The following is a 72,089-nucleotide window of genomic DNA, read 5'->3' as shown; positions in this document are numbered from 1 at the left end:
TTATAGACTCCTGGGAAGCTGCTAAAACAGTACATAGAATCCCATAATACATTTTACCCAGGTTGCATCTGGTGACATCTTACATCACTATAGTACAAAATCAAAAGCAGGAAATTGACATTGGTACAATACTGGTCACTGGACAACAGATCTTATTCAGTTTTCACCAGTTTTTACGTAAGTTCCTTTGTGTGTGTGTGTGTATGTGTGTGTAGTTCTATTCAATTTGATTCCATTTATAGATTTGTGCAACCACCACCATAAACCAAGAGAGAACTATTCAGTCACTACAAAGAAACTACCTCATGCTATCCCTTTATAGAAACACCCAGCTCCCTTCCCTTGTCTCTGTCCATGGAAATTAAAAATCTAATTTCCATCTTTATGATTTTTTTCTTTTTGAGAAATTTATATAAATGAAATTACACAGTATGTATTTTGAGGGTGTACTTTTTCACTAAGCATGATGTCTTTGAGCTCACCCCAGTTGTATGGATCAATAGTTTGTTTGGTTGTTGCTGAGAAGCATTATTACATTGTATGAACACACCAGACTTTATTGAACCATTCACTTGGTAAAGGACATTTATGTCATTTCCACTTTTTGGCTATTATGAATAAAGCTGCTGTGAACATTTGTGTACAAGTTCTTGCATGAACGTAACTTTTCATTTTTCTGGGATAGATGCCCAGGAGTGTGAGTGCTGGGTTGTGTGTAAGTGCATGTTTACTTTGATAAGAAACTGCCAAATTATTTTCCATAGTGGCTGTACCATTTTTATATTCCCTCCAGCAGTGTGGGAGCGATACAGTTTATCCACACCCTCACCAGCATTTGGTGTAAGCACTGGTTTTTTATTTCAGCTGTTCTAATAGGTGGGTGGTGATACGGTATCGTGGTTTCAACTTGCACTTTCTCAGTGGAACATCTTTTCATGAGTTTATTTGATGTCTACATCTCTTTTTGGTGAAAAGTCTGTTCATGTTTCTATCAGTTTGCTAGGACTGCCATAACCCACCACTGCCTGCATGGCTTAAACAAGAGAAATAATTTTCTCACAGTTCTGGAATCCAGGAGTCCAAGATTAAGGTGTTGGTTTGGTTAACCAAAACAGAGGTGTTGGGTGTTGGTCAGAGTAACAAGGTTTGGTTTCTTTCGAGGCACCTTTCCTTGGCTTGTGGTTGGCCATCCCTGTGCTGTGTCTCACATGGTCCATCCTCTGTGCATCCTCAGGGTCTCTGCTGTATCCTGTGGGGCCTCTCCTGTGCCCTAGTTTTCTTTTCTTTTATTTTTTTCCTCCCCTCCCCTCCCCTCCCCTCCCCTCCCCTCTCCTCTCCTCTTTTTCAAGACAGAGTCTCACTCTGTCGCCAGGCTGGAGTGCAGTGGCCGGATTTCTCGGCTCACTGCAACCTCTGCCTCCCAGGTTCAAGCGATTCTCTTGCCTCAGCCTCCCGAGTAGCTGGGATTACAGGCGTGTGTCATCGTGCCTAGATAATTTTAGAATTTTTAGTAGAGATGGGTTTTCACTATGTTGGCCAGGATGGTCTCTATCTCTTGACCTGGTGGTCTGCCCACCTCGGCCTCCCAAAGTGCTGGATACAGGCGTGAGCCACCTTGCCCAGTCTAATTTTCTTTTCTTATAAGGACTTCAGTCAGATTGGATTAGGCCACTTTAACAGTCTTATTTTAATTTAATCACCTCCGTAAAGTTCCCGTCTCCAAATACAGTCACATTCTGAGATACTGGGGGTTAGGGCTTCAACATATGAATTGGGGTGGGGGGGACAAAATTCAGCCCATAACAGTGTCTTCCATCAATTTCTGAATTCAATTGTTTGCTTTGCTGTTGATTGTTAAGAACTCTTTATAGGCCAGGCATGGTGGCTCACCCCTGTAATCCCAGCATTTTGGAAGGCCGAAGTGGCTGGATTACCTGAGGTCAGGAGTTCAAGACCAGCCTGGCCAACATGGTGAAGCCCCGTGTCTACTAAAAATACAAAAAAAAAAAAATTAGCTGGGCGTGGTGATAGGCACCTGTAATCCCAGCTACTTCACGAGGCTGAGGCAGAAGAATTGCTTGAACCTGGGAGGCGGAGGTTGCAGTGAGCCGAGATCGTGCCACTGCACTCCAACCTGGGCAGCAATAGCAAAACTCTGTCTCAAAAAAAAAAAAAAAAAAAAAAAAAAAAAGAGGGTTTTTGTATATATGTATATATTTGGGACACAAGTCGTTTCTTGCATGCATAGTTTGAAAATATTTTCTCCTAGTCTGTAGCTTTCCTTTTCAACCTCTTAACATGTTTTTTCTCAGAGCAAAAGTTTTAAATGTTAATGGGATCCAGTGTACCAGATTTCTCTTTTATGAATTGCATTGGCGAGGTCATGTCCAAGAACTCTTTGCCTTGGGTTTAGTTTTATTACGTCCTACGTTATTTCAAAAATTTCTATAAGAAAACATGTATTGTTTATGTCATTCATTACATGGACAATTATACCACTCGGGATCTCCTGTATGAAATCCTGACTGAAGGATGACTTTAGAACAGTGCTTCTCAAACTAATGTGCATGGAAATCATCAGGGATCTTGTTTAAACGTAGATTCTAATTGTTTTCACTTCCAACAGATGCTATTGTTGATGGTCCAAAGAAATTGTAGAATTCAGTGTTCCTCTGATATCTGATCATGGGAACGAGGTAACAAATCAAATCATGTCTTCTTTTTCATGGGAGAAAAGACTTAAATTCAGAGTGTAAATATGGCACGTGGGCTGACTTATATTTGGGATTGCTGTTTTTATTTCCTTTGTCTGATTTTCTGTTTTTATTTTGGTGAATGTATTCTTGTAAATTTTCTCAAAAATGCTTTAGAACAAGGTATATTACAAATACAAATAAATGATTAAGCACGAAAAAGAGATCCTTTCCCTGCATTCTCAGGAATAGCTCCTGTTCATTGCTTTCTTTCTCTCAACCTGTTGATGTCAATATTTCCTAGAATACATTTTAAATATATCATTTTATATAACGTTAGACATTTTGAGTTGTTATGATTCTTTTTCCCAAATTATCTGTGACTTTCACATTGACAATTACTTCTTCCTGCTTAAAAATTACATTCTAATGTGCTAGGCTGTGCTTAGGACAGAATCTTATACACAATGTTGTTTAATCAACATTTATCAATTGGATTACTTCTTGCAAATTTAATATTCTACTGTCAGCAACACAGTACAAAATGTAGTCATTATTCAGCTTTTTTACTAAATGTGACGTACATCAGTTGCATAGAGAGCTGTTTCCATCATGGCAATATGTTGCCTCTGTGCCAGTTTTGCAAATTTTGTTTGCATCTCCTCAGGCTGGCCATGCCATTCACAGTATATTTCAACAATGATTTTACTTATTCCTTTATTCTTTGACCCTATGACTTTCTATTATAATAATCAATTTATGTGAATCTTCCCCACTTAATTTTGAATTGTTTAGAGATAAGAGTGATTGCTTTTTCATATGTTAATCCCCAGTATTTGGCATAGTGAGTAGAATTTAGTAGTTGCTTAATATTTCTTAAATAAATGAGTATGTCTTTAAAAACCCTAGAATGCAATTCATCTTGTCCTTCTATTTGATCTGATTCTTATAAAAAGCATTATATGTTCAAATAAAATAAACTTCATCAAGTGTTAAAAATGGCTTCAGATAACACAAAATATGCTTGTGATATATATTTCTGAGCCTTCTGGAATATACTGCATTTTCCTACACTGTTTATGTTGGCATATATAGATAGCTGAGACCACAGATACTGTCTCCAGTGAATTCCCATATTATATTCATGTACAAATGTGAATGCAATCTTCGCATTACTGTCACCCTAAGAAATTGACTTTGCATTGTGTCTGAGTGGTTTTATCTTTTTTTTATGTACAGAAAGCCCAGATCTTGAGTGATTTGTGTGTGTCTTACAAATGCTGTGTGCATAGGCCTTTTGAAATCACTGCAAACCTTGGTAGGCTCCTATTCTGGTATACCAAGGCCACTTTGCATCTTTTTTTTTTTGAGATTCAGTCTCGCTCTGTCGCCCAGGCTGGAGTGCAGTGGCATGATCTCGGCTCACGGCAAGCTCCGCCTCCCGGCTTCATGCCATTCTCCTGTCTCAGCCTCCTGAGTAGCTGGGGCTACAGGCACCAGCCACCACACCCAGCTAATTTTTTGTATTTTTAATAGATTCGAGGTTTCACCATGTTAGCCAGGATGGTCTCGATCTCTCATGATCTGCCTGCCTCAGCCTCCCAAAGTGCTGGGATTACAGGCGTGAGCCACCGTGCCCAGCCAGATTGCATCTTGTGTTAAAATTCAAGTCACTTAGCTGCGATTCACTTCTTTACCTTGAAAATACCACCTGTGCACACAGACGCTTCCATTTTTCTAGCCTGAAGTTTATCATGGCAAGAAACACCTTTCAGGGTTTTTTTTTAGTTGTGGCATTGATTCATTCACATCTGATTCTGCGGCTGCAACTGAGAGATTGGTGAATCTTTGCAGGTAATGTTCTTCCATAACTCTTTGCCACCTAAGAAATACGGTCTCCTTCTTAACTTACTCAGTGGGTTCATACACAGTTCTCTCTCTCAGTAAGAGTCTGTGATTCACCACAACTCTTCCCCTGGGTACTGGGATGAATTTCCTTCCCCCTGTAGGTGATGCAGAGCTCATGCAATGATGTCTGTCCTTCACAGCTGCTGGAACTGCAGAGCAGGGGCAAAGTCCTCTATTTACTGTATAGCTTCAAGGGTAGGGAGTTCCTTTATTGGGGTCTCCAGGCAGTAAAGGACCAAGTCTCATAGATGATCCGGAATATCTGATTCTGCTCTAGTATGGAGTTGAAGTCGAAGCTTCTTTGTAACCAGCCACTTTCCAATGATGTCAGTGCATTGGGAACAAGGCTGAACTATACACAATAAATTAGAAGAAACAATAACCTTGGGAACTTACACGTGGAAAAACCATTTCAGCAGGCATAGTGATATAAACCAGTAAGCTATCATTCCAAGGGGGACAGAGACTTGTCAAAGTATGCAGAGCTAGTTTCCAGGGGCAGTGCTAGTAGGATAAAGAGAAACAGTAGACGGCAGTAGTCAGAAAGTATGAGCATTGGCTGGGAGCGGTGGCTCATGCCTGTAATCCCAGCACTTTGGGAGGCCGAGGCGGGCAGATCACGAGGTCAGGAGTTTGAGACCAGCCTGACCAATATGGCAAAACCCCGTTTCTACTAAAAATACAAAAATTAGCTGGGTGTGGTGGCACGTGCCCGTAGTCACAGCTACCCGGGAGGCTGAGACAGAAGAATCACTTGGACCCAGGAGGCGCAGGTTGCAGTGAGCTGAGATCGCCACTGCACTCCAGCCTGGGCAAGAGTGAATTCCATCTAAAAAAAAAAAAAAAAGAAGAAGAAAGCGCTAGTATTTTCTCTGCCTCTCATTTGGAAACATAGGAACTCTTTTAGACTGAGGTTCTTGGACAATTCAAGCCTGAAGATGGAAGCTTCACAAGGGATTCTCATAAAGGAATGTGAGTTCTTAACTTTAAAATGAAATTCTGCATGTGAATCAAGCTGATGAGTTAACCATATAGGTAACAATTCACACATAATATTTTATATTACTACAATTGTAAGCAATGTTCCATCAACAACATTAATTATTTTAACGATCGATATTATAAAACCCTTCTGGGTAGTTTCTATGTGAGGAGCTCAGCAATAGTCCAAAGGTCATGGTACCATGAGGGTGAAAATCAAAATCAACTCGGAAGGTAATTCCAAGTGGGTTTCAATTACCCACACACTCATCTCTAAGTAGTGGCTCTATTTTTTTTTAAAAAAAACCTACTTATAGAAATAAAATTATATTAAGGTAGGGATTGTCAAATAGAGAGTGATGGAGTCGTGTGATGAGGGGCAAACTAGAATTGACCTAGGGGATTTCTTCTCAAAAACAAGTAACATTTTTTGTTACTTGAAACTTTTCAGTTTAAACTCGATACACGTTTAGATGCCGATAATCTCATCTGCATGGGGAGGATTTGGTTATTACTCATAAAACCAAAGAAAAGGCTGAGGGATCCAGGACCTGAGCTATTATTACCCTTGGACTCTAAGCAGCCAGAGAAGAGGGAGATAGGGGTCAAATGTAAAGAGTCTGCAGTCGGAATGCCTGGTGCAGCTACTGATGCTGTGGCTCGTTAATTCTATGACCTTGGACAGTTACTGAAGCTTTCTGTGCCTCAGTTTCTTCATCGTAGGTATCTCAGGAGTTATTAAGAGAATGAAGTTTATGCTTGATATGGAATGAAAACACTATTAATAGTAATTCTGCTTCCTGGCTTCTACTTTTGTTTGTGCGTTGAACACATTCCCTTTTGCAGAGAGGCTGTGATGGTTAATACTGAGTGTCAGCTTGATTGGATTGAAGGATGCAGAGTATTGTTCCTGGGTGTGCCTGTGAGGGTGTTGCCAAAGGAGATTAACACTTGAGTCAGTGGACTGGGAGAGGCAGACCTGCCCTCACTCTGGGTGGGCAACATCGAATCACTGCTAGCACTGCTAGAATAACGCAGATAGAAGATGGAAGAGCAGACCTGTTGACTCTTCTGGCCTTCATCTTTCTCCCGAGCTGGGTGCCTCCTGCCCTCAAACATCAGACTCCAAGTTCTTCAGCTTTTGGACTCCAGGACTTACACCAGTGGTTTGCCGGGCACTCTCGGGCCTTTGACTGCAGACTGAAGGCTGCACTGTTGGCTTCCCTACTTTTGAGGTTTTGAGACTAGGACTGATTCACCACTGGCTTCTTTGCTCCTCAACTTGCAAATGGTCTATCATGGGACTTTACCTTGTGATTGTGTGAGTCAATTCTCCTTAATAAATTCCCTTTTATATATCAATTTGTCCTATTCGTTCTGTTCCTCTAGAGAAGCCTTACTAATACACAGGCTTTCTTCATGTGGCAGATCTCCAGCTTAGAATTCCCAAAAGAGAGCATTTCTTTCACTTGCATTTTATATGTAGATCCAGAAGGACTCAGGTTGGCTTTGTTTGAGTTGTGTGTTCACCTCTGCAACCCAACATGGTTGTTAAGAAGACGGGATATTGGACTTAGTCATATGATGAAAATGAGGATAAACGCTATTATGCAGAGAAGTGACATGATGTATGGGAAAGTTTGCTAGACACACAGAACAATAGCTGCCACAAGTCCCCAACGTGTCTTTGAGGATAGGCATTCCTCCTATCCAAGGGTGAAAGTCACTGGATAGTAACTGCTGTTGCTACTAAGAACTGTATATATACTTAATGTAATGCATTGGATTCTTATTTGTTTCCTACATCAGTAGGAAGGAAATACTATTATTATTCACATCAACCTATGCAGGATGAAAACAAAATGAGTTCAACTGTTTAACGATTTTTTTTAGTTGTCCATCTCCCCTGTAGAGTGTAAGATCTGTAAGGGCAGGGACTTTGTTTTGTGAATCTGTGTCTCCGGTGGCTAGAACAGAGGCTCGCATGTAGTTCAAGCTCAGAAGTCCTTTGTGGAGTGAACAAGTGAATGAACAAAGTTGCCTAGGCTCCCAGAGTTAGTATAAATGGTGTGGTGGTCAATCAAACCCACAGTTCTCTGTCCCTGGGTCAGAGACTTGAGTAGGCTTCTAACGAATATTCAAGTCAAAGTCAGTGCATTGTATTTCTTAGGGAGTTGAGACAAAAAAAAAAAAAAAAAAAGTGGCTTCATTTTTTTTCTGCAGAAAGCGACTGTTAAGACACAAACATCTTACCTAGAAGGGTAACACACTAAGCACATCATTACCAGCCATTATCGTGTCAGCCCATAATGTATTTGTCTCTTAACAAAGATAATTCACATGACAGGATGGCACACAGCATGGGAATGTTGAAATGGGGAAGCTGTGTCAGCTTCGGGAGAGTTCGTATAAAAGACTGGAAAGTTCTTCAACACAGAGAGGAGCCCTACTGAGAGATGGTGGAAGGGAGAAACTTTCTCTTCTAACTGCTGGAAGAGAAAGGACACTGAAGGGGGCTGCAGGGTGGAGGAGAGTGAAAAGGAGCAGTGAGGAAGAAGACAGAACAGAGGAACAAGTGGCTTCTGGCTCTGAACTCCAGTGTTCCAGAATTCCCAATTCAAACAGAGACCAGTCCTGCCCCTGGGGCTCTTGGAGCTCCAGTAGTCGTTCTCCAGATGATCTGGACCCTGTACTTCTTTTTAGGCCTGAAATAGTGGTGAAAGAACTCAATGGTCTTCTTTGGCAGCACGTTTGGAGGTTGGCTTAGCTGGAAGGAGGCATCTGTTTTATGCCAAGAAGCACATTCTCTTGGCTTAGAGGGAGCCATTACTACAATGGTGCGGCAAGGGAAAGGGTGGGCAGGGAGGCCTGAACTCTCAGCAAACTTTCTGCTGTGCATGAAGGCATTGGAAGTGGGAAACAGTGGTAAATTCATAAGCTATGAAATAAGAAGATTAACTGTATATAGGTAACCATTTCACTCTTTCTTCATACCAGTCACTCAAATCAGATGAACGCTGGGGTCACAACCAAAATTGTGATTCAGTTGAGCAGGTATTAAACCTCATGTGTGGATAAAAATACATACATACATATAAATATACACACATTTATTCTCATTATATAAATATTACAAATAAATACAGTTATTCTCATTATTAATTGTAATACCTGTGCTTCTTTCTTTGTACGTTTCACAGGTATACTTGGTCTGAACATGCTTTTCTCTTTCACCAAATGCGAAAAGAAGAGAAAAAGTGGAGAAGAGCAATATGGTTGATGAAAGGGAGAACAGGATCTGTTGAGCATTACAGTATATTTTGAAACTCGACTTTGAGTTCAGTAAAATAATTTTAAGATAAAAGATACAGGTTGAATATTCCTTATCTGACATGCTTGGGAACACAAGCATTTCAGATATTGAATTTTGGAATATTTGCATTATACTTACTGGCTAAACATTCTAAACCTGAAAATCCAAAATCCGAAATGTTCCAATGAGCATCTCTTTTGAGTGTCATATCATTGCTCAAAAAGTTTTGCATTTTGGATTTCTAAATTAAGGATACTCAATCTGTGCTGGAATTTCCTCAGAGAAGATCTGTGGCAACATTATTTTGCCAGTTATTTACTTCACCCTAAAAAAAAAGGGGGTGTTAAATATCTTTGAGGACTTCAGGGACCATGGCTCAACCTGAAAGGAAACTATAAAGCTGGATAAATGTGTGACTCATTGCCACCTGCTGAACTATAACATTCTGTTTCCTTAGAACTCAGTTTCCATGACAATTACATGTTTATTTCTAGGGTTAAAGAGCTGAAGATAAATGGGATTAAACATGGGGACAACCACAGGGTACTTCTAGGCACCGAGGCACTGCGTTCTAGAGCAATGTGAAGTTCTGAAGAGGGGAATCAGAGTAGGAAAGAGCCAAGCAGCTTGAAACAGGCATAAAGCTCTTGTGTTCTGAGCAGAAACAGAATCACAGGTAAGAAGAAAATGAGAACACATGAGAACACAGGTGCCTTCCAAACCCCTTCTATATTTCCAGTAAAAGCCCCCAGGATACCGAGGGAAGATCCCAACCTACAACCACCCTCCATTCTGCATCATCAGTTTCTTTCTCCTGGAGTATGACCTGGTTGTCAGAATCTATACACACCCTAATGTTTTCCTTCCCCCAACTTCAGCTTTACTGAGGTATAATTGACAAATAAAAATTGTATATATTTACTGTGTGTACAGCGTGATGTTTTTGTATATGTGGACACTGTGAAATGATGACCACAATCCAGCTAATTAACGTATCCATTAGGTCATATGGTCATCTTCATGTCAGTTTCACAGTGCCTTGAAATTTTTTACCTGTATTGGATAATTTGGTAATTTCTTTATTATTCAATTGCATTGTTTGAATTATGAAAGGAAAGGAAAAATTGGCAAAAAATCTATGAGAAGTAAAAGCTTCTCTAATGAATGAGTGAATGAATGGCTCAAGGAATAAGCACTGTAAACAAGAGAAAATCTAATACATGCCAGAAACTTTGAGGAATTGCTATTATAAGAGAAGGTTGATGAGTCTGTATTGAAACAAAGCCAATCTGATATATAAACTGCAGCATTTATGGAGGAAAAGGGAAGAACTCATAGCAGATTTGCTGCAAGCTTCATGACTTAGAGGGGGCATGCTGAAGGGGAAGGGTAGCCAGGGGACAGCCAAGGACCACATCCGGGATGTATCTCCAGTTCCTTGGCACTGAAGTTGACCCTGAATGGGAAGCTCATAATGCTACCATCTCTCTTTACTCTTGATCTTGACTGACATACCAGAAAAAAAAAAGAAAAGAAAAAACAAAACAGGATCACTATAATGACTGGATCCCAGTGAGAATGAAGATGATGCCTTGCCAATAATGGGATCTCTGTTCCAGGTAACTGCTCACTGCTGCAGCAAAAAACAAACAAACAAAAACACAGCAAAACAATTATTTGGAAGAGGTGACATTTCCTGAGACGTTGCCTCCAGCTTTGGTCACCCTCCTTTTCCCCAGACTTCTGGATCTCTGACTCTGTAAAGTCAAAATGACCATCAACCAAAACCTACACTGTTATAAACCTCAACATTTCTTTTCTTCTTCTATCTGGACTGGAACTATTTAACCAGGATTTACATCAGTCTCTGAAATGACCCATTTTAATGTCCAAAAGGGATAAATAAGGGCCGAGCATGGTGGCTCACACCTGTAATCCTAGCACTTTGGGAGGCCGAGGTGGGCTGAACACTTGAGGTGAGGAGTTTGAAACTAGCCTGGCCAACATGGTGAAACTCCATCTCTACTAAAAATACAAAAAAATAAAATAAAAAAATTAGCCAGCCGTCGTGGCTGGTGACTGTAATCCCAGCTACTTGGGAGGCTGAGGTAGGAGAATTGCTTGAACCCAGGAGGTAGTTGCTGTGGGCCGAGATCACGCCACTGCACTCCAGCCTGGTCAACAGAGTGAGACTCTGTCTCAAAAACAAAAACAACAAAGAAAACTAAAAGGAGTGTTTCCTCCCAGCCCCCGTTCCTTCTCAGGTTAACAAGACAGAAAATCACCAGATCTATGAAAAGGATTCCACAGCTCAGAATACAAGTGCTGATATGGATAAGTGGAACAAATGTCTTCCTAGGAAATACTGTTACTTCTGGAAGCAGGACACAATTCTACAAGATGTCTTAGGCGTGTTCCAACTGGGACTTAAGATTACAGTGAGACTTCTGGTTTCAAAGAGTATCTAAGGAATATCCTCCTAGGTAGTATTTCCCAGGTCCTCACTAAAATTGTGACAAGACTCAAACATGAAAAACACTTCACAGTCCGGTTGAAAAAATTTATAGAGAACTTAATGCCAAGACATGGAAAGAACTGGGTTTCTTATACGACAGACAGAATTAGGTGAAGAAAAACTTGTGCAGGCCCTATTTTTATGATGCAGCTTATCTTTGCTTTATGAAGAACCTACCTCAAGAAGAGATCTATGAACCTACCTCAAGAAGAGATCAGACTCTCTGAAGTCCCACAAAATGTGGCTCGAGACTCAGAGATGGAGGAACTCAACCCACTAGATAGGCAGATCTAGGTTATCTTGCGTCCGGAACTTATACAATGTTTGGACCATCTTTAGGTAAAAGAATATAAACTTAGCCACAAATGAAATTTTTGTTTAGAGTGAGAAAATAAATCACAACAGATTAAAAATTTTGAAAATTGACGAATACAGCAAACATCATAAACACCCCAAAATTGTGCTTAATATTTTAAAAATAATTAACTGCCTATCATGATACTTTCCCTACATTTCTTGACAGTACACTCTTTGATCATCTTTTCAAATAATGACAATTAGAAGTTTCTTTTAGCTTCCTAAGAACATTAGTAATATTACAGAAATTATTAAGATTGTTATACATTTGGGAAATCCATATAATGTTTATTTCATATTGTGAGATTTAGAAGAGCTTTCCATAGACTTACTTTTGATTCCAGACATCCTCAGGTGCTGGGTGACCCAGGACATAGTCATGTCATGATATGAGGTGACCTCTGGCCCGGAATTCTGCTGACTCAATGAAGCTGGTACAGTGGCCATAGGAGTTTACCTAGAAATGACACCAGGACTGTGGTCAGTAACTTAATTCATAAAAGAAACCGCAAAACTCATAATATATGCCATTAAATGTAAACTGAATGAAATTATTCTACACAGATCTCCAAATCCCTGAGGCTGTGCCATGGACTGGATTCATTTTCCATTTCCCTCACTCAAGAGGGCAAAAAAAAACATGGTTTCCATACAATAAGACTAACAAACCAGAAGGAGAAAGTGGGCTAGGGTGAAAATACAGAAATAAAAGATGAACAATGATATGTTTAAGCTAAAAAAGTGCTAACATTAAAAGAAAAGAAGAAATAAAGAAGAGCAAACCAAGAAGACAGGAATGAAAATCTGGACCTCAACGAGCACCTCATATTTTTAGCTGAGGCCCTGTTTAGGTAAAATAGAAAAGAATAGATGGTTCTAGAGATCAGTATCTAAAGTGATTTGATTATAATCATCATGTTGCCTGCAGCTATGAAGGAAGCAGGCACGTTAGAGAAGTATGTCTCATTATATAGCTCCAAAGATCACCAAGAATAAAACATCTTCACGTCCCATTGCAATGGTTTTCTCAGTACCTCAAGCCTTCCACTATTTCTGGTCCTCCTTCTGATTTTAAATATCAAGATATCCTGGAGCAGGTGTGTTTCCCATAACTTCTTTCTCAGCATGCTGACTGTTCCCAACCTCACTCCTGGTTGACTGCTCCCAACCTCACTCCTGGATGCCTCTCCATATTGTAGCAACTCTCTCTGCTCTGTTTCTCCCCTAAATAGGAATACACACACTCTCCTTTTTCCTCAATGCACAGCTCCCACATAACTATTGTGTGAATTTATTTTCCTGAATATTTGTGATATTTGAAGGTAATTAAAGCACAGAGCAGCAGACAAAATAACATTGAATATTAGATATTGTCGTTCTTTTTTTCAGTCATTTTTGTGACTGGCTTATTTTACTTCTCATAGATTTTTTGCCAATTTTTTTCAAGTTTAATTAAAATATGAGTGACAAATGCTGTAATTTTAAGATATTCAATGTGATGATTTCATATACATATATTTTGTAAAAATGATTTGCCACAATCCAGTTACTTAAGATACCTATACATCTATTACTGCACCTAGTTGCTCTTTTTTTGTTATTAAGTGGTGAGACCACTTAGGCAAATTTCAAGTGTGCAGTTAAGCATTGTTAACTATAAGCACTGTGCTGTATATTAAATGTCCTGAAATTACTCATCATTTTATTTTATTTTTATTTTTTTGAGACAGCGTCTCACTCTGTCGCCCAGGCTACAGTGCACAGGCGCGATCTTGGCTCATTGCAACCTCCACCTCCCAGGTTCAAGCGATTCTCTTGCCTCAGCCTCCCAAATAGCTGGGATTACAGGCGCCTGACACCAGGCCCGGCTAACTTTTTGTGTTTTTAGTAGAGACGGGGTTTCACCATGTTGGCCAGGCTGGTCTCGAATTCCTGACCTCAGGTGATCCGCCCGCCTTGGTCTCCCAAAGTGCTGGGATTACAGGTATGAGCCACTGCGCTCAGCCAAAACTATTCATCTTATAAATGAAAGTTTATACCATTTGACCAACATCTCTTTTCCGTTAACCCTCTGCCTGTGGTAACAACCATTCTGCTTTCTGTTTCTATGAGTTCTCAAAAAATTAAAAATAGAACTACCATATGGCCCAGCAATCCCTCTTCTGGGTACATATCCAAAGGAAATGAAATCAGCAGCACACAGAGACATCTGCACGCCCATGAGCACTGCAGCTTTATTCACAATAGCCAAAATATGGAAACAACATCCAATGAATTAATGGGTAAAGAAGTTGTGATGTATATGTGTATATATATGATGGAATATGATTCTGCTATTAAAAAGGAAATTCTGCCATTTGCAACGACATGGATAAATCTTGAGGGCATTATGTTAAGTGGAATAAGTCAGAAGGAGAAAGATAAATATTACATGATCTCTTTTATTTCTTTTTCCATTTATTTATTTATTTATTTATTTATTTATTTATTTTTGAGACAGGGTCTTGCTCTGGCGCCCAGGCTGGAGTGCAATGATTTAGGCTCACTGCAACCTCCGCCTCCCGGGTTCAAGCGATTCTCCTGCCTCTGCTTCCTGAGCAGCTGGGACTACAGGCTGCTGCCGTCATGCCCGGCTGATTTTTGTATTTTTAGTAGAGACAGGTTTTCACCATGTTGGCCAGGCTGGTCTTGAACTCCTGACCTCAAATAATCTACACACCTCGGGCTCCCAAAGTGCAGCCTCCCACCGTGCCCAGCCTCATGATCTCCTTTATATATAGAGTCTAAAAATGTTGTTCCTGATGGTCATTGAGTGTCCTCTGCCCTTGAACGTTTCCTATGGAGCGATTCATCTTCCTGTCTAAGAGCACATACACGTGAGCTGCCTATTCTAGAGCAAGGAGGTGACCTGGCAGACAATGCAGCATCTGCCTGCAGTCTAGGTAACCCAGGAAAGCCTTCGGCAGTGACTTTGCATGTCTATGACTTCACTGCCTCACGTGTTAAAAGAGGAAGAGAAAAGTAGGAACCCAGCAAAATACCAAAATGGGCTTTGTAGCAGCCTAAATGGGTTAATATACATTAATATAAAGTGCTAACACTAGTGCCTGGCACCAAAGCATTAGCTACCTCTACACACGATCTCTCTTCTCTGCCTTCCCCAGTGTGCTTTGTTATCGTATTAGTAATGGTATTGAAAAATCAAAAGCAGATGAAATATTAATAGAGGATTCATTAAATGCTAAATAAGGTATATTAATAAGCTAGAATACAGTGCAATCGTGAGAAATAATGATCAAGATTTATTTACATAAAAATTTATCTAGAGTGTCAAATGTTAAAAACAGATCACTGAATGGTATATATGATTACGTTTTACATATTCATATGCATACGTGTATAAGTGTGTGTGTGTCTATGTGTTTGTGTGTGTATGAAAACAAGGGAATAGTCTGTTCAAATAGATGCCAACATACGTAATAGCAGTTCTTTCCTAAGACTATGATGTGTAATTTCCAATAGTATTTTTATGAAAGTGTGAGTGTAAATAATATATATTTAGATGTATGTAAATATACACAGAGATCAAAGAATACATCATCAAATAATGTAAGTGAATAAAAGGCAAATAATTAGGAAAAAATTACTTACACCATATAGTATAGGCAATGAATTACTGTCCTTACTATATAAATACTTGCTACAAACCAATATGAAAATGGAACATTTCAAAACAACAGGACATAAGCAGGCAATTCACAAAGCAAGAAACACATAGATAATCATTATATAGTAAAGAGTTCAACTTCATGTATCATCAAATAAATAATAACTAAACCAATTAGGCCGTCTTTTTCACCTTTCAACATGGCAATTTTCAAAACTAATAATGCCCAGTGCTTGTCAATAGTGAGGAGAAACAGATACAATTATTTGCTGCCTATGAGGTGCAAACTAATACAGTCTTTCTGGAGGACAATGCGATAATATTTATTTTTTGAAACTAATTGTATCCATTCTTTTTTGACTCAGTAATTTTAATTCTAGAAATTTTTACTTAAAAATATCAGCAATGTACAAATGTATTTGTCATAGAAAAAAGATTTAGGTAATTGGCAAGGCAAATTGTGAGTCCTTTCTAATACAGAATATATGTTTTCTATAATATTTAAAAGGCAAAATGGGGAAATGCTCATGATCTAATGCTAAGTGATAAAAGTAGATGAGGCAACAAAGTGATTCTATATTCTTCAGAATAATGTGTGCAAAGTGAAAAAGAACTGAAGATACATTCATTAAATCTCTTTGTGCATGCCCAAAATAGTAATTTCTGTTATATTCTATATACATTTTGCTATTTCCTAACATGTACATCTTTTCTCTCTTAAATGGTGCGGTACTTCTCTATGGCTACTGTAACAAATTATCACCAGTGTAGTAGTTTAACTACACAAACTTGTAATCTTGCATTTTGCTAGGTTGGAAGTCCTACATGGACCTCCCTGGACTAAGCCCAAGGTGTCAGCAGGGATGCATTCCTTTCTGGAGGCTCGAGGGGAGAATGCGCTTCCTTGTGTTTCCCAGCCTCTAGAAGCCAGCCACTTTCCTTGGCTTCTGATCCTTTTCAAAGCCCACAACAGTAGGTTGGGTCCTCTTCACATCAGAACACTCTGACCTCCTCTTCTACCTCCCTCTTTCACTTTTAAGGATACTTCAATTATACTGGCCCCACCCTGATAATCCAGGATAATCTTTCTATTTTAAAGTCAGTTGACAAATAACCTTAATGTCATTAGCAACCTTTAATCTTGATTCCCCTTTGGCCATGTAGTGTAGCATATTCGCAGCTGTCACGCATTAGGACACGGACATCTGTGTGGGGAGACATTGTACTGCCTACTACAAATGGTAAAAAATAAGAAACTATTTTAAATAACTTTTTCTCTCATCTCTAATTTTAGATTCAGAGGATGCATGTGCAGGTTTGTCACACTGGTAAATGGGGTGTCACTGAGGTTTGGTGTATAAATGAACCTGTCACCCAGGTAATTAGCCTGATATGTAGTTTTTCAACCCTCGTCCCCATCCAACCCTCCCCCTTCTAGTAGCCCCCAGAATCCAGCATCTACTGTTCCCATCTTTACGTCCATGTGCACACAATGTTTAACATATTTGAATATTTGGTTTTCTGTTCCTATATTAATGTGGTTAGGATAATGGCCTCCAGCTGCCAAGGACATGATTTTGTTCTTTTTTGTAGCTGTGTAGTATTCCATAGTGTATATGTACCACATTTTCTTTATCAAGTCCACCATTGATAGGCAACTAGGTTGATTCCATGTCTTTGCTATTATTAACAGTGCTGCAATAAACATATGCATGCATGTGTCTTTATGGTAGACATTGTTCTGATGTATACTACAAGGCTATAGTAACCAAAACAATATCTACCATATTGTTTTATTGTAGTGTACATCAAGAAGTTAAAAAAGTCTCAAACTAAAATGTAACATTGCATCAAGAGGAACTAGATAAACAAGAATAAACCCAAGAGCTTGCAGAAGAAAAGAAACAACCAAAATCAGAGTAGAACTGAATGAAATTGAGACTCAAAAATCCATACAAGGAATCAACAAAATCAAAAGGTGGTTCTTGAAAGAATCAACCAGATAGATCGACCACTATCTAGATTAACTAAAAAATAAAATAAACAGAGACAGAAAGATCCAAATAGGCACAATCAGAAATGAAAAAGGTACACTACAACCAATCCCACAGAAATATAATCTCTTCCTCAGAGATTATTGTCAACACCCCTGTGCACACAAACAAGAAAATCTAGAGAAAAATTGATAAATTCCTGGAAACGCCCAAACTCCCATGACTGAGTCAGGAAGAAATCAAAACCCTGAACAGACCAGTATCAACGTCTGAAATTGAGTCAGTAATAAAAAGCCTTCCAACCAAAGAAAGCCCTGGACCAGATGGATTCACAGTCGAATTCTACCAAATATACAAAGAAGAGCTGCTACAAATCCTACTGAAACTATTCCCCCAAAGTAAAGAGAAAGGAGTCCTCCATAACTCATTCTACAAAGCCAGCATCACTCTGATACCATAATCTGACAGAGACACAACAAGAAAAGAAACTACAGGCCAATATCCCTGAGGAACAAAGATGCAAATATCCTCAGCAAAATACTAGCAAACTGGCCAAGTGCGGTGGCTCACACCTGTAATCCCAGCACTTTGGGAGAACGAGGTGGGCAGATCACGAGATCAGGAGATCAAGACCATCGTGGCTAACACAGTGGAGCTCCGTCTCTACTAAAAAATACAAAAAAATTAGCTGGGCGCCTGTAGTCCCAACTACTCGGGAAGCTGAAGCAGGAGAATGGCGTGAACCCAGGAGGTGGAGCTTGCAGGGAGCCGAGATCGTGCCACTGCACTCCAGCCTGGTCTACAGAACAAGACTCCATCTCAAAAAAAAAAAAAAAAAACTAGCAAATTGAATCCAGCAGCACATCAAAAACTTGATTCACTGTGATCAAGTAGGCTTTATTCCTGGGATGCAGGGCTGGTACAACAAATGCAAATAAAAATGACTCTCACATAAACAGAACTTCCATGGAGATGTACTTTAAGTACTCATGAAGACAGTTTAACAAATCAAAAGTGACATCTTGTACTGATAAAAAAAAACAATAAATAAGAATCTAATGGAAATTACCATTAGGATGCAGCTATTCTCCTGTTTGCCCAAAACAGCTTCATTGCATCTTTTGTGAATATTGCTCTGGGTGGACACTCAAGGAAATGATTGACAACGTGCTAAGAAGAGCCTGCTACTTCATTCCTAAAAAGTTCTGTTCCTTTAAATCTTGCCATAGATTGTATCTCTGTTCATTTCTTAGTCAAAGTTAACCGATTCATAATTTTGTTTTATTAAACACTAACTTTAACATAAAAATTATAATTGACTTTATATTATGCCCTAAAGTATCCATTACACACTCATTAGTTAACCAACAGCATAAGCACTAAATGTGGCAGGTAGCCAGCAGCATAGACTAAAACCTCAGTGGCCTAACCAGTTAAAGAAAAGTCCCAATCTTCAGTGGAAGGCTTAGAAATCAAATGCTACCAAAGAGTTGGTAAATATCACAAAGTTCTTATGCAAGAAGTATTATCACTTGTTTTAAAGGAGTACCTGACAGAGGTACCTTCAGTTTTTCAAAGTCCTTCCAGGTCTCCCAACAGTCCAAGTGGTCCTTATTGTAGTGTACATGTCCCAAGGCAAAGGACAGGATTGATATATAAATCACTACTCTTACTTGGTATTTCTCAGCCCCATTTACTGCCTGGCGGTTATGGGTCAACAGATCAGCAGGCCTCTTGGACAAGGGACACCAGGAGATGACCTCGGAGAAGATATCCACCTCCCACATTCACACCTCACCTTCCTGACTTGGAAAACACCTCCAGTTAATGAGCAAATCTGGCATCTGTCAGCTTTTTGTAAGCAAGCATTTCACAAGGTTTACAGAAAAGTAAAGTAAACAGAGTTCTGAGTAACAAAAGAGTGGCGTTTATGCATTCTTTGATTCACTTTAAAGGATGGTATAAACTGACTTTTTAACCAAGCATTAGGCAAGATCTGGGTCCAAGCCATTCTATAATAAACAGTGACATGGCTATATTAAAATATTTACTTAGTGTGCTAAAGTGACTTATAGGAAGAGTGGCTACTACATAGAAGTCCTAAGTATTAAGGCGTCAGGTGCCACGGGCAGCATAAATATTCCATGTGCACTTGTTTATAGGAAAACCCCATCTGGATTCGGCTAAAACAGCAGGCACCCTGGTGACCCCAGTTTTGCTATTGGAAAATATAACACAAGTGTTCACTCATCTAGAATAACTACAGTGCTAAGTGCCAAATGACAGATGGGAGGGGATTGGCTTTTCTCAATAAAATCCAGGCACTCCATTGTGAAGGGTTTCATTGTAAGGCCTCCTCCACATTTATAGACTCTCAGAGTAGACACGCAGCTAGATATGGCAAGGTGCTGGGTCAGACTGACCAAAGCCTGCATAGTCAGGCAGTTAAGGTTAGGGTTAGGGTTAGGGCCTTGCTTATACACATTGTGCAACCTAGACAGGATTTGGAAGACTCGGCCTGGAACAGTCCATCAATGTCATCAATCCCCACCCTTAACTCCACTTTCCTTCTAACTTAGTCATGTTGAATGATGATTAAGCAGGTAAGTTGAGGACCAAGCCTGGTGAGAGACATAGAGCCCAGTATTTTGAGACAGAAACTCCGGACTTAAGACTGCTCCTCCACTTACTTGAGTATAATCTTAGGGTCAGAATAGGGAGGTGAGAGTAGACAAGGCTTGTTGACAGGCATTGTACTGAATGCTTTTCTTATGTTATCTCATTAATTCTTTGTGATGATAATATTACAGAGAGAGTACTGTCCTCATTTTACAAAATCACATAGTTGAAAACGATTCTAGGAAATAAAATTTCCTAGGCCAGGCCTCAGTCATCCCATTAGATGAACACATCCCCATCTTCTTCTAAGGTTGACCCAAGTGTAGTAGAAAAAATAAAAATAGGCCGGGCGCGGTGGCTCAAGCCTGTAATCCCAGCACTTTGGGAGGCCGAGACGGGCGGATCACGAGGTCAGGAGATCGAGACCATCCTGGCTAACATGGTGAAACCCCGTCTCTACTAAAAAAAAAAAATACAAAAAACTAGCCGGGCGTGGTGAGGGCCGCCTGTAGTCCCAGCTACTTGGGAGGCTGAGGCAGGAGAACAGTGGGAACCCGGGAGGCGGAGCTTGCAGTGAGCTGAGATCCGGCCACTGCACTCCAGCCTGGGTGACAGAGCGAGACTCTGTCTCAAAAAAAAATAAAAAAATAAAAATAAAAATAAAAGTATAGCTGTTCCCTGAAACTGGCAGTTTCACTGGGGAGAAAACGCCCCTGCGTGATAGCATGCTTTCCCAATGTTACAAGTGCAGAGCTCAAAAAGATAAATTCTCAAATTAAAACTGCTAACCGCAAACTAAAAACTCTATCTGATTGGAGAAAGTGGCTCCCTTACACACATAGTTCCAACTGTAAACCTTCCCCTACTAAAACTGATTAATCGATTTTTTTTAACTTATCTACTCACTTAACAAAGATGTATCGAGTACCTACCATGCATCCAGCCCTTTCTAGACAATGGGGATACAGTAATATGCACAATCCCTGCATCCACGGAGCTGACCTTCTAGTGGGGGGACAGATACATGCATGTTTAAATAAATACTTAACAGAATTTCAGGTAGTGATAAAGAAAAAATAATCAGGTTATAGGAATAAAGAATAACTAAAAATACCATTTGAGGTAGGGTGGTCAGGTATACCAAAGTTATTAACTTACAAGTTTTGGGAATTAAAAAAAAAAAAAAAAGACTTCAGGCTAGGTATGGTGACTCATAATCCTAGGCTATTGGGAGGCCAAGGCAGGAGGATTGCTTGAGGCTAGAAGTTCAAGAGCAGCCTGGGCAACACAGCAAGACCCCATCTCCACCAAAAAAATTTTAAATTTACCCAGGTGTGGTGGTACATGGCTGTAGTCCCAGCTACTAGAGAGGCTGAAGCAGGAGGATCACTTGAGCCCAGGAGTTCAAGCCTGCAGTGAACAATGATCATGTCCTACACTCCAGCCTGGGTGACAGAATAAGACCCTGTCTCAAAAAAAAAAAAAAAGAAAAGAAAAGAAAAATAAAATTCAACCTAATTTACTGTTCAGCATCATATTTCAGAGTTTAAACAAATCAATTGCACCATAACATGAAAGAAACAACGCTGAGCCAAGGGTTATGTAAGACTCTTGTCTAAGATTTGACATGAACTTACTATGTAGCGTTGAGAAAGTTATACCATTTCATTGACGAGGAAACCAATGTCCAGAAAGGTAATATGACGTCCTCAAGGCAGCAAAATTAACATGAACCACTAAGGTTCCTTTCCATTCTATATTTCTATAATTGGGCTGTTCAATATGGAAACCATTACCTACATGTGGGTATCTATATTTAAATTAATTAAACTTTAAAAATTAAAATTCAGTTCCATAGTTGCATTAGCCTTATTTCAAGAGCTCAGTAGCCACACTAGGCTGGTGGCCTTACCGCACAACGCAGACTAGAAAACCTTTCCATCATTGCAGAAAGTTGTACTGCAAAGCCCTGTTCTAGAGTTGTATGAATTCTGTTAGCTTTTGGGGAGAAAAAGCAACTGTTTGTTTATACATTTTCTCATTCTACCATATAATGTGGCATCTTAGAGGCAAATTATTTTTGGTGGTTTTAACCCAAGAATTTTACGCCAAGTCAAGTTGCTGCTCGTGTGAAATAAAAAAACGAAAACAAGGTACTTAGGAAATTTTACCATCCCAGAACCTTATTGGAAAAAACAAACAAAAACAAACAAACAAACAAACAAAAAAGCACACAATAGCTTAACATGTTCTGACCGATCGAATGAGAAAGAATATTAAGGATTCCAGTGTGGTTGCTGTGGTCTCAGTGTGTCCTCGCACATTCATACAGAATTGAAACTTGATCACTAATGTTAGAATAGTAAGAGGTGCGGCCTTAAAGAAGTGATTAAGTCTCGACAGCTCTGCCCTCATGCATGAGATTAGCATCTTATAAAAGGTCTTGAAGTGGGGAGTCCTCGTGAGGGCACGGCGTTCATCCTCTCTGCAGGAGACAGAATGAGGCGCCATCCTGGAAGCAGAGAGGTGTCCTCACAAGACACCAAACCTGCTGGCACCTTGACCTTGAAGTTCCCAGCCTCCAAAACTGTGACTAATAAATTTATGTTCTTTATAAATTATCCAGTCTCAGGTACACAGCAGCAAAACCAAACTAAGACATTGGTAAAATCAGAGTACAAAAGATTGGATGTTGTCCACCAAAAGCAATGATTCACCCAAACAAATGTGATTTCAAAATCTATCTAAATAAATGTAATTGCAAATTAAATACAACCTCCTTTAAAATGATAAAAATGTACAAAATGCAAAGGTTATTTAATATGTAGTCTGGAGTTTAAGGTAAAAAATATCAATAGGGTTGTGGGAAAATACTCAAGGTTGACCCTCACAGTGATGGGAACCTGCTAACACAGTCCTGGTGAGAATGCAAATAAGTACAACTTTTCCATAGGTATTAAGAACTTTGAAACGGTAATACTCTTCTTACCCTGTTATTCCACTCACAAGAAACAATCTTAGGAACATAAGAAATAGTACACCAAAGTCAGATTGGTCTATTAAGATCTTCATTGCAACATGATATATAGAAGCCAAATATATATATTCCATAAGAGGGGAATAATTAATTTCTAGTATAGCTACAAAATATTATTTCATGCAGCCATTAAAAATCATGATTGTAGGGCCAGGCGCAGTGGCTCACTCCTATAATCCTAGCACTTTGGGAGGCCGAGGCGGAGGATCATGAGGTCAGGAGTTCGAGACCAGTCTGGCCAAGATGGTGAAACCCTGTCTCTACTAAAAATACAAAAATTAGCCAGGCATGATGGCAGGTGCCTGTAATCCCAGCTACTCTGGAGGCTGAGGCAGAGAACTGCTTGAACCCGGGAAGCGGAGGTTGCAGTGAGCTGAGATGGCACCACTACACTCCAGTCTGGGCGACAGAGGGAGACTCTGTCTCAAAAAAAAACAAAAAAAACAAAAAAAAAAAATCATGATTGTGAAAAAAGCTTTAATGGGAAAGTTTTATAATAAGATGTTAACGGCAAAAATAAAATGATGGTAATAGCTAACATTTATTCAGTGTTCAGTAAATTCCAGCCACCTTTCTAAAAAGGCTTTACATTTAGTTTATCATTTACCCTTCAATATATCTAAAACCAATTAGTACTCAAGACACTATTGAGCTAACAGATCCTTATGGCTTGTTCTGTGTCCCACAAGTCACTAAGTGACAGAGCCAGGTTCTGAATGCAGGCCCAAGTGACACAAAGCCTGTGCTCCTGACTTCCCCCTCCACAAGAAACTCTCTAAGTAGCATGTTGTCAGTCATGTTTAAAAAAAAAAAAAAAGTACACACATTTAGAAAAAAAAAAAAAAAATTCCCAGCTGGAAATATACCAAAACCTTAATAGTACTTGCCTCTGAATGGTGGGATTACAGATCACTTTTATTTTCTTCTTCGAATTAGTCTCTATTTTTAAGTCATTCTGGCAATGAACATTCTTCAACAATTAAGAAAAAAAAAAATGGATGAAATAGAAAGACCATCTTCCTACACAGATTTGCACCACACCAAGGGGAACAAAATAATAATTCAAAAGGCAAAGCTAAAAATGGAATTCCAAAGTGTTGCCTGGAAATTAGTGGGAGTTCAAAGGAGTTAAATAAAAGATGGAAAATTGGAGATGTGCCATTGCTAAATCTTTAAGCTCTTCCAAGAGGTTTGTGTTTGTGATTGTTGGTTTCTATCTCAGCCCTCAGCTGAACTGATGAGCCTTTACACAATTACTGAGAAGTTACAAGACCACTCAGAGGCTCTAGCCTTATGAGTCTGCCTCAGTGTTGTTATTTTATGTTAACAAATTTGTTTATTGGCCTAAGACATGAATTTACTATCAGCAGGGCCTTTTATTTCCTCTTACTTTTATTATTATGATTTTTTAAATCAGGCAACACTTTGTTGTACAAACCTGACTCCAAAGAATGCTTGCTGGCATATTGTCCAAGAAGTCTAGCAGAAGTTTGTATGATTATCCTGATGAGTGAATACAGTTTAGTCTAGTCTTTTTTTGTTGTTGTTGAATAACACCATTACACATAGTCCCCAGACAAATAGGAGAGCCAGTTTTACCTTTGCTTGGGTGTTCATCAACCAATGTGGTCCAAAGAGGTCATGGAAGATAACTTTGCACCCTGCAGCAAAGCCACCATAAAGCCATGCACATATTTGTCATCCTCATTCTCACACTTCGGTTTGCCAGTAGCTTCTCTGCTACATGCTAGAGGACTGTTTCAAGGCCCAACGTTTGGTTCCAGGGAAGTAAACTCTAGCCTCTAGATTCAGAATTTTCAAAGTGCTCAGAAAAGTGGTATATTAACTGTTGAAAACTTCAAGTAATAATTCATTTCTTTGGGCCTCTTTAAGATCTAATTTCTATTTCAATTTCTTCACTTTTTAGACTCAAGTAACAACTTACGGAGCAGGAGAAGCGGATAATGCAAAAAGCTCAAGGATGAGAGTCACCTAGACCTGGGTTTGAATCCTCCTCTGTCATTTACTAGATAAAGCTTTTAGGAAGTGTGTAACTGCTTTGCATCTTGTTTTCCTAGGAATCAGAGTTCTGATATTAAGACGCAAGAGACAATACATGTAAAAACCTAGGATGAAAGTTAGTACATAATATGCGCTTAATAAATATGCTCTCTCTTCTCATCCTCATCACTCTCAGAAATGCACCTGTCCCACAATGAGCTCCTTGGGACCTGGGGTCAGAAATTAATTACTCAAAGGTTTAAATAATTAATATGCTACTTTCAGGCCACGATTCTTTGCTTTTACTTAATCAGAATGGAAATAACCTTCCTTGAGATGAAAAACATTTTATATCTAAAGGAAGAAAGTAGAATTTCTACTATAATTTCCTCTGGTTCCAGTTTACTTCCATGTTATGTTACACTCTAAAAATTAGACGGTAAACCACCCAAGAAATTCAGCATTATCTATTCACTTAGGTAACCTACTGGATGGCACTAGCATCTACAGCCAGTGCCCCAGAGGACCCCAGTCTCATTCTTTTTTCTTCGCCTCTTGTGGCAAGAGTGGGAGCCACTACAGAGGGTTTCGGTCTTCATCTAGCCAACATGCGCCCAAGCTCATTTCACTTGTCAACTCAGTTTCACGCCCTTACTTCACAGCACTCCACATCATCTGAAATTATCATATCTTCCTGACTCTTTGGAGCGGACAGGATAGGCTGGATTTTGCTAAGATAACAAAACCCCTCAAATTCTCAGTGTCCTAAAGTAAGAAGAGTTTATTTCTTGCTCATGCTATGTATCCATTGTAGAAGGGCCAAGGGCTGCCTGCGTTCCAAGATATTCTAAATCTGGGACCCAGGCTGATATATAGTATCTACTCCATGGAACATTGCCAATATCTGTGACAGAAAATAAAGAATTCATGCTGCCTCTTGACACTTACGCCTAGAGTTAATAGATCATATCTCAGTGACTAAAATATGACCATGCTAATAGAATTTGATGGAACAGAGACGTGGACCACCACCACATTTCTTAAAAAGGAAAGAAAGCACCCTCATACCACACATATCACACAAAGAACTATGAGATATGTAAATCAGGTAATACTATCCCCATTTTAAAAATGAATATATATCCATGAAAGGAAGAACTGATAAGCTGAACTTTATTAAAAATAACAATCTCTGCTCTGCAAAAGATACTGTCAAAAGAATGAAAAGACAAGCCACAGACTGGGAGAAAATATTTGCAAAAGACACATCCAATAAAGGGCTCATATAAAATACACAAAGATCTCTTAAAACTCAACAATAAGAAAACAAACAACCTGAATGGCCGGGCGCAGTGGCTCACGCCTGTAATCCCAGCACTTTGGGAGGCAGAGGCGGGTGGATCATGAGGTCAGGAGTTCAAGACCAGTCTGGCCAAGATGGTGAAACCCCGTCTCTACTAAAAATACAGAAATTAGCTGGGCATGGTGTGGGCGTTTGTAATCCCAGCCACTAAGGAGGCTGAGGCAGACAGTTGCTTGAACCTGGGAGGCAGAGGTTGCAGTGAGCCAAGATCGTGCCACTGCACTCCAGCCTGGGCGACAGAGTGAGACTCTATCTCACAAAAAAAACAAAAAACAAAAAACAAAAAAAAAAACCTGAATGAAAAATGAGAAGATCTAAACAGACACCTGACCAAAGAAGATATACAGATGGCAAATAAGCATATGAAAAGATACTCCATAACATCTTATAAGGGGATTGCAAATTAAAACAACAATGAGACACAAACATGCACATATAAGAATGGCCAAAATCCAAAACACTGACAGCATCAAATGCTGGTGAGAATGTGGAATAACAGAAACTCTCATCTGCTCCTGGTGAGAATGTAAAATGGCACAGCCACTTTGGAAGACAATTGGTAGTTTCTTACAAAACTAAGCAAAACATATTCATATCATACAACCCAACAATCATGCTCCTTGTTGTCAACCTAGGTGAAAACATTGTCTCCACAAAAATCTGTACTTGGATGTTTATAGAAATTTATTCATAATTGCCAAAACTTGAGAGCAACCAATATGTCCTTTGGTAAGTGACTAGATAAATAAACTATGGAACATCTGATGCATGGCAGGTAAGTCCCAAATTGGGGCTTAGCCTTGCAGGGTTCTTGGCTTTACTCAGGTAAAAATTCAAGAGCAAGCCGGTGGTAAAAGGAAATAGCTTTATTAAGGTGGCAGTGTTACAGCTCTTGTGACTCTCCTGCAGAGAAGGACCACTCCCTACACAGTGTATCAAGAGCAGCAGCTCAGGGGCAGCTCTGCAGTCAGATTTACATCCACTTTTAATTACATGCAAATTAAGGGGCCTGTTATGCAGAAATTTTCAGAAAAAAAAAAAAAGACATAACTTCCAGATAATCAAGTCATTGCCACGGAAAGGGAGGTAACTTCTGGATGTTGCCATAGCAATGATAAACTGACATGGCACTGGTGGGCATGTCTGATGGAGAAGTACTTTTGCTTCTTCCATTTCAGCTAGTCCTCAATCTGGTCCAGAGTTTGAGCCTCACCTCTAAAGTCAAGTCCCACCTTTTATCTCACATCCAGACAATGGAATATCATTCGGTGCTTAAAAAAAAAAAAAAAAAAAAAAAAAAAAGAGCTATCAAGCCATGGAAATAAATGGTGGAAACTTAAATGCATATTACTAAGTGAAAGAAGTCAGCCTGGGCCTGGTGCGGTGACTCACGCCTGTAATCCCGGCACTTTGGGAGGCTGAGGTGGGTGGATTGCCTGAGGTCAGGAGTTCAAGACCAGCCTGGCCAACATGGCAAAATCCCATTTCTACTAAAAAAAAAAAAAAAAAAATTAGCTGAGTGTGGTGGCAGGCACCTGTAATCCCAGCTACTCAGGAGGCTGAGGCAGGGAGAATTGCTTGAACCCAGGAGGCGGAGGTTGCAGTGAGCCAAGATCACACCATTGCACTCTGGCCTGGGTGACAAAGCGAGATTCTGTCACAAAACAAAACAAAACAAAAAATCTGAAAAGACTAAATATTTTATGATCCCAACCACATGACCTTCTGGCAAAGGCAAAACTGGAGCACATAAAAAGATCAGTGCTTGCCAAGGGTTGGGTGGGGGTGACAAACAGGTGGCGCACAGAGACTTTTTAGGACAGAGAAACTAATCTTTATGATACTGTAATTGTAGATAAATATTATACACTTGTCCAAACCCATAGAATGTATAACACCAGGAGTGAACCCCAATGTAAACTATGAACTCTGGGTGATTATGATGTGTCAATAAATTGTCAATAAATCGTAACAAATGCACCACTCTGGTGGATACTGGTAATGGAGGAAGCCATGTATGTGTGGGGGCAGGGAGTATGTGGGAAATCTCTGTATCTTCCACTCTGTTTTGCTGTGACCTAAATCTCTTCCAACAAATAAAATCTGTTAAAAAAATGAATGTATGTCTTAGAGGTTAAATGGCTTAGTTAAGGCCATACAAAAGAATGCCTTGCATACAGTGGATAATAAATGTTGAATAAATGAGTGAAAGCATGTGTGTATTAATGAAAAAGCAAAATGATGAAAGCCAGGTTGCAAATACAGGTAACCTGATCCTTGACACAGGGTTCTTTGTGTTTCCATCATATCCCCTTTCAGCTCTCCTCCCACCCCTGCCCCCAGCCAGACCTCTAAAAACTATCTTCCACCCCATGCCCCCAGGAAAGTGTCTGGGTTTTTCTTCTCTGTGTTTTAAAATAGTTTGTATTTCTAAGTTCTGGAACAACAGAGAGCAGGCAATCATCATTGTACCAAAATACCAACACACACGCGCGCACACACACACACGTATGTGCACAAACCCCACCTGTCTTAGATCATTTTGTGTTGCTATAACAGAATACCTGAGACTTGGCAATTTATAAAGAAAAGAAGCTTATTTAGCACATGGTTCTGCAGGCTGGGAAGTTCAGAATTGGGCAGCTGCTTCTGACAGCTTCCAGTGAGGGCCTTGTGCCACATCAGAAGATGGAAGAGAAAACAGAAGGGGAACCAAGTGTGTGGAAAGAGATGGCACAAAGGAAGCTGACCCACTTTATAACAACCCGCTGTCTTAAGAACTAACCCAATTTCATGAGAAAGACATTAATTCATCTTAAAGACCCTACCTCCCAACACTGCCACACTGGGGACCAAACCTCAAAATTTTTGGCAGAGCCAAATTATATTCAAACCATAGAACCACCAACGTGTAATTAGGTCAGCTACAGCATAAGGTAGTTGAAAGAAATAATAATCCATGTAATTTGGACTAAAAGAACTTCTAAGGAAAAAATCGTGGTTAAGAATGTCCAAGCCCAAGATTGTTCTTATTTTGAATTTTGTTCCACTTTGGCAGTGATGCTAGGTTTCCAGAGATGCTACTGTCCTAAAGAGGTACCTGTGGCCCTGGGGTTCAACTGAGAACCCAGAAAACTGGAGAAATTAAAAGTGGAGAGAGAGAATGAATAAAGAGAAGGAGAGACAACAGAGAGCATTTGAGTGAAAATGCCTCAAGTACCAAGCAGAACAGAGAGAGTGAAAAATTCCTCATCTATGAGAATCAAAAACTGCACATGAGCCAAATACATCTGTTGAATGTTCCAAGTGACAAAATACAGCTCAGAGAGAGCATGCACTGAATCATTTTAAAAATTCTTAAGAAACTTAACAAGTACATCTAGGCACAGCTCAAGAATGCACTTGGCTGGCTCATGGAAACATCCTGGGGATGTGATTCAAACGGCTTGGAAAATGCAGCCTCCTTGCTTGGATAATTCACCAGTGGAGGGGACAGCAGAAAGTCAAGGTAACCGTAATTGGGAGTTTCTTGGGATCAGATGAAATCCTCCAAGTTGTGCCTCCATTGAAGTATCAAGGCACTTGGGTAATGCCCTGTGAGGGGGAAGAATAGAGGAAGCAAAAGTGGATTCTTTTCTTTTATGTTTTTGATTTATTTTTAGTGGATAATGTAGTCATGTTTCAAAAATTTAAAAATACAAAGCAACACAATGTAAAAATACCCCACAGTGAAAAGTATACCCCCAACCCTTATCCTAATCACCCAATTTCCTTCCTGGAGTTACAGATCAATTCCTAGTATATTCATCCACACATATTTTTATGCAAATACAAGCAAATAAAGGAATAATAACAATTATATTAATTTTTCCTCCTTTTCATTCAAATACAAACCTACTATTCAAACTATGATGCACCTTGCCTTTTTTAGTTGAAATAGAGCTTGAGATCAAACTTTAATATTGGACACGTATGGAAACCAATGAAGTGACTCTATCTCAAATTGCTGTCATTTAAATGCAGAGAATGAAAAAAAGGATGAATTCAACTATCTTGTGAACTCAGTATATTCTGACTCTATATCCTTGGTGTGATATGTTTTAAAGATAAGAGAACTACAAAGAAACATTAATTTTACTTAGTTTATTTGTTGTTTGGTAATGATATTGGAATAGTTAAACTATTCTGACTGTATTGTAGAACAGAGAAAAATAAATTCGGAAAATTGGATATAGTCAGGAGTCAAGAGCTCTTATATGAGATAAGGGAAATTTTAAAATGGGTAAGTTAACAATGAACCTTGTATTGATGAATTAAAATGAGGAATATAAAGATAAACTAGCTCTATGCACAGACAAGGTCCAGGATTGTGTCCATGCTAGAAGTAACAAGCACACCTTGTGAGTGCTTAGGTCTTCGTTTCTAAACTCTCTTATTCACTAAAAGGGGTCAGGAAATCTTGGGGAAATGGCTGTTTCTAGGTCAAAAGCAAAGAAAGTAAAAAGTGGTCTTGGAACATTTTATTATTGTGTCGGAAAGTAGGGAAATACTCAAAGAGAGATACACCCATTCCAAGGCACACAGGAGCCAGTCCAAAGGGCTTCTGATGACCAGATGTGGAGTAATTAGAGCCTCTAAAATATAATAATGGATATTAAATTTTTAAAAATCAATTAGTGTATAAAGTCAAAAAAGGGAGAGAGTAGGACTCTTCTTTCAGAAGAACGCCAAATAATAAAATTAGAAAGGTTAGGTTTAGAAAATGACTATTTTTTCATATCCACTGTACTAATTAATTAATTAAGGCAAGAATTAACAGAGACTGGAGGCTGTAAGATCAATGGGCTGGTCCAAATCTAAGATCTTATCATTCAAGTTAGTAATTTTTACAAATTTCCTTGAAGGAGCAATCAGACTCTATTGAGTGAAATGTTAACATACTTATGTGGTGTCGATATACACTTCAGATGATGTATTAGTTTGCTAAGGCTGCTGTAACAAAATGCCACAGACTGCGTCACTTAAACAACAGAAGTTTGTTTTCTCACAGTTCTGGAGGACAGAAGTCCAAGATCGAGTTGCTAATAGGGTTGACTCCTCCTGACACCTCTCTCCTTAGCTAGCAGGTGGCCATCCTCTTCCTGCCTCTCCCCATGGTCATCCTTCAGGGGTATCTCTTGTGGGTTCAAATTTCCTCTCCTTATAAGGACACCCATCAGATTGGATTAGAGCTCACCTATATAACCTCATTTAACTTTAATTATTATTTTAAGACTCTGTCTCCAAACACAGTCACTTTCTGAGGTACTGGAGATGAGGGCTTCAGCATACAGTTTGGGGAGACAAAATTTAGTTCATAATAGATGTCTTCCCAAATACAAAGGGAATTACAATGGAAAAGTCTGGCAGACAGTACCTGAACCAAATAAGCATTAGCATTGTCAAAAGCATATCTGTCATATTTTTGACAAAAATGTTTCATTTGAATCCAGCTGTGAGGAAACAATCAGATAAATCCTGATTATAAAAATTTCTACTAGACAACTTGCTGGTATGCCTCAAAAAGATCATGATTATGAAAGACAGAAAAGGTCAGGTGGACCAAACTAGGCAAATGGAGGCTAAAGAGACATGGTAATCAAATTCTAAACCCTGGATCTGGAAAAAAAGTCATAAATAATATTTTTGTGATAACTAAGAAATTTGAACTGTATTTAATGATAGTATTATTTCAATGCTAAGCTTCTTTAGGATGGTGCTGTGGCTTTTTACTTTGAACTGTATTTAACAATACTGTTGTTTCAATGCTAAGTTTCTTTAGTATGGTGCTGCAGCTTTGTATTTAGGGATGCAGTCATGATGTCTAACATTTATTTTCCAGTAGTTCCATAAAATGTGTCTGTAATTAATAATTACTGAGTTTAGATGAAAAATATATGATATATTTACAATATTTATAATAGCAATTCTACAACTTTTTTGTATATTGGAAATTTTCCAACTGTAAAGTTAGGGGAGAAAGAAAGAGAGATAAAAAAGGAAGAAAGAAGGGAGGGAGAAACGGAGGAAGAAAAAGATAGAAAAAGAATATCATATCTTTTGGAAATAACTCTCTAAAGTCTCTATCATACATAAGATGTGAACTGGTTCTGATTTACACCTAGATTTTTTCCATTATGTAGATAGCAGTTCTCTATTATTGAATATTTAGTTTGTGTTTAATCTTCCTTTTACTACAAACAATGGTGTAAAGTAAACCTTTAGGATAAATTCCTAGAAGAGAAATTGCTAGATTAAAGTTATTTCTTGATAACTGTACAGGAATACTGAATTTCTAGGCAAAAGAGTTATTTTTTCAATTCACTGATGTTCCAAATCAGTGTAAAACAAGCTAGTTTTAAAAGCAAGCCTTCTTAATTTGCAGTGAGGAGCTGCTTTCTTTACCTTAACGGTTTAATTCAAGGCTTGAATTATTCAACTTTAAGTGCAAAACATCTAGCATAGTGTGTTATACAAAATGAATATGTGCATTCATCAAATGTGTTTGAATGAATGAGTGAGTGAATGAATGAAAGCTTCTAGACACCAAGAGAATTAACTGTGGAACTATAAAATAAACATATCCTCCCATCCTACATTCCAAAGAGGCTGTGAGAATCTTAATGGCATCCCACTATAACACACTCACAAATTAGATGCTGAGACACATCTTCCATGGACCTCATCCAAGACACCAAAATGACTTCCTTATAATGGACTCTCAAGACAGAATTATAGTGTAGCAGTTGGGAATTTAAAGTTTATAAAACACTGAATTCTCCAGCTCCTTGCCTACTCCCTGCTGCTGCTGTTTTTCTGTCTGCTCGTCTCTAATTTCTCCATCACTTTGCTCCACATCAAAACTATTTAGAGGGAATGGCAGATTTAGATTTCACTCCAGCCTGAGTCCATTGAGGATAGACAATTGAGAGACCTTGAGCCAAGTCCCTTTATCTCTCCAAGTTTCCATTTTATCATCTGTAAAATAGAGGGGTTGAAACACTAATATTTCTTCCCACATTCTGTAGTCCTTTGGAGAATTTATGTTCTCAATCATACTATGAGTGGTATAATAACAACCACCACATATAAAAAGGGAACAAAATTTGCCTTAAAATGTCAACAAACATAGTGCAGCAAGATTATTGCACACATCAGAGGAGGAAGGTTTCTGCAAGTCAAGTTCCCAAATGAGCTGCTTCTTTGCCTAGTTTTAGTCATTCTGCAGGGAAGTGGGTGGCATACAAGTCTTGAGTATAAACCAGATCCCAAATTCAGAGGTCCATTGTAAGATTCCAATATGCCATCAGGAGCAGGTATAAATCATGTTTGTTGAGGGTTTGCCATCTACAAGTGTTTTAAGTGTTGATACAGACTAGAAAACTTTCTGAACTCAACCTCCAGTCCTTAGTGTGTGATCCTGCCTGAGTGAGCCATCTAAGAAATAAGAGACAACAATGACTCACCTACTTGCTTCTCAAAATTTACTCCCCTGGTGGGAGCTATTTACTATCTATCAACCCTTAGTCAGATATCCTTACCACTAAAGTTACCCCCTCAGGCCAAGACAGTTTGTCTCAAGTAATCGCACACTAGGGTGTTCGTATTTTAAAAGAAGAATTAAAAATTGATTTCTGGAGTAGAAGAACCAAAATAATAAGGAGGTTGAGAAGTCATTTTTCCCACGAATATTTCAAGGTCTGGCATGTTTAATTCAAAAAGAGAGATTAAAGAAGGAATACGATAGTTGTTTACAAATGTGCAAAGAACTATAAACAAGTGGTGGCTTCCATGAACAGGTGGAAGATACATGGAACTTCTCTTTTTACTAATCTGGAGAGCAAAATGTCAGAAGGTAAAGTTTTCAGAGGGCAGATTTTGGCTGGTTTGATGAAGGACTAATGATCTAATTAGAACATCATCAGAATAATGATCTTCTAATGAAAAGATATCCCTAATAATAAAATAAACTTTCTTTGACTTATCAAGTTCCAAAAAAAGTAAGAAATTCAAGAAATTGTTTGACAGCAATTTTCAGGGATGAAAAATTGAAGGTAATTCTCTCTGGATGACAGACTTGAAGTTAGTACATTCTAAGAGTTGGTCCAAAGTCAAGATCCTACAATACTAGTAAGTAATTTTTGACAAATCTCTATGATGTAATAAGATTTTAATATTTTCAAGTTCATAAAAATGGAGAAAAAAATAGACTTTATTGTTAGATTTTTCAAATTAAGAAAAAAAGGAGAATGTGATAATCCATGAAGAAAATTAAAAGTAACAAATGAAGAATATGAAATTTATGGTCATGCAAATGTACCTTAGCAAAAACAATGTATGAAGGTATATCAAATATAAAAAAGATCCAATATTTACAAAAATGTAAATATTGCACAGAAAGCTGCAGTATTATGACTTACTGAAAACCAAAGGCTATTTTTTCCATGTATTCAAAATACAAATTTTATTATAAAAGAATTTAAAACTTTTGCAAATCTTAAAGTAGTATAAAAGGAAATAAAGGAAAGCATTAAAGCAATGAGACAAGAAAAGGAAATTAGAAGGTATATATATTGGAAATGAAGAAGTACAACATTTTGTTCACTAATGACATGATTATCTTTGCAGAAAATCCAAAAGAACTGACAAAAGACCTCTTGGAAATAATAAACAATTACAGTAAATTTGTGGGATCAAGATTAATATACAAAATTCAAGCACTTTTCTGTATACCAGCAATGAAAAAGTGGAATCTGAAATCTAAAATACAATACCATGAGCAAGATTGCAGAATAGGAGGCCCTGGATCCTCCTCCCCACCCCCCATGAATACACTAATGCAGTAGCAATTCACAGACAGATTCCCTTTTTGAGAAATCCAGAAACTAGTTAAAAGCTCCCGCACCCTTGGTGAGTACAATCCCAGCTATGCTGAAGTTGATGGAAAAATGTGAGATATCTTCTTGCCACAATTCTTACCCTCAGCAAAATGGCATACATGTGGGAGTAAGCCTCCCAGGTCTCAACTTCTCCCTAGAAAAGGAAAATGATGTATTACACATACAACACCCCAACTTTTAGGGGACTATCCAGAGGACTGGCTTCTGTCTAGCCTGTTTCAAGGCACTGAGGAGACATAGGACATGGCATAGTCTATCTGCCCAAGGCCAGTAAGAACAAAGATGGTGTTTTGGGCTGGTGGTTACCAAAGTCACTCTCCCTAGCTCAGCACAGAGTTAGGAGTAAAAGAACTCCAGTTCCTACCTTCTCCCTGGGAAGGGAAAGAAAGGTACCCATGTTTACCAGCATGGCTTTTCTGAGGGCTAACCAGATAACCATTTCTGTCTAGCCTATGTTAGAGTGCTGACAGGACATGGCACGCTCTAGCCACCCAGAATAAAGAAAAGCAGAGATAATGATTGAGGCTGGCAGGTGCCATAGCCACTCCCTCCAGCTTAGCACAGAATGAGCAGATAAAAATCTCAGCTCCAAGCTTCTACCTGGGGAGGAAAAGAGGTACATTGTGCATCTAAATACCCAACTATCTGGGGCCTGCTTGAGGAATTGGCTTTTGTTTCAGAGCACTAATTAGATTTGGTATATTCTAGAAGTCTGAGGGCCACTAAGAAGAAAGAAAGCAAGAGGGACTAGCAAAAAGGTTGGAGAGATCTCCAGAATCTCTGATCAGGCTGATTGGTAGTCTTCTCCAGGACAAGGCCAGTTTGCGAAGACTAGGAGAGGTTGCTGTTTTGTCTAATGTGCAGACACCAACAGAGAGTATTAAGGAAAATGAAGAAACATAGAAATATTCTTTAAACAAACGCACAAGATAACTTCAGAAACTGACCCTCATGACGTAGAGATATGTGAATTTTTTTGACAGAAAATTCAAAGTAACCATCCTAAAGATGCTCACCAAGGTCAGGAGTGCAATATGTGAACAAAATGAGAATTTTAAAAAAGAGATAGAAAACTTAAAAAAGTACCAAACAGAAATCATGGGGCCAAAGAATACAATAACTGAACTAAAAAATTCACTAGAGGAATTCGACACTGGATTAGACTGAATAGAAGAAAGGATCAGCAAAGCTGAAAACAGGTCATTGGGAATTATTCAGTAAGGAGAGAAAAAGATAAAGAGAATGAAGGAAGGCTGAAACGTATGGGACATTGTCAAATAGATTAATATAAGTTTGAGTGAGAGAGAGACAGAAAAAGAGAGAGACTAAAAATCTTGCTCAAATAAATAATGACTGAAAACTTTCCTAATCTTGGAAAGAGAATGAACATGCAGACCCTTGAAGTCCAAAATACCCCAAATAAATTGAACCCAAAGGAATCCACACTGAGACACATTATAATCAAATTGTCAAAATTCAAAAATTTGAATTTTGAAGGCAGGAAGAGTAAAGGGACCTGTTAAATACAAGGGATCTCCCACACGACTATGTGCATATTTTTTAGCAGAAACCTTGCAGGCCAGAAGGGAGTGAGATAATATATTTGAGGTGCTGGGGGAAAAATGCCGATCAATAATATTATACCTGGCAAAACTGTGCTTCAAAAATGAAGGAGAGATAGACTTTCCCAGAGAATGAAAAGCAGAGGGAGTACATCACCACAAGACCTGCCTTACAAGAAATGCTAAAGGGAGTTCCTCAAGTTAAAAATGAAGAACACTAAAAAGCAACACAATAGCTTAAGAACATCTAAAATTTGATGAGAAAGGTAAATTCATAGACAAATACAGAATACTATATCATTGTAATGGTGGTGGGTAACTGAATTCTGATATAAAAATTAAAGCTAAAAGCATTAAGATAACGATAAATAAAACATATATTAATGGATAAATAATACAAATAGATGTAAATTATAATATCAATAATATAAATTTGAGAGATGAGAGGTAAACGTGTAGAGTTTTGGTACACAATTCAAGTCGTGATCAGCTTAAAATACACTGTTATAACTGTAAGTTACCAAAAAAGCAAAAATACCTATGAGAGCTACACAAAAGGAATAAAGAATAAAACACACAGGAAGACTGCAACAGATGCAAAGAAGAACAAAAGAGCAAGATAGACAAAAAGCAATTATCAAAATGACCACTGTAAATCCTTTCCTTTCACTAATTATTTTAAATGTAAATGAGTAAAGTCCCCCAACCAAAAGACATAGAGTGGGTGAATGGATAATAAAACAAAACTCATCTATAGTTTGTTTACAAGAAACTTACTATTTAAGGACACACATAGACTGAAAGTGAAGAGGTGGAAAAAGATATGCCATTCAAACAGAATCCAAAAGAGAACAGTGTGGCTATACTTATACCAGCCAAAATAGACTGTAAGTCAAAAACTGTCACAAAAGATATAGAGGGACTTTATACAATGAAGAATCATCAGTTCAACAGGAACATTTACAATTATAAATATATATTTACCCAGCATGAAAGTACATAAATATATAAAGCAAATATTGATAGAACTGAAGGGAGAAATAGACAGCAATATAGTAATAGTTGGAGATTTCGATATTCCATTTTCAATAATGAACAAATCAACCAGACAGAAAATCAACTAAAACACAGTAGGCTGGAACAACACTACAGACCAAATGGACCTAACAGACATACAGAATATTCCAGCCACCAGCAGCAGCCCTTCTCAAGTGCACGTGAAACCCTCTCCAGGATAGAGCACATTTTAGATTACAAAACAGGTCTTAACATATTTTAAAAGACTAAAATCTGGTCAAGTATATTTTCTGACTAAAGTGGAATCCAACTAGAAATCATTGATTTCTTTCTAGTTTCTAGAAATCATGTGAATGAAAGTGAGAAAATTTACAGATGTGGAAATCAGGCAACTGAATTTCAAGCAACCAATGGATCAAAGAGGAAATTAGAAAATATCTTTTAAAAATAAAACTGAAAATACAATATTCCAAAATTGATGGGATCCTTCAAAAACATTACTAAGAGAGAAATTTATAGGGATAAATTCCCATATTAAAAAAGAAAAAAGATCTAAAATAAACAGCCTAACTTTTTACCACAAGGAACCAGAAAAAAAAAAGAAAAAAAAAAAAAAAAAAAAACACTAAGCCTGAAGTTAGCAAAAGGAAGAAAAGAATAAATATAATAATAAACAAATAGCAGAAATAAACAAAATAGAGATTAGAAAAACAATAGATAAATAAAAATACTGAATTAATTTTTTGAAAAGAAATTAAGTTGGCAAACCTTTAACTAGACTGAGTTAACTTTTGGAAAATATAAACTAAGTTAGGAAACCTTTAACTAGACCAAGAAGAAAGATTTAAGTAAAGAAATCAGAAATAAAAGAAGAGATATTAAAACTAATTCCACAGAGACAAAAAGGATCATAAGAGATTATTTTGAACATTTATACACCAACCAATTGCAAAACCTAGAAGAAATTAATAGATTCCCAGAAATATACAACCTAGTAAGACTGAATTACAAAGACATAAAAAGACTGAACAAACCTATAAGTAGCAAAGAGACTAAATCAATGACCAAAAATCTCCCAACAATGAAAAACGCAGGACCAGATGACTTCACTGATGAATTCCACTAAACATCTAAAGAAGAATTAGTACCCCTTCTCAATCTGTTCCAAAAACTAAAGAGGAGGAAACACTCCCAAACTCATTTAATGAGGCCAGAATTATCCTCATACAAAAGCCAAATAAAGACTCCACAGGAAAAAAGAAGTACAGGCCAATATACCTGATAAAAATAGACGCAAAAATCCTCAATAAAATGCTAGCAAACCAAATTCAACAACACATTAAAAGAATCATATATCATGATCAAGTAGGATTTATCCTTAGAATGCAAGTACGGTTCAACATACACAACTCGATTAAAGTAGTACACCATATTAACAGAATGAAAGTAAAAAAAAAATCATAGAATCATCTCAGATGCAGAAAAAACATTTGACAACATTTCAGCATCATTTCATAATAACAATGCTCAACAAACTAAGTATAGAGGGAATGTGCCTCAATATAATAAAGCTAAAAGCATTAAGATAACTATAAATAAAACATATATTAATGGATAAACAATACAAATAGATGTAAATTATAATATCAATAATATAAAGTGTGAGGGATGAGAGGCAAAAGTGTAGAGTTTTGGTACACAATTAAAGTCGTTATCAGCTTAAAATACACTGTTATAACTGTAAGTCACTAAAAAAGCTTCTCATATATGAGAAGCCTACAGCAAACATAAAACTTAATGGTGAAAAACTGAAGATCAGGTTTTTTTTGCTTTGTTTCACTAAGACCAGGAACAAAGCAAGTATGCCCACTTCATTGTAAGTCCTAGCCAGAGCATTTAGACAAGAAATAAAATAAAAGGCATCCAAATTGGAAAGGAAGAATTAAAATTACCTGTTTGTAGATGACCTGGTCTTATATATAGAAAGTCCTCAAGATTCTACCAAAAATTTTTAATAACTGAAAAATGAGTTAAATAAGGTAGCAAGATACAAAATCAACATACAAAAATCAGTTGCAGTTTTATACACTAATAATTTGCTATCAGAAAAGGAAATTAAGAAAGCAGTCCCATTTAAACTAACATCAAAAAGGAAAATAAATATATTTAGGAATTAAAAAGGGGGGAAAGCCTGCTTCTCTAATCTCACAACGCTTCTAACACCAAATGTGTGGATATTTTTCCTTGTAGTAAGCAATTCACCATCTCTCCAGACACCAACTGTGTGTTTTACAATTCATTTATGACACTAACCACCTGGAGTTAAGGCAGACCTCACAGGTTAAAGGCTTAGACCATCAGATTCCCTCCCCAGCAACTTCAGACAATCCGTCAAAAAAAGCATTGGTAAACTGGAGTTCATTATGATTAATAATTTTGGCTCTGTGAAAGATACTATCAAGAGAAAAAAAAGACAAGACACAGACTGTGAGAGAATATTTGCAAAAGACATCTGATATAGAACTCATACAAAATGTCAGAGTTTTGAAAACTAAACAAAATAAGAAAATAAACAATACAATTTTTTAAATGGGCAAAAGATTTGAACAGACACCTCACAAAAAAGATATATGACAAATAAGCACAAGGAAAGATGTTCCACAGTGTATGTCATTAGAAAAATGCCAGTTAAAACAGCAATGAGATACCACGACACATCTATTAGAATGGCCCAAATCCAGAACCTTGATAATGGCAACGTGCATTCACTGCTAATGGCCATGTAAGCTGGCATAGCAATTTTGGAAGACAGTTTGGCAGTTTCTACAGAACTAAACACACACTCTTACCATATGATCCAGAAATCCTGCTTTTTGTAACTTACCTAAATGAATTGAAAACTTAGTTTCACACAAAACCCTGAAGACTAATTCTTTGCAGTTTTGTTCATAATTGATGAAACTTGAAAGAACCAAGATGTCTTTCACTGATGAATGGGCAAATAAACTGGTATTTCAAGCAATGTAATATTATTCAGTGCTAAAAGATAATGAGCTATACAGCCATGAAAAGATATAGAGGAATTATAAATGTGTATTACTAAATAAAAGAAGCCAATCTGAGAAAAAAAAGCCTACATATTTTATGATTCTCCTTACATAATATTCTGGAAAAGGCAAAACTGTGGGGGCAGTAAAAAGATCAGTGCTTGGCAAGGGTTGAAATAAATAGATAAATAAATTTTTAAGTGTATTGAATAAAAGGGAAGGACAAAGCTTTTACAGCTCTTGGTAAAATTCTAAATTTTTCTTCATCTCAGCAAAGTACATTTCTTGCTAGGTTTATTTTTAACAATAATGGTAACCAATACTTGTATGGTGTTTTGTTCTTAGGACTTTACATGTATTAACTCATTTCATTTTACAGCAACATGATGAAATAAATACACTGACATTCTCAGTTTACAGATGTGGAAACAGAGAGACAAATAGGTTAACTTGCTCCAGGTCACACAGGAGCCAATCTAGGTAGCTGGGGCTCTTAATCTCTCTGACACTGCTTCTTACGGCATTTATCTTCTTGTTTAAAAGGTGGTATTTTTTTCATTGTAAGATTGTTTAGAGTATTAAATGGGTTCATACACTGAAAGCATTTACAAGAACTTTGGCAGACAGGAAGCATTTCAAAAATGTCAGTCATTAACATGATTATCATTAACATTCATTTATCTTCTAAAAAGCTATCATATGTATGAAGAAAAGCCTGGATATTTTCAAATTCTCTTATTATTTTTAATAGGTTCCATGTAGATTCTTTTATGTTTTCCTGGTATCTAATTTTCAAATGGCAATTTTATTTCCTTCTTTCTTAGTGTCTCCTCACCATTTTATTCTTGTCTAATTGCATTGGCTGCAATTGCATTGGAGCAATGCTAAGTAAAGGGAGTAAAAATGAGCATCTCCTGTCTGTTCCTGAACTCAGTCTTCATGAAAATGGGCATACGTCTAAAATTGCTTTGTTAAGCATTTGGATAAGTTTTAGGGAGTGTGTGTGTAAAATAGTAGCAAGAAACTATCCTTCCACTGTTATTTTACCAAAAGGTTCTTATTAAAAATTTGTTTATCTTATCAAATATATTTTAGGCATTAATTTCTCTGATAATATACTTTTCCCTCTTTGATCAATTAAAATGATGATTCAATCAGAGAATTTATTATTCGCTAATAGAGAACTATCCTTATTTTCCTAAAATGAAATGCACTTGGTTGTGATGTCATATTCTATGAATTTATTGGTGAAATATATATTTTTTATTTTTTATTTTATTTTACTTTAAGTTCCAGGACACACGTGCAGAATGTGCAGGTTTGTTACATAGGTATACATGGGCCATGGTGGTTTGCTGCACCTATCAACCCGTCATCTAGGTTTTAAGCCCCACATGCATTAGGTGTTTGTCCTAATGCTCTCCCTCCCCTTGTCCCCACCCCCTGACAGGCCCTGGTGTGTGTTGTTCCCCTCCCTATGTCCATGTGTTCTCATTGTTCAACTCCCATTTATGAGTGAGAACATGTAGTGTTTGGTTTTCTGTTCCTGTGTTAGTTTGCTGAGAATGATGGCTTCCAGCTTCATCAATGTCCCTGCAAATGACATGATCTCATTCATTTTTATGGCTGCATGTATTCAGGACATGGGCATGGGCAAACACTTCATGACTAAAACATCAAAAGCAATTGTAACAAAAGCCAAAATTGACAAAGGTGTCTAATTAAACTAAAGAGCTCCTGCACAGCAAAATAAACTAGCATCAGAGTGAAAAGGCAACCTACAGAATGGGAGAAAATTTTTGCAATCTATCCATCTGACAAAGGGCTAATATCCAGAATCTACAAGGAACTTAAAAAAATTTACAAGGAAAAAAAAAAAAAAAAGCAAGCCCATCAAAACGTGGGCAAAGGATATGAACAGACACTTCTCAAAAGAAGACATTTATGCAGCCAACAAACATATGAAATAAAGCTCATCATCACTGGTCATTAGAGAAATGCAAATCAAAACCACAATGAGATACCATCTCACACCAGTTACAATAGCTATCATTAAAGTCAGGAAACAATAGATACTGGCAAGGCTGTGGAGAAATAGGAACGCTTTTATGCTGGGAGTGTAAATTAGTCCAACCATTGTGGAAGACAGTGTGGTGATTCCTCAAGGATCTAGAACCAGAAATACCACTTGACCCAGCTATCCCATTACTAGGTATATAGCCAAAGGATTATAAATCATCCTACTATAACGACACATGCGGCACTATTTACAATAGCAAAGACTTGGAACCAACCCAAATGCCCATCAATGATAGACTGGATAAAGAAAATGTGACACATATACACATTTCTTATATTTGTTAATATGCTAAGATTTTTGCCTCAATAAAACTGAAATTGTTCTCTACTTTTTGTAGAGAACATTTTGTTCAGGGTAGCTTTGGCTATTCTGGGTTTTGTTGTGGTTCCATATAAATTTTAGGATTGTTTTTTCTATTTCTGCTAGGAATGTCATTATATTTTGAGAGAGATTGCACTGACTCTGTAGATTGCTTTAGGTAGTATGAACATTTTAACAGTATTGATTCTTCCAATCCATGAACATGGAATATCCTTCTATTTTTTTGTGTCCTCTTCAATATCATTCATCAGCGTTTCATAGTTTTCATGTAGAGAGCTTTCACTTCTTTGGTTAAGTTAATTCCTAGGTATTTACTTGTGGCTAATGTAAATAGGATTACTTTTTAAATTTCTTTTTCAGATTGTTCAATGTTGGCACATAGAAATGCTATTGATTTTGTGTATTAGTTCTGTATGCTGCAACTTGACTCAATTCATTTATCAGTTCTTATAATTTTTTTGGTAGAGTCTTTATGTTTTTTCACATCAACGGCAAAGATAGTTTGATTTATTCTTTTCCAATTTGAGTGTCCTTTATTTCTTCCTCTTATCTAATCACTCTAGCTAGGACTTCCTCTTCTTTTTCTTTATATTGGTGATTCCATTTAAGCTATGTCTATCTTTCTGTTTGTCATGTGTTTATTGTCTTCTAATGGTTCCCCCCACCCTTATTTTTAATCCCCTATGTCTTGCTTCAGTTTGCAGTTTCCCCTTTTTATCTAATCTTGTTGTTTTATTACATTATTTATTCCTTGTTTCATAGATTTTTTTGGTCTGTTTAAATTCTTTCAGAGGAGTAAGAATTTGTTGCAGAATTTTAGTCATATTTCTTTGAGTACAAGTTGGAATGGATTCTTCATCAGTCTTTTGCATGCTAGATAGCTTTTGTGGGTGTTAAGGGGTAGGGAAACTCATCATATTTTTGCATGGCCACCAATGTGATTTGAATTCATCTTATTCACCTTGGCTTTAGGAAGCTCCGTGTGGACTTTCCCTAATGTGAAAGTGTGTTTTTTTTTATTTGCTTGATGACAGGGTTTGGTGGTGGGAAGAAGAAGGGCAAAATTATCTGGCACCACGGACCATAAGAGAACTTAGTGTCTGTTATTTTTTATGATAAGTTTGTAAAAATTTCTATGCTAATATTCCCTCTGTCTTGTTAGAGAGATAGCTCATGTCCATCAATGGTATCCTTATGTCTGGGAATTTTTCCCCAATTTAGAAAACACCATCAAGGCTTCACCTCTGATAGAAAGAATCCTGAGCATATCCTCTCTCAGTGTATTGCCTCTTCTCATAACGACAGCCACTTCCACTCCCTTAAGAGGCAAATGGCAGAAAAGATGGGAGAAATGTCTTGGTGTTGACTTGCACTGCTAATGAACAGGTTAACTTGCAGAAGGCTTTGCGAATGCTTTCTCACATGCATATCCACTTCTTCCATGGCTCTCAAATTGTTTTTTTTTTTCTCTTTGCATTCTGATAAATCTCAGTTCATTGTGAGAAATAATTACCTCTGGGAGATCTGCCTGCCCTTCTCCCATCCAGGTAAAAACAGCATAGTTAATCCTGGCAGTTATATTTTGTCAGTCTCTCTCAATTCACAGTTTCATCATGACAGTCAGAAAGAACTTCCATTCTGAAGAAACTTGTTTCATGCTTAGTTGGTTGGTTTCTTCTTCATCTAGATCACCTTTTTATTCTTCTTAATGAACTTCTGTGGTTTGGAACATTTTGTTGTTGCTGTTGTTGTTGTTGTTGTTACTTCTTCCCTCTATATGGTTAAGATGTGGTTGTCAGATGTTGATTCCCATAGTGGTGTTATAGGAGTTAACAATAAATTATTTTAGGCAGACAGAGAGGAAAAGGAGTCCTTGGAAAGTTTTGTTTCTTTTTAAAGCAGCTCCAGAAATGTTTCTTGTCTAGAAGGAAAGCCCTGGCTCTTACAGCCCGGCTGGCAACCTTCAATATGCAAACGCCGGCCATTAGAAACTGTGTCCACCCAAACATGGTAAATCCCGCCCTCTTCTCCTTGCCCTTGCTCCCACACGTGCCTGGCAACATGGCTGCCTCCACATACGCCTACGTGTGTAGAACATCATGGCGCCCTGTATTTGCATATTAAAAGACTAGGGTTGGAGGGCCAGTTTTTTCCTGGGCTACCTGAGTTACATGCCTGGTCAAACCAATCCCCTGAGCCCTATGCAAATCAGACACCACCTCTTCCACCAGCATATAAGTAGCCACGTTTCTGTCGCACTTGGGGTTTCCTGCATTGGCTTTGGAAGCCCCCTCCCTCTGTCTCTGTACAGGGGAGCTTCTTCCTTCTTTCTTCTGCCTTCTTTCTTGCCTGTTAAACTCTCCACTCCTTAAAAGCACTCCACGTGTATCTGTGTTGTTTTATCCAATTCGGGGAGATACAAGAGCCCTGGTGTCTGTTGAGAGCACTCTTCAGAGCTTTATCAGTGGCCCGTTTCTCTGTTTCTAGAAGAATCAACATCTGACATCCACAGCCTAGTTGCACTAACTCAGACTGGGGGCTGGGAGGTTTCACAGTGACTCCATAGCCAAGTAAGTACTTAAAATTCACGGTTTATTGCCAGGCTTTCACACACCAGCAATTGTGCAAATATACTCAACACACACAGGCGGTAATGAGAGAGGGGAAAGGAAGCACAGGGAGTAACTCAGGAAATCCGCAGACTGACAGACCAATGGGAAAGTCCGGGTTTTCACCAAATGGGAGATTTTCACCCCAACCGGGATGGGGGTCACTGGTCTTCTCCCAGCAAAGCTGGCAGTGGATAGGAGGCCTCAGAGTTCTTGGGTGGAGTTCTTAGGCGTCCTAGTCATGGTCAGTTTCTTTGCTGTTTTTATGGTTCTTTTCAGGAGTGTCTAAAGCCATTATCTTCAACTGCCTTTTGGCTTTACTTTCTTATCAGGTCTCCAGGGTGTCCGGCCACAGCAGGTGTCATCTTATCACCATACATGTGCTTATCACTCTGAGGGGTCAGCAATTTCACTGGAGGCTGAGTCACTTGTCATAAGTGACTCCATTTTGAGACATTTAAGATCACAAAGCATCATTTTATATCAATGACACTTTCCAAGATTATGGATGTAAGACTACCCACATGAGAGATACTTATTTTTTTTTAATATTTCAAAAACTTACGTTTTGTTCTTTTGTTGGAGTGGGAGAGGAAAGTTTACAAACACTGCTTCTAAGCAGTATTGTAGTTCTGGGATTTGCTCAAATTAAGGTACCCAAAGGACTTTTACTTACTTTGATTATTTTTCTTAAACGCTAATTCACTTAGAGGAAATACTTAATGAATATATGTTAAATAATTGAATGGCGAAGAAACAGTTTCGTGGAGAAAAAACTATGGTGAAAATCAAGGACACAGCGAATAAACTAAAGTAAAGCTGCCAAAGAAATTCACTGTCCGTGAAATGCTGATAATAAAGAACAGCAATGAAGAAAGAAAAATGACGATGAGGAAACTTTGCTGGCCTCAAAGATAATATTCAAATTAGTATCTCAATTATTCCCATGCTTTGTGAAGTTGGGAAAGTCTTTTAACATCTCTAAGCCTCAGTTTTCTTATCTTTCAAGTGGAGATAATAAAAATGCCTACATCATAGCCTCGTCTTTAGGGTCAAATGAGATAAAATATACAGTTTAACATAGTTTGTGACACATCCAATGGATGTCAGCTAATGCAAATTAATGAAAAGAAAATGAAGATATTGTCATTTCAATTATGTCTTTGAAAAAATCAAAAGGAAAAGACAACTGTCGCAAATTATGACATCCCTGTTCTTTTATCCTAAAGTATGTGTTCAAGCTCTCCCAAGTGTATAGTATTATTGTGTCAACCAGACTTTGTATCTTAACCATCTTTTCCCTCCAATCTGCCTAGCAAAGGATCTCGTGCTTACTCACAAAAAATGCTCCATGGATTTAGGATCACCAGGCACAAAAAAAATGAGGCACTAACCCCAGGACTTAATGAATAAAAACTGATTTGATGCCTACATTTTTGCATTGATTGTGAAACCAGGGAGAAACAACTATTCTCCTAGATTCTGAGTCAAGAGAGATTCAGAGCACTTGAAATAGCTTAGCAATTTAGATGTAAACTGCAACCACAATGTCAGACCTCCCTCAGGGCATTTAGACTGTTGACAACCAACCACAATGTCAGACCTCCCTCAGGGCATTTCAACTGTTGACAACCAACATGTAGAAGTTTACAAACAATCACCATAAAATGAGGAGTCCTAATACAAGGTCCAGTGGGGGTGGTGGTAGTGGAATACGCAGATCAGACATTAACATTCTTGAAAAATGAAACAAGGGAAGTGGGTGGAGTATGAAAGAAATCAGCACAACTGATTATAGAAGCCAAGAAGTACCAGAGTGAAAACAAATGTTAGTATTATCAACAACAGAAATAATGATAACAAGCATTCATGTAGCATTTACGGTGTACCAGGTCTTACTATAAACAGCTAATAGCTATTTCTTTATGTAAATCTGTTTCTATATCTTTATCTATCTATTCATTTAATCCTTTCGAAAATCCCTTGAGGAAGGTTAAATTATTTATAGATGAGGACAACTAAGGCACAGAGAAGAATTAAGTGCCCAAGTCACACACCCAATGGCCAAGTAAACCTGGGATCATGTTAGCTTTTTCTGGGAGTCAAGTTATGATTAGAGCCTCCTACTGTCACACTTAGATTTACCCTAAGGATCAGGAGAAACCACTGAGATGTTTGACCAAGAAAGTCAGATAAATCTGGCAGTGGTGTTTGGGATGGACTGAGGAATAAAGAGATTTGGGAAAGGAAGGACTACGATGGTACAATATCACAAAGGGATGAGGGTGGATTAGGACAAGCCCCTTCCCCCAGGCTAGGACTCAATTTTCTCTTCTGTGAAATCGGTGCATTGGACTACATAGTCCCTGAGGACCCACTGACTGTTAATTATTTTGTAATTTAATGAGAGTAAAAGAAAGCACTCTAATAGAAAAATATTGGTTTTTGCTAGAAAATCATGTATTTGTAAATTATTTCTATACATACACATCCATATATATAAGTATACATATGTGTATATACATGTGTGTATATTAAAGTGTGTGTGTGTGTTTATGCTTTGTATATATAATTTCTAGTCCCTCATGAAGTACATTTTAGTAACCTGAGAGAGCTTAGTTTGTAGAAAGATTTGGTATGCATGTGATGTGAGGTTATAGGGAAAATAAATGACTCAGGCCAGAGTTAAATAAGTTCACTAAAAATAAAGGAGAGAGATGAGGAGGCATTTTGAGGCAGGATGGTGGACGGCATCCCTCGAGCAGCAGGAAGGCTATGGAGGGCAAGGTTCCAGAGCCAGATGTCTGGCGGCTGGTGGTCCAATATGAATTGAAGAAAGAAAGAAAATTGTCTAATGAGGACTTTAATTATGCTGTTTGTTGGGAGCTATGCTATGTCTCCTCTGTCTTCCCAGGAGTGATTAGGGAGCAGAGACCCTTGAGCTAGAATACTTAGATGGATTCCTCCTCTTTCTCTTATTAGCTGTGTGACCTAAGTTCCTCAGCTATTCAATGTTAAGGAATATTTCCACCCTCCATCCACTGGCACACATTTCTCTAATGCCTGGCTTTCATATCCCATTTCGAATCCATCAAGTCCTGCAGGTCTTAGCTTTTTTTTTTTTTTTTTTTTCCAGACGGAGTCTTGCTGTGTTGCCCAGGCTGGAGTGCAGCGGCTCGATCATGGCTCACTGCAACCTCAGCCTCCTAGGCTCAAGTGATCCTCCTGCCTCAGCCTCCCTAGTAGCTGGGATTATAAGCATGTGCCACCATGCCCGGCTAATTTTTGTTTTTTTAGTAGAGATGGGGTTTCGCCATGTTGGCCAGGCTGGTCTCGAACTCCTGACCTCAGGTTATCCACCCTCCTTAGCCTCCCAAAGTGCTGGGATTACAGGTGTGAGCCACTGCACACGGCCCTGGTTTTAGCTTCTGAATATCTCTCAGGTGTATTCCTTTTTCACGTTCTTCACTAGCACTGCCTTACCCAAGCCAGTTAGCTGCTGTATGAACTTGGGGAAGTGATTCTGTTTGTGCCTTGGTGTCCTCATCTATAAAGTAAGCATACTACCTACTGTCTTTGATCATTTGTGTTGCTATAAAGGAATAGCTGAGGCTGGGTAATTTGTAAATAAGAAAGGTTTACTTGGTTCATGGTTCTGCAGGTTATATGGGAAGCATGGTGCCAGGATCTGCTTCTGGGTTGGGCTTCAGGCTGCCTCCATTCATGGTGGAAAGTGAGGTGGAGCCAGCATCACATGGCAAGAGGAAGGAGGAGATAGGAGGGAGGTGCCAATCAGTTCTTGCAAAAAATAATAAAGAGAGAACTCACTCATTATCACAAGGATGGCACCAAGCCACTCATGAGGGATCCGCCCGATGACCCAAACATCCCCCTTTAGGCCACAACTCAAACACTGGAGATGTTTTTGAGACAGTCTTGCTCTTTCAACATGGGATTTGGAGAGGACAAAGATGCAAATTATATCATCTACCTCAAAGAACTCTGTGAAGATTTAATACATTTCTGCTTGTATTAGTCAGAGTTCTCCAGAGAAACAGAATCAATAGAGAGACATGTATAAGAATAAATTTATTATAGAATTGGCTCACATGGTGTAAAGACCTAGAAGTCCCGTAATATGTCATCTGCAACTGGAGAACCAGGAGAGCCAGTGGTGTAATTCAGTCTGAGTTTGAACGCCCAAGAACCAGAAGTACGAGTGTCCAAAGCCAGGAGATGATGAACGTCCCAGCTGAAGAAGAGATAGTGAATTTTCCCTTCCCTAGCCTTTTTGTTCTATAGGGCCCTTGATGGATTGGAAGATGCCTCCCCATACTGGTAAGGATAGGCCGTCTTGACTCAGTCTACCTATTCAAATGTTCGTTTCTTTCAAAAACACCCTCATAGACACACCCAAATATAATATTTTACCAGATATCTGGGCATCCCTTAGCCCAGTCATGCTGGCACATGAAATTAGCCATCACAATGCTAAAAAGAATTTAGAACAGCATCTAATGCATAGTTAGCGATTAAAAAAAAATTAGCTCAAATAAGCTTTCTAAGGTTCCACTGTCTCCACTTTTCTCCTGCTTGAATCCATTTTCTGCCCTGAAGCCAGGATGTTCTTTTCCCATGTCAGTTTTGACTCTGTGTCTGCCTTACTTAATTTTTTTTTTTTCTGGCATTCTCCTTGTGCTTAGGGAATGAAAATCCTTGCCCAGTGTGGCTCCACCTCTTTCCAAGTTCACCTCCCTTGGTGAGCACTATGCTCTACCCTTACTCTTGATCTATCACCCGCTCCAATCTCCTGCCAGGTCCTGGGATGCCCCACGTTTCTTCCTGCCACGTGCTTTGTTTTTGTGGCCCCACTGCCTGGAATGCTTTCCCATTTCCTCCCCTCCTGTCCCATCCTTCGGATCTTCCTCACTTCCTGGGGAGGTCCACTCTGGTGCTTGCCCACCTGCCTCCAACAGAGGTCAGTTTCTCTTGTGCATACACTCTGTTAGGATCACATTCTGCACTTACCTCATTCATTCAAACTTTCAAAAAAAAACCAGTCTTTCCAATGAGACTGAAACGATAACACAGGGGGGAACTCTCAGAACTGTATGTTCAGTATGAGTTTTCTCATAACCCAAACGAGATGCTTCCTAAAGTTTCATTTCTTCACCTTGCTTCTCAACCCTCATGTTTACCTTTCTCAGAAAAAAATAAATTCGTACTCAAATCTCCACTGCGAGCCTTTATATCAAGCTTTCTAGATACACCACCCCATATCCACCCAGTCTAGTCATATGCCAAAAGCCATGGCCTGTTCCCTGGTGGTACATGTCTTCAAATTCGAGTTATTCAAGCTATAAAATGCTCCAGGGGATGGGAGCAAACATTTCACAGCCTTGACACTTCAAGTCCTGCAGAATAGTCTGTTCTTATGTGTATGCCTATGGAGGAAGGGATCGGCAAGGGTGAAGGGCACTTCAGAAGGAGCAGCTGAAACTTTGGGAGGCTGAGGCATGTGAACCACCTGAGGTCAGGAGTTCAAGATCAGCCTGGCCAAAATGGTGAAACCCCATCTCTACTAAAAATACAAAAATTAGCCTGGCGTGGTGGCACGTGCCTGTAGTCCCAGCTACTCAGGAGGCTGAGGCAGGAGAATAGCTTGAACCCGGGAGGCGGAGGTTGCAGTGAGCCAAGACTGGGCTACCACACTCCAGCCTGGGTGACAGAGCAAGACTCTGTCTCAACAATAATAAAGATGGAGCAGCTGGAGACAGAGGAAGCATCTCTAGCCCTTTCATTTCCGAGATGACTCATAGACTTTCTTTTAATCCTCTAATTATCCAGAAAGTAACTATTTAATCACATACATTACCACCACTACTACCATCACAAACTACCACACCACCTCCCAAGAACAAGCATTAACTCTCAGATATATTACAGTCAAAACCAGAAATCACAAACTGGAAGTCCCTTGGCCAAAACCAACACACAGTTTGCATGAAAAAATTATAAAATTGCATGTGAAAATCCAAATTTCTAGATATTTCAGAAAAAAATGAAAAATGTTCATTGCCCTGGAACTAAGCAGTGGCAGCTCCTTTGCATAAGCCAGGCTCTCTGCAGCATGTCATGGCCTCAGCCACTCCTTGTCATCTGAAAACAGCCTGCAATGCGCATCGGCTTTACCTGCCTGTCCTCTACAAGTGGCTGAGTTTTTTAGCCTTGCTCTCGTTCCAAAGGTGGAGGAGACCTATTTTCCCATGTCCTTCTTAGTTTGCAAGGCCATACCACTCACAATGGAGTTAGTACTTTCCACTGTTGCATGGAACTGATACAGTCCTTTGCTTATCCTTTTTCTCATTCCCTTTTATATTGTGTTCCTAGAGACTTGCAGGGAATAGACAATGGTCCCCTGCTGAGTCTCATATCTCTTAATAGCAACCCCTTAGCTTCAAAAATGTGATTTGAGTTGTAAAATTACTACTTGTAAGGTCTAAGCTAAATTCTACAATTAGGTTCATCCTCCTCCCCGGCTGATTCCGGTTGCACGACAGAACATAGATTGATGGGGAATGACAGGAGGCTGGTTAAGGGAGAAGTTAGGAGGCTGCTGTCATGAAGACAATCAAGAAGTTGAGGGGCTGAGCTCCAGAGGTGCCCACAGGAAGAAGAGAAGGGGATAGATACTATGGGTTTGCTATCAAGATGACAGCAGTACTGTCCCCTCTCTGTGAAGATGACACACCAAGTGACTGTCATCACATCCTGTATTTACAAATTTTTTCCCCCAGAAGATTTTAATCATTATTCTTTCTCTCTTTTCTTGGACCTAAACACGTGTTTTTAAAATCTGTGTGTCTATAACATAATGAAAACATTTACAAGCTCCATTTAGACTTGAATGAAAACTATGATTTTGGCTTCTAACCAACTATCTAAATAACCATAGCAATCAAAATCCAATTTAGGGGCAAGACAGTGACTATAAGTTGTAGTTAAATTAAACACAGGATCTGGCTCTTATGAAAGAAAGAGAGAGAGAAAAAAAGTTCTACTAAACAGCCTGACAGTATTTTTTATCCTAGTCTTGTTCTTCCTAGCAGAAGACAGCTAATGTACATGTAAGTCCACTTTCAAAATTCTACAATGAATGAACACTATTCTCTACTCCAAATAAAATAGGCTTGGAGAGGAAATAATGGGCATTCAGTCAATATTTGTTGAAAGACGTAGAGAAGAGAAGAAAAGCAGAGAAAGAACTAAGAAACAGGAGGCCTCCAGCTATAAGTTCTTCCTCCTGGAGAAATGAGAGTCTTAAAAACTAGTCTTTGTTAAGAAATAAAAAAGATTACAAACTGCCAAAAGTTCCTCTGACATTTTAAAAGCAGAGTTTGGAGATTCAAATATCAAGTTTTACTATAATTCATGAGTAGATAAAACTCAATACTCTGCGAGAGAAGTACCCACTCTGTCCAGGGAGGAAGTGAAGAAAGGGCGTACAGCTGCAGGTGGAAAGAGTGCAAGGAAGGAGAGGAACAAAAAGTCAGACATATGAGTCATGCCCATCCTCTCGAGTTTAAAATGACCATCAAAGAATTAATAGGGGAAAAAAAGGTGAATTTTGAGAGGAATTCTGGAGCAGGGCAGTTTGTTCCTCATTTCTCTGGCCACATACTAGGACCATTTTAAGCCTCATTTAAAATGCTTCATATTTAACTGGGTGCCAGAGCAACGTGGAACCCAGGAGCTGAGGTGGGCATCTCTGTGAGGGGCTTGGAGGTAGACTTTGGGTCTTCCATACTTGATATGTGGTGTGGAGGAAATTTAGAGTGTCCTAGAAGCTCTTGTGAATGAGTGGGTTTAAAGAGGCTGGATATACCAGTGGATTATTAGCAGAGGGGCCAGAACAGAAGAGAAAACCTTCATGAACATAGCTGAGCAGCAAGGTATCAATAGTCAATGTGAGCACGCTCTTGCAAAAGGTCAGGTGGGCTTGGACTGTGTGAGTAGACATGGATGTGAGTGCCCAGGGATTCGACCAGATCAGTCAAGCCAGGGCAGAGACCACCGTGGGTCCGGAGATGATCATAGACTCAAGGCCCTGTGTCTCACTGCCATGGAGACCCATTAACTTCCCATCATTCCCATAGGTTAGGTTGACAAGCAGAGAGACGTGAAGATAGTTGTAAGAAGATGAACAGGAAAACGTTGGAAGACATCACTTTCCCCAGAGAGCCCACTTTCAACTGAAAAAGGCTGCCTAAATCCCGCCAACATAACCAGTGGCAATAAAAACTCAAGAAACTGGGGCCGGGCGCGGTGGCTCAAGCCTGTAATCCCAGCACTTTGGGAGGCCGAGACGGGCGGATCACGAGGTCAGGAGATCAAGACCATCCTGGCTAATACGGTGAAACCCCGTCTCTACTAAAAAATACAAAAAAGCTAGCCAGGTGAGGTGGCGGGTGTCTGTAGTCCCAGCTACTCGGGAGGCTGAGGCAGGAGAATGGCGTAAACCCGGGAGGCGGGGCTTGCAGTGAGCTGAGATCCGGCCACTGCACTCCAGCCCGGGCGACAGAGCGAGACTCCATCTCAAAACAAAACAAAACAAAACAAAACAAAACAAAAAAAACTCAAGGAACAGGTATAGATGCGCATATACAGAATGATTTGAAACATGGAAAATACAGATTGTAAATGTCTGACTTTGCTAAAAAAAAATGAGATGATGATTATAAGGTAGATTATTTCAGAAACAGGAAAAAAAAATAAGAAAGCACTGTTTTATTCCATCATCAACAGATGACAGGAAGCAAAATGCAAAAAAAAAAAAAAAAAAAAAAAGCTTAAGAGACAGGAAGAAATATTTGTTTTGATCTTAATGACATGAGCTTGCCTCATTTATCCTCAGCACAATCAATATATTGTAGGATGAGAATAGTATGAGAATAGCAAATTAAGATGAGGAAACAGAAGGTCTTGACCAGGAACTGAAAGCTAAGGGATAAGTCTGCATAGCACCCCACATCCCAGTAGGAAACAGATGGGACCATCAGCGGGATTAAGAGATGGAGAAGGTGAGTCAGCCAGAGACCAGCAATAGTGAGAAGCTATTACCATCTCTTGACCAAAAGGGACAATGGGAGGGAATCGTGTGGGACAGGCTGAAGAAGGTGGAGGTACAGAAGAGGCACCACCTATAGGGATTAGTACCTGACGTGTCTCTTCCCCTCTTTCCCTCCTATCTCTTGCTCATGGCTCCCATTGGTCAAATCCAACGGGAAGTCAGAGGTGAGGGGAGCCGAAGTGACGCAATCCATCGGAATCTGTCTTCTAGGGAGCAGAAGGAAAGAGAATGGATCCATGGGGTAAATGGATCCATTGGGTAAATGGAGAACAGCCAGCACAGTCTGACACCAACATGCCTCGTGAAACACAGGAGATTTAGAGTGACGGATGCTCTGTGCAGAGTCTCTGTATTTCTGTGCGATTTTCTAAAACCAGAAAAGAACACTTGGGTGGCCAATCAAGTACCTGAAAAGAATGTGTCTGTGTTTTTTAAATTTTTCAAAGAAATTAAGAAATTTCCATCATCCTCCCCAAGGCTGTGATGTCAGACTGTTTTAGTCTCAGCTAAGCTACTTCAAACATTGTCATGTATTTCTATAAACTTGAGCTATGGGAGTTCTACTTTCACAGTTTCAATATACAACGTGGAGGCAAGACTATGTCTATATGTCACGGATGTTCTGGTCACAAGACACACCACCATGCAGCTCAAAGGCAAGCCAACAGGCCCAGCCAGACCAAGCTGACCTCATTTTGCAAGGCTGGCTTTGGGGGATTTTATTTTAAAACCTGAATATTTATACAGTTTGCATTCTTTAGGAGGTGATGATTCTATTAACCTTCAAGAGCTCTCATTTGCTTTATCTTTTTGCTAAGAGAAGACAGCCTGCCTGTCTGGGAGGACCTAGCTCACTTGGCTTAGTTTAGCCATACCTGTTGTTATTAAACACAGAGCAGAATTATTTTAAGTTCAATTTTTACATTAAACATAATAATTTTGCCATGTTTAGATTCCTGAGAGTTCTTTGGACACTATGATTTATTTCGTTGTTCTGATGCCGCTCTGCCTCGACTTTTGAATTCCTTGTTCTATGCTGAGGGAGTTAACGGGAAGGGATGAGTAAGGGCCAACTATAGCAGAGGATAGGATAAGAAGAAGATGTCCCCAAGCCCCCTGGTCCCCCGTGGAAGGGATAAGAGGAAGAGGCGTAATTACTTTGACTACAATCAGGACAGTAGAGTTGAGAGAAGTAAGAGGTTATCCTTCCTTCCATTCTCTTTCCATAGATAATTCATTTGAAATCTAGTAACTTTGGCAGAATTATTTTCACAGCCCTTTTTGCTGTTTCTAGGCCTAGAGCATAGGTGCTGGAGTTATTCTGACCTGGAGTGGACATTCAGGGCTTACCTGCTGCGTGACCCTGGGCAGGTTACTTACCTTCTCTGATGGTCACGCACCTCTCGCTACCCAAAAATGATGCGTGCTGCACAGACTGGTGCTGAGCTGTGCACTGTGTATCACTGGCCATGCCGAAGGAAGCATGTTAACTGAAAACTGCCAGGCATGGTGGTGAGCACCTGTACTCCCAGCTACTTGGACGCTGCAGCTACATGATCACTTGAGCCCAGGAGTTCAAAGCTGCAGTGAGCTATAATCCCACCACTGCACTCCAGCCTGGGTGACAGAGGGAGCCACAGTCTCTTCAAAAAAGCAAACAAACCGGGCTGGGCGCGATGGCTTATGCCTGTAATCCCGGCATTTTGGGAGGCTGAGGCAGGCAGATCGCAAGGTCAGAAATTCGAGACCAGCCTGACCAACATGGCGAAACCCCGTCTCTACTAAAAATACAAAAATTAGCCGGGCGTGGTGGCAGGCACCCGTAATCTGTTACTCAGGAGGCTGAGGCAGGAGAATCGCTTGAACCCAGGAGGTGGAGGTTGCAGTGAGCCGAGATCACGCCACTGCACTCCAGCCTGAATGAAAGAGCAAGAGACTCCATCTCAAAAGAAAAAAAAAAAAAAAACCCCCAAAAATGGAAGCCTTTTTAGCAGTTTGACATTGCTGCAACATCCAAGCACACGATCCTTGGGCTTGTCTCACTGAACAGGATATGGACCAAAATACAGGTGTGTGACAATATGGGGAAAGAAAAAGCAAAAACGAACAACAACAGCAAAACTCGCGTGGTGTTTCTCTGGAGAAAGTTTGAGAAGCACGGATACAGATGATGTTATCTACCTCTCTCAGAGAATGTACGTGAATCTTCCCCTCATCCCTTCTACGGGGGACCAGGGGCTTGGGGACATCTTCCCATCCCCCCCGTCATGCGGCAGAGACTGGCCTATTGTAAGTGCTCAGGAAAGGTTGGTCTCTCCACTCGTCTGTTTCCAAGAAGACTCAGAATCCTGCAGTCAATACACTAGAACCAAATTCTTACCTCGCTCCAACAGAAAATATGAGGATGAGCCCTACCGACATGCTGCATTTGGAGTCTTTGGGAGGAAAGATGTGCCCGTGGCCCTTGTCACCAAATTGATTGTGAACCCAGCAGGGTCCAAGTAAGAAGCCACTCCTCTGTCACCCTAGGAGGAGCCCCATCCCATGGGATCCACAGACAATATTTGCTCCAAATCAAGCTTTAATTAATAGAGCCATCCTTCGTATCTACGGAGGATTGGATCCAGGACCTCCTGAAGATACCAAAATCCACAGATGCTCGGGTCTCTTATATAAAATAGTGTAGTATTTTCATATAATCTAGGCCCATCTTCCAGTATACTTTAAATCATCTCTAGATTATTTAGAATATCTCATACAATATGAATGCTGCATAAATAGTTATTATACTGTAAGTATGGTGTTTGTTTGTATTTGTATTATTTTTATTGTTGCATTATTTTTTAAATATTTCCAAGGGATTGGTTGAATTGGCAGATGATGAAGCTACAGATCCAGAGGGCCAGCTGCTTCATGTGGTCTTCCCAAGGAGCTGAGAATTTTCGCCCACTGAATCCTGGATTTTCACTACAGGCAATTCGTTCATTTGCATTAAACTACCTCATTTAAGCAGCACTTAAAAAACAAAACAAACAAACAAACAAAAAAAACCTTTGAGTAGCAAAGAGGAAACAAGGGCTCAGTGTAGGGGACACTGAAGGCCAACTCCCTCACGTTTCATCACAACTATGCCTTTGGTATATTTCTTTTTAAAAAAAAAGACATTTTATGTTTTAGAGCAGTCTTAGTTTCACAGCACCATTGAGAGGAAGATGCAGAGGTTTCCCATATATGCCCTGCCCCAAACATACACAGCCTCCCCCATCATGAACATTCTCCCACAGTGCTACACTTGTTACAACTGATGGACGCACGTTGACACCTCATTATTGCCCAAAGTCCGCAGTTAACATTAGGGCTCACTCTTAGTGCTGTTCATCTTATGGGTTTGGACAAGGGCATAACCACATGAACCCACCATGATGGCATCATACACAGAGCTTTCATGTATTCTTACTTTGGACCCTGACATACCTCAATTACGAGATGCCAAAGGTGCAGGCAGATTGCTGATCCAATGCGGCAGAAAGTATTCCTTGGACCATGTCTAATCTTGTGGAAAAAAGAAAACGTTCCAATCCTATGACAAGCTTGCTGATGGAAGAGAAGCTTGTCTTGAAACTGCCTGGCTCACTGGCTCCATCAGAGTCGTCTTGTACATCTTGCACGGCACATGAAGAAGACTGAAGGAACTTGGACATTTTGGAAAGCTGTAAAGTTCAGCAAAGCCCTGACCAATATATTTGCTAAACCTGCTTTCCAATGACTGCTTGTGTACACCACTTCAGAGAGAAATAATGAGCATGAAATTCAATTATACGCGCACCCGCTTAACCATCTCAACCAGAATTGTGTCCCTAATCTTTTATTTTGAAGATAAAGTGAAAATCTAAATCTACTCTCCTTATGACAGCATTTTATTCTCTTTGTAACTCAGCCAAGAGAATTCCCTTCAACCGAAAGCTCTAAACTTCAAAGTCAGCTCTCCTCTTAGCTGCTGTCCTGCTTTTGAACCTGAATTTATGTTGTCTGTATACTGAGAGGAGTAGACCAGACCTTAACCCAACAACGGGACCTCAGGAGCATGGCACTAGGGAGATGCTGGAGTGAGTTTTGCAGAAATAGTGGGCATCTCCTGTTCTGCTTGAGCAGCCACTATGCCTGGCAGGAGAGTGGCAGTTGTCCCTGTGATGTTATCCTTACGAGTTCTAGAAAGCCCTGGTTCAGACATGGTATGCCCTAGACTTAGCCTGAATCTGATGTTCTCGTGCATCCTGAAAAGGAGCTTCTCTGAGGATTCTATTTGGCACTCCTTTGCAACCTTCTGTTCCATCTTTGCTATGTACCATTCTACGCACTTAAGCACCACCCACAGGACTCTGATTTCACATCACCTGCCCTGCTTGTGGGACCGTGTCTCATTCACCTATATGCATGAGTCAGCACCAAGTGCAATGCCTGGCCCCTGGACATTGCCATTAAATGTTTGCTGAATGGATATCCGCACAGCAAAGCTTTCAGATACAGTGCTGACGCCTTAGGAATCAGGTAATAATGCTTGCAAACACACTATCTAGGGAAATGGCTGTTTCCAAAACTTTCTTGCTATACTTTTCTTACTATCTCTCAGCCCATGAAAACCCAGAGTATACCTAACAGATAATCAGAGCCATCCATATGCCTAAAACACAAATCTGCACTCCTAGTATCATTTAACATCATTTTAAAGAAAAGATGACATTGAAAAATGCAAGCATTACGGATTTTCACTTTCAGAGTCTGTTTTTTCAAATGTAAAGATTTAGAATGGATGATGAGTAGAGTTTGTAGCGTTTCTATTGGATGGGAGATAAAGGTGGGCTGAAATGGGTGAAGGAAGAAATTTAGCTTTTGCATCAGACTTCATGAAGAACTTCCTGATGGTCTGAGTTCTGATATACTATAATAAGATCATTAAAGAGCTCTTTCTAAATAAGCTTATGAGTTGGCACTAAAAGAAAGTTTAATCTAAATGTGGTCCTTCCAAAGCTAAAGGATGGGTTGCCTTCCTTCCTCACCCAAAATGCCCATTTGTCAAAATCCTTCCCATCCTTCCAAGCCCACCTCAGATGCCCACAAAATATTATTTTCACCCTCTCTATGGTATTTATGATTCATCAACACGATACATATTGAATACCTACTATGTCCAGATACTCTCCTAGTTTCGGGGGACACAGAAATGATCTTGAAAAATTTGGTCGCTACTGTCACGGAGTCCACAGTACCGAGGGGAGGGGACATCTCAATGATAAACAAGGAAACAAATACACAAAATACCTTTAACTAGTTTTGAGTGTGTTGGGAAAATAAAAGAGGGTTAGATGATTGAGAGCAACTGGGACCTAGAGGGAAGTTTCCATGGGATGGTGACAGAGCCCTCTGTGAAGAGGTGAGCACCAGCCAAGGGCTAAGAAAGCCAGCCATACTTAGAAGAGCACAAGGTCATTCCAGGACGGAAGAAGAGCAGGTGAACTTAGCATGTTTGAGAAACATACACAAGGCAACTTGAGCGGTGCTCTCTGAGCTAACATGAGAGAGGGGAGAAGCAGGCTGCAGCCAGCTGACGTCTGCAGGGTAGTTTTTGGTCCTTTCTTCCTCGTTGTTGTGTAAGCGTCTTGAAGGTCTGTGGCCTCCCAGAGAGTCTTTTTATAGACTAGATGCATGTGACCTTCCAAAATTAATATGTTTCAGCTTTAACCCCCAATGTGATGGTATTTGGAAATGAGGGCTTTGGGAGGTAATGGGAGGTAAATGGGGCCTTGAGGCTAAATGAGGTCATGAGGGTGGGGCCCTCATGATGAAATTAGTGCCCTTATAAGAAGAGACACCAGGGAGCTCTCTGCCTCTCTCTCGCTCTCTTTCTTCGCCATATGAGGACACAGCAATAGGTGGTTGTCTACAAGCCAAGGGAAGAGTCTGCAGAACAAAACCTGCCTTGCCAAAACTTTGATCCTGGACTTCTCAGTCTCCACAATGTTGAGAAATAAATTTCTGTTGTTTGAGCCACCCAGTCTGTGGCATTACGGCATAGTGGTCCGAACTGGCTGATACAGGTCTACTAGGGTGCCTGGCATTCCACAGAGGATCTATAAATTCCCTTCAATAACAGAAATGGAGGCAGAGAACCCAAATTCACATTCCCTCAGTCCTCAATGGCTCATGCCACACCTTGTATAAGAAAGGCCTCTAATCTCCCAAACTTTAACCAGGTATTTTCAGGAGATCCTGAGGGAGTCTCACAGCCACCCCAAAAGTGCCATGGCATGTTCTTCCACTCCAGGCTCCATCCCTTGCCAAGTTGCTTTCAAAGCTGTGCCTCATCACTGTCTCTGTAGCTATGACAGTGATGTTCAGGCTGAGAGCAATAGTCACCCTCTGTTCCCAAAGCTACAAACCACTGAGGTGCCAACATAAGGCTGTGCTTCCTGCAGCTTCCACTGAGTTAGTTACAGGCACAGAACTGGAGAAAATCATTTCTTCCATTCAGTGCTTTTCTCACTGGGAGTCCTAAGGAATCCCACTCGTGCCTTAGTGCTCACTGAGTCTTTTAAGGAAATGAATCCTTCAGCTTCTGCCTGTAGCCCCAGATATCATCCACTAAATCCACCTGCTCATTGTATCTGTCTCAGGTAAGCACACACCTATTGGTGCCACCAACTTGACATTTATGTCCCCTGTGACCAAGTCTTAATGTCAAGCCACACCTTGAATCAAAGATCTGACACCCCTGAATTCTTGGACCCCACTCATGTCCAGCCGTGAGCTCTTGGAGGCTTTCTAGTTGACAGAAAAGAGGATATTGAAAGGGGGAGGGCAAACTGACTCTTCCTGGTAAAGAAAGGCCTGTTTGTGTGTGTGAGGTGTGTGAGTGTGACAGTGTGTGAGTGTGTGTGTGCTCTCTGGGGCTAGAATCAAGATATATGTCCTCCTTATGCTGTTGCCAGTAGACGTCTGACCAGCGCCCCTACATGTGACATGTGTTTGTTCAAATGTCACACAATTCATGGTCCGTGTGGGAGCGTGGCGGTGCTGTGACACCGAGCAGCTGAGGACTCCTGCACTTGGCAGCCTCCCCAGCGTGCTGCACTGTGGCAGACGGCCAGAGTCCTGCATTGCAGGGTGCGTGGATCCGTGCACACACGTATACTCCGCACACACGAGCAAGCACACACACACAAGAGCAGGTGAGGCACTCTGTCATCGGTGGATGCTTCATTTCTTTTATGTAATTTCTACCCCCGCGCAACTGTGCTATGTACAATCTTGTCCTGGGGTCTTGCTTTCTTTCATGTGGTTCTTTGTGCTAACGAGATTAAATCAGTTCCAATAGGTACTGGTTTAATGGAGATGATAAACTTTTATTGAACTTGAGCACATTAAAATGAAATGTAAGCAATAGGTGATTTTGGCATTTGCCTGGGGTCTCTTCCAATTTGAATAAAGCCAGCATGCCTTCTCTGGAAAATAACAGCTCCAAGCCGGGCTCACTTTATGTGCTTAATTAAAATCTATTTTTGTGGTATAAAAAGGAGCTAAACAATGTAACGTTCCTTCTCTTCAACTATGAAAACAAAGATAGACCAATACTTTTCTGCAAAACAGAGCTTTACCTTTTACACAAAGAACAGGTAATGCGCTGTTTTACAGCAGCCTGTCTGCTAATCTGTGATCTGTTTTGTCTGTGAATGGGATTATCATGGTGGTTTATTGAATAAGAGCCAAAAACGATGTTAAGTAAACTGTTTACACAAAGCCACTGGGCTGAAAAATCCAAACTCAGACTCATTTCAGGTTTTAACCACAATAAACTTTATTATAGTTTCAACTGGACAGTTAAAACCTTTCAAGGCCTGTGCAATTGCTGAATGTGTAAAACACGAGACCATGGCTTTCTGTAGAAATTGGGAAAGTGTAAATACCGAAGTCGGCCTCTGAAGGTTGCCTTTCTCTGCAGTTCTCTGCAAGGCTTTCACTGGGGCCCGGATTTCAGCCAGGCTACACGGCCAGGCCCCTGTCACTGTCTTTGCCAGTCCTGTAAGTCAAGAGAAGGAGGTCTGGCTGTCCAGTGTGGCAGGGGGCAGGCATGGAGCCTGTCACTAATCCCTAGCCTGATTCCTCCGGGAGGACATCTTTACGTCTCTGGGGGCCTGGCAGGAATACGCCTGGCCTCTTCTGACCTCCATGGCGGCCGCCAGTTCGAAAGGGTCAAAATGAGTTTTTTATTAATGTCTACTCATGCCCTCTGTGCATCTTAAATTCTAATCCGGGGCCAGAACATTTCACAAGACGTGCTTTGATCTGCTTGAAAACAGACAAAAGACCAAAAGAATAGAAACGTCAACCGAGGAAGCACAACTTGAACACATTGTTTTGTCTCCTTGTGTGGACTCTGCAGAGGAAGCCAAATGGAGGGTTCTAGTCTGTGTGCAGCATGTAAACAGAAGTCATCTAAAGATCACTTCTCCAGGACGTTTTAGTTGACAGATCAGGAAACTGGCACTCAGGAAAATGTTTCTGGACTGTTAGATTTTTTTTTTTTTCTGAGCTTAACTTTCCCAGAATTGTCTTTTGCAGTCCCTTGGACTACAAAAAAGCTCTGTCCCTTTGACCTCATACCAATCATCTTTTAACCCCCTTAGTCTTCATTCATTCATTCATTCATCCATTCATTCATTCAAGGTCCCTCTAGGTGTCAGACACTGTGTTAGATGTGGGCAATGCAAAATAAGACAGGGCATCCGACCTCAAGAGCTCCCAGGCAAGTTGAGTGACAGGTGGATAAACAGGTAATTATAAAACTGAAAAACACACGGTTAAATAAAGAAACTGAGTCTCCTGGGAAGACAGGTGCCTCTTCTCGGTCTCCTTCTCAGCTCTTCCTGCTCTCCTGACATCTAGGTACTGAGGGTCCCATGGACTCAGCCTAGGCCTTCTTTTCTCCTATGTCTACACTCTTCACCTGGGTGATCTCCTCCAGGCCCAGAGCTTTGAAGAATTCTGTACTGATGACTCCTAGTTTCTGTCTCCAACCCTGACTCCTCCCTGGATCTCTACCTTCTTATAGCCCTCTTCCTGTTTGACTAGATCCATGTGATTGATTGAAAACACATCTCAAGCTTACGTCCAAACTGTAACTCCTGACCTCTGCCTGTCCACAATGCCCCCTTCCTTCCCTGGCTTTCCCCATTGGCCCAGTTGTTCCAAGAAACACCCAGGAGGCAGCTTTAACTCCCTTTCCCCCCGCCCACTCCACATCCAGTTGATCAGCCAGTTCTCTGGATTCCATCTCCAAGTAGACCTGGAGCTACCCTCTGTCTCCATGGCCCTTGAAAAAAATCCCTCTTCAACTCCCAGCACTTCCTGCCTGCATTCCTACAATAGTAGACCTGTCCTCCACTTCCCATCTGCTTTCGATGCAGCAGCAGAACAGTGATCTTCTTAACCCTTGGATGATATAACACCACTCCTCCACTCAAAATCCCTCTAAAGGATGAAACTTCCATTTTTGATAGCGTTAGAATAACAGTGACTAGACTTATGCTCTAGTATGAAATAACTAAAACACTATACAGAGAGTATAAAACAATGGTATACAAAACATTCAACCGAGATTCAAAACAAAGGAAGAGTCTTTCGACTGTCCCAGCCACTGCCCCAAGAGAATTTGTTTTGTTTTTGTTTTCTTTTTTTTTTTTTTGAGACAAAGTTTCACTCTTGTTGTCCAGGCTGGAGGGCAATGGTACAATCTCGACTCACTGCAACCTCCACCTCCCAGATTCAAGTGATTCTCCTGCCTCAGCCTCCTGAGTAGCTGGGATTACAGGCATGCGCCACTACGCCCAGCTAATTTTGTAGTTTTAGTAGAGACGGGGTTTCTCCATATTGGTCAGGCTGGTCTTGAACTCCTGACCTCAGGTGATCCGCCTGCCTCAGCCTCCCAAAGTGCTGGGATTACAGATTCAAGCCACCGCCTGGCCTGAAGAGAATTTCTAGAGAAAGCAGGCAGGGCTTGGTGGCCTTGTGGAGCTGAGGAGACAATACTAGTAGCCTAGGAGGTCAAGGAAGTGAGAGTTGTGGGATTCAGGGGAGAGCGCTGGAGAAGAGAGAGCTGCAAGACAGCTCCTGAGCCCTGCACAGGGTCCCCTCGAGTCCTGTGTCCAGTGCTGCCCTATGCATATCCATGAGAAAACAGAGACCAGAGAAAGCACTACTTGAAAAGATTAGAAGGAACGATCTTTTTTTTTTTTTTTCTCAGGCAGAGTCTCGCTTTGTCACCCTGGCTGGAGTGTGGTGGCGCGATCTCGGCTCACTGCAAACTCCGCCTCCCAGGTTCACGCCATTCTCCTGCCTCAGCCTCCCGAGTAGCTGGGACTACAGGCGCCTGCCACTACGCCCAGCTAATTTTTTTGTACTTTTAGTACAGATGGAGTTTCCCCATGTTAGCCAGGATGGTCTCGATCTCCTAACCCTGTGATCCACCTGCCTCGGCCTCCCAAAGTGCTGGGATTACAGGCATGAGCCAATGCGCCCGGCCTCTAGAAGGAACAATTCTTTAGAAGTCACATGAGACTGGGAATCATTCCTCTTTCCACCAGTAGGAGTGGAAAACCTAAAGATGGGCTTCAAATCAAAGACCTTAGCTTTCTTCTTAAATAACCTAGGAATAGAACATGTTAAACTCCAAATAAAAAAAGTAAAATAATAAAAATAGAGCAAAACCCAATTATATATGAAACACAAAACATAGTGGAGAAAATAAATGAGATCAAAGGGTGGTTATGTGAGAAGTTCAATAAATTTAATAAACCTCCAGCCAGACTTACCAACTTTTGGGGTGAAAGGGATGCAAAAGAAAAATATCAGAAATGACAGATCAGTAAAAATGAGACCTCACTAAAAATTATACAGAAAGTAAAAGGATGATAAATTATTATTATGAACAACCTTATGGCAGTAAATTTGAGAACTTACTCAACAATAGGCAAATTCCTTGAAAAACATATAACTAATGTTTGCTTAAGAAGATAATCTGAATAGATAATCCTATTATCTGTTTTTTCTTAAAGTTGAATTTGTAGTTTAAAACCTTCTAACAAAAACCTCCAGGCTCAGGCAGTTTCCCTAGTGAAGTCTCCCAAACATGAATAAGAAATAATACCAGTTAGAATAAACTTTTAAAGAATAGGGAAGAGAAGGAATGCTTCCCAATCCATTTTATGAGGACAGCATTACTTTGACATCAAATCCAGGCAAAGATATTACAAGAAAAAAAAAAACCACATACATGCAAATTTTCTAAACAAAATCTCAGCAAATTTAATTCAACAATATATAAAAAGCATAATAAATCATGATCAAGTAGGGATTATTCCAGGCATGTAAGTTTAGTTTAACATTCCAAACAATCAACTGATAGTCTTAAAAAGAAAAAAAAAAAGCAAGATGATCATCTGAAAAGATAGAGAACAAGCACTTGATAAAATACAGCACCCATTCCCGATGAAAACTCTCAGCATACTAAGAATAGAAGGGAACTTAGCCTGATAAAAAGAATCTACGAAAACCTACAAGCCACACACACTTAGAGAAGTACACACTTTATGATTTCATTTATACAAAATTCCAGAAAATACAAACTAATTTACAGGGACATGAAGCAAATCAGTGTTTGCCTGGAGTTGGGGTCAGGTAGGGTTTTGAGTCGGGGATTACAAAGGACTGTGACAAAACTTTTGGGAATGATGGATATGTTCATTATCTTGATCATGATGGTAATTTCATGGGAGTATACATGTGTGAGATAGTTTGGATGTCTGTCCCCTCCAAATCGCAGGTTGAAATGTGATTCATAATGTTGGAGGTGAGGTCGCATGGGAGGTGATTGGATCATGGGAGTGGAACCCTCATGAATGGCTTAGCACCATCCCCTGGGTGATGAGTGAGTTCTCACTCAGTTATTGCATGTGAGATCCGATTGTTTAAAGAGTCTGGGACCTCCTCCTTCTCTCTCTTGCTTCCGCTCTCACTGTGTGACATACTGGTTCCCTGTCCCCTTCCGCCATGATTGCAAGCTTCCTGAGGCCCCACCAGAAGCAGATGCCAACACCATGCTTCACGTATGCATGCAGAACTGTGGGCCAAATAAACATCTTTTCTTTATAAATTACCCAGCCTAAGGTATTTACTTACATCAATGCAAGAATAGCCTAACACAATATGTCAAAACGTATCAAATTCTGTATTTCAAATATGCTGTTTATTGCATGTCAATGATACCTCCATAAAGCCATTTTTTAAATCCTTCCAAAGTTTAACATTGCTTTTAGAATAAAACTCAAAGTGTCCTCATGGCGCTACGTGATCAAGTGCCTACTGACATTTTCAAGGTAATCTTTTACCACTCACAAATGGCCCAGAAAAACTGCTGCTCAAATGTGCAAAGCTATTGCCTGCCCCAGGTCCTTTGCACCTGCTTCTCTTAGTGCAAGAAGTGCTTATTCTCTAGCACCTTACTTAGTTGGCTCTGTCACATTTTCCAAGTCACAGTTCAAATACCAGGTCTTAGAGACCTTTTTTAATCCTTTATATGTCAAATAGATCCCTCCCAGATATTCTTGTCTGCTATTGCCTCATTTATCACTTTTACAGCACTTACACACTCTTTATCTTTTTAGTCATTTTCCCCCCATGAGACTGTAAGCTCCTGGAGGGCAGAAATCCATTCTGTCTCATTCATGCCTCTGTCCCTAGGACCCAGCACAGTGTCTGGCATAAAGTACATTCTCAACACATACTTACTTATGAATTAGGGAATGAGAGCAATGAACTGGGAAGAAATTGAAAGAGAATTCATGGAAAAAGTGACATGCAAGCCCAGCTTGGGAAGAATTGATATTAGGAAGGCATAGGGTGAACAGGTGGCCCTTGGCATTGACAGATGCAGGTTCATTCCAGCTTGAGCCTTATAATTATGCAATTCTGGACAAGATATTTTAAACGATCTGTTTCCCTATTTATAAAATGGGGCTGCAAGTAACTATTTTAGAGGGTTACTGTGAGAAACAAATGATGTATATGTAAAGATATGTGTTGCACTGCCTGGAGTGTGGAAGCAACTCAACAAATGAGTTCTATTTTCTTTCCCAATTTCAGCCAGAAAAACATCAAGGGGAAAATCATGTTTACAAGAAAGGGCATGAAATATGTTATGCACTAAATGTTTGTGTCTTCTCTAAATTCATTTAGTTCCTAACTCCCAATGCAATGGTATTTGGAGGTGGGGCTTTGGGAAGTGGTTCCATCATGAGGGTCAAACCCTTGTGAATGGAGCTAATATCCTTATGAAAGAGGACTGAGGGCTGAGTGAGGTGGCTCACTCCTGTAATCCCAGCACTTTCGGAGGTTGAGGTGGGTGGATCACCTGAGGTCAGGAGTTTGAGACCAGCTTAGCCAACATGGCAAAACCCCGTCTCTATTAAAAATACAAAAAAATTAGCCGGGTGTGGTGGTCGGTACCTGTAATCCCAGCTGCTTGGGAAGCTGAGGCAGGAGAATTGCTTGAACTTGGGAGGTGGAGGTTTCAGTAAGCTGAGATCATGCCATTGCACTCCAGCCTGGGCAACAGAGTGAGACAGACTCTATCTCCAAAAAAAAAAAAAAAAAAAAAAAGGAGGACTTAGGGAGATCATTGTTATCCCCTTCCACCATGTGAAGGGGACACAATGAGAAGATGGTAGGTCATTTGTGAATAAGGAAGCAGGTCCCCACCAGATACCAAATCACCTGGAGCCTCAATCCTGGACTCCCCAGCCTTCAGAACTGTGGGAAACAAATGTTTTCTGTTTAAGTTACCCAGTCTATGATGTTTTTGCTATAGCAGCCAGAATAGGCTAAGACAACATATTTGGAGGATCATGAGAAAGTTGAATAACTTAGGATTATAGCCGGGAGAAATGGAAGTCAAAACTGGAAATACCCCCAAAGCACCAAGCCATTCTGGACTTCAATCTGTGGATCACAGGAAACCATGACGAATGGGGTGAGGTACGGAAGAATTAGGCTGGGGTGATCTCAATTACAAGAGTAACTCTAGTAGCTGTGTGACTAAGGAAGTAAAAGGAGGTGAAGCCTGAGGGAGATTGGAAGCAGAGAGAAGAGTCAGAATGATTTCAGTTGTTTGGATTTTAGAGTGATGAAGAGGAGAGCTATAAATTCTGACAAACACCCTAGAACCTCCCCACCACATGTCTTCTACCTTAGCCATCACCACCTACCTCTCTTAGAGTATCCCAAATAATTCTCAGATCAAAGCTGAAACTGTGAATTAGGACAGAAAGCTTTCTACCACTGGTAGAAGACAAAATCAAAATAGCAGACCAGGAAAACATTTGAATGGCCATGAACTTTTGATGCAATTTTTCATACCCAGAGGTTACTGATGATAGCCATGGAGAACTTCCATTCTCTGATTAAGGAGTAAGAGAAAAGAGTGAAGTGTTTAAAATCCCCAAGACTACCAAAACACAAAACAAGAGAGTTGGCAGCAGAGACCCAAGTAGTCAGGCCTAGTAAAGAACAAGTGGATAAACTGGTTAATAAAGGACTTAGCATCGGAACATAGAAACCATGGGGTTGAAGGTTAATGAGTCAGGCTTTCCTAGCAACCCTGTTAAACAGGGACATTCCATAACAACGGACTCAACAGAGCGCTGACTAGTAGACCTGGAGGTGGGGTTTCGCTATTCAGGAGCAGAGAAGCCCTCTTGATAAATAAATAAAAATGAGACTTTGCTGGAATGTACTCCCAATAGAACTACTGGGGAGACTGAAATTTTTAAGTTTGAGTTCACGAGACTTGCCCATCAGGGGCTATGTACATCTTTCAAGGTGGCATTAGCATTTTTGATCAGTCACCACCAGGAGATCGTTGAACTTACTTGTGCAAGAGCTTCAAAAGTGCAGCTTGATAAGCGCACCAATGGCCTGGAGGCTGATTTAGTAGGTCTGGAATAGAGCCTGACATCTGAATTTTAAATAAGTTCCTCAGGTTATATTTGATGTACTGCCAGGTTTGAGGACCACTGATATCGATCATGCCTTTGTCCAAACAGAGAGATTTTACACAGGCGTAGACAACCAAGTGTTGGAGAGTCTAGCCTGATTTTTCTTTACATTTGTAAGGAGAAACATCATACTTAATGCCTGTCTTGCATATATAACTTTAAATATTTGTAGTGACATTGTTTAAATGAAGATCATTAAAAACCTAGGTATACTAAGGTCATTGAAGAATTCTTCTTACTTTTAACTCTTAAAAAATGGGTTATGTGATGCTAGAGTGGAAGTTGTGATTGTGAAACTTGGAGGAGATAGAAAAGATACCCAGGAATGTTTCAGGGGGAGCATTTCCAAAACTGTTCTCCAAAGAGATGGAAAAGGATTTCCTGGGAAAGATATGTCATTGTGTTGAAGTTCACTGCCTATCAAGAGGGCACGTGTGGGTGGTGCTTCCTTGTAAACACGAGCCTAGTGAGAGGGGATGAAATGGTTAACTTTCCCTGCAGCAAGCCTTTCAGTTCCAACCACCTCCTCTCCAGAAACCTCACAGTCAGGGCCAATACTCCCCTTTGCTAACCATCCCAGGGCCAGGTCCCAGCCATCTGGGGATGGCCCCTATGCCCCAGAGTCCACTGAAATTATTCAAACCACCAAATCCTAAACCTACTCACCCTCCCTCGCCCATTTCCCGATGGAAACCACAAGGAAGGAAGGCTCCTGTCCATATGTACCCCTGTCCCTCTGCCTCCTGACCAGCCTCAAACCTCCTGACCAGGTTTGAGTGTGCTTCCTGTAGGTGGGCAGCACTACGGCCCAGCATCATGCAGGGAAAGGCAAAGCGGGGAGTGGCAGCAGGGGCAAGGTCAACATCTAGAGGTGACTGTGCTCCTCCCCAAGGGAGGGAGGATCACCTATAGGTCCTAAATAAGAATGCTGTCCTAGAAACAAATCATGGCACTTGCAGATATTTGGAGGGAATTGGGGACAATTATTCTACGTGAAGTAACTCTGGAATGGAAAACCAAACATCGTATGTTCTCACAAGTCGTAGCTAAGCTATGAGGATGCAAAGGCATAAGAAGGATACAATGGACTTTGGGGACTTAAGGGCAAGAGTGGGAGTGGGTGAGGGATAAAAGATTACACTTTGGGTAAAGTGTACTCTCCTCAGGTGATGGGTGCACCAAAATCTCAGAAATCACCACTAAAGACCAGGCGCACGGTGGCTCATGCCTGTAATCCCAGCACTTTGGGAAGTTGAGGTAGGTGGATTACCTGAGCTCAGGAGTTCAAGACCAGCCTGGGCAACACAGTGAAACCCCGTCTCTACTAAAATACAAAAAAATTTAGCCGGGCGTGGTGGCAGGTTCCTGTAGTCCCAGCTACTCAGGAGGCTGAGGCAGGAGAATTGCTTGAACCCAGGAGGCAGAGGTTGCAGTGAGCAGAGACTGTGCCACTGCACTCCAGTCTGGGTGACAGAGGGAGACTCCATTTCCAAAAAAAAAAAAAAAAATCAAAAAATTAGCCGGGCATGGTGGCAGGTGCCTGTAATCCCAGCTGCTCAGGAGGCTGAGGCAGGAGAATCACTTGAATCCGGGAAGCGGAGTTTGAAGTGAGCCAAGATCGTGCCATTACACTCCAGCCTAGGCAACAGTGCGAGACTTCGTCTCAAAAAGAAAAAAAAAAAATCAACACTAAAGAACTTATTCATGTAACAACAACAACAACAAAAAAGAATGCTGTCCTAGAGCTATTTTAAATCCTGCCCTAGAAGACTACTTGAAAGACTTCCACAGACTAAATGTTGTGCAGAGAAGACAAGCAGAAATCCAGGGGC

Source organism: Piliocolobus tephrosceles, chromosome 16 (genome assembly GCF_002776525.5).
Source record: "Piliocolobus tephrosceles isolate RC106 chromosome 16, ASM277652v3, whole genome shotgun sequence".
Classification (NCBI taxonomy): domain Eukaryota; kingdom Metazoa; phylum Chordata; class Mammalia; order Primates; family Cercopithecidae; genus Piliocolobus; species Piliocolobus tephrosceles.
Note: the sequence above shows the minus strand (reverse complement) of the source record.